Raw genomic sequence first — 72089 nt, forward strand, 5'->3', positions numbered from 1 at the left:
CAATTGGCTTAGGAAAGACTTGCTTGGAGGTGTATTGTGGCAAGTATATACACTGCATGAAGAACCTTTATGTCGTTGGTATAGAAAATGACTCTTACTGTATTTAGGTGACATAAAATGGGGAAAATGTCATTTTAATATCTCCGAATGATAGTTTCCAAAATATAAACATGACAACTGAATGTTTATACCCTTAACCATGTGTAAAAAATAAGTAATCCTATCAAAGTCATTATTTTATTATTATTTTTAAAAAGCCTTACTCTACTTCCCTCCCCTCCTTTCTTCTTTTTCATTCTCTTTTCCAGTGACATTTCCTATTATGAGTACTCAGAAAGAATAGCTATTGCTGCTCTTGTCAGTTTTGTTTTGTCAGCTCGATATTCTAGGCCTTGCTTTGCCATTTTCAAGGTCTCTTTCAATCCCAGGAACGCAGCTGGCACTTCAATCAGGAGCTCACACCGTGAAGAAACTGGCAGTTGATCCCCAACCAACTATGTGGAAGATATATATTTCACAGTACACAGTGGAATACCCTTTTCATTTCATCATTGAGAGAGACTGCATCACTCACGAGCTCTTCTCTACAAAAATATTAATAATGTCCCATTCTCCTAAGGGATGAGAACATTTCAGAACTGAACTTCAATGACCTTAGCTTGTCAGATTGATATGATTTTACAAAACCTGGGAACAGCGTTTTTCTTCTGCCCTGGTGACTTGGTTTTAAGCTCTCATGAGGTCTCCTGTCACAGGATATTTTTAATCGTTTTCCTGGAAAGGTGATATGTAATGCTGAAAGTGACTTGCTATGGCTAAATGGTGCAAAACATGGTAAACTGGTGTAAAACAATGCATTTAATTGGCAAAAAATAATGTTCGTACAAATAGCATTTTAAACTTTTTTTTAATGAAGATTTCCTTTTTTTTCATTCTACTTGGTAATCTAATTCTAATGAAAAGCTGATTTCCCAAATATGGTGTTGTAACGGATTACAATTCCTATCATCTTCATGTGATATGAATGATGACAGTAAGAATTCAATGCCTTTGAAGGGCATCAGAGAACTATTCATATTACATAGTTATAATACCATGGCTCCATTTCTATGTAATCCTGGGCTTCATAGAGACCATAGAGCTCTATGTCTGATAATTCAAAATGTCTCTCTCTACAATGCAGATCCTATAATTCCATGGGAAGGGGGCATAGAAATTAAATGGAAAAACAATGCTATAATTTTATAATTCTATTCTATGTGAATGGGCTCCAGGTTGGGAAAGACTGGCATAAAATTTTCTGTGCAGCATAATTAATAAGAAGTGCTGTGCATTTTTCAGGGTTTTTTTTTCTTCGTGTCAGGAGCGACTTGAGAAACTATAAGTCACTTCTGGTGTGAGAGAATTGGCCGTCTGCAAGGACGTTGCCCAGGAGACACCCAAATTTTTTGATGTTTTTACCATCCTTGTGGGAGGCTTCTCTCATGCCCCCACATGGATTCGAACCTGGCAGCCTTCGGGTCAGCAACCCAACCTTGAAATTGCAAGGCTTTAACCCACTACGCCACCGGGGGCTCCAGATTTTTCACAGTTGACACTTTACCTCAGAATATAGCCTCTGTGTCCCAAAATATATATCCAACATATCATTAAGACTGGGGATTATATATAACTCATCCCAGGTGTTTAAAAAGATGCCAGACTTTGTAAGTATGTAATGAGTTTACCTAACAGTTTTATATTTGGCATTTCAAATTTTGCTTTATTATAGACAATTGGGAGAACAATTAGAATCCATTTGAGTAGACATAAACTATAGTATTGACTCAGTGCACAAACTTTCATGCTTCAAAGCTCTGGTTTTCATACTGTAATAAAAATTGCCTCCGGGAAAAGGAAAGGACAGACCTAGGAGAGTTCAATAAACAGCTCTTTAAATAAAATTAAAGAAGTTTTTTAATGCACTCCCTTTAACAACTCTGATAAATGTATCTCAGAGGAAACATTAATTTAGAAAGGAATGGATACACTAGATCCTTTACATTTCCTTATCAGGATCCCAAACATGGGCTGCAGTCCTTATTCAGGCATCCTGCCAAAGTGTGTGTAATGGTAACCTGTCTCATTTCTGTTGGGACAATTCATGGCAGAAAAGCAGCAGAAGATGGGAATTTTCTACCTTTCCCCTCCTCATTATTTTAGTTTTTCCCTACAGCAGACATCTAAACAGACCACTGTGTGAGCTATAGTTTGGGCTCAGTCCTACTGAAATGAGTAAACTTCAGGTACCATATGAGTGCAGTCACACCAGGTTTGTAGATTCATATCTGACATCTGTTATTTATTAAAAGAAGGGCTATTGCATATATCAGCACCAGATCTTTGTCATAAAGTGCAACTTCTAAGGAGGTTTCAAGGAAGAGGCTTTGATGAGTGATAAATGTGCCTATTTGACATGCCTGGCTTTGTCAGTCCACAAACAAAGTATGCTGATCTCACTGTGTCCAAGTGGCCTAGCAGGACATTTTTAAGATGATCAGTGATTATAGTATTAAACCACCAGCAGCTCCCAAACCCCATGATAAGATAGTATTTCTTTCAAGAACTGTTTTTGGTCCAACCCCAATATACACAGTGGTTTCCAAGGCTTGGGAAAGAGTAAGTAGCCATCTGGAAACCCTCTAAAAATTAAGTCAAGGCTAGGTTAGATGTGCTCCATTCCCATTACATTTAATCATAAAAATTAGTCATCACTCAGTAAGACATATTAATTCAAATGGGATCTAAGTTCAGTTAAATTGCTTTTGATCCAACCCATTATGTTTCCAAATGTCTATACATATTCACAAAATACCTAAATCTATTTTAAAATGTAGAAGGGATAATAAATCCCCTATAAAACTTCTTTCTAATGCCCATCACAAGTAAAATAACCCTCTAGTCTAGGATCTGGAATAACACTTATGGATTTATGGTTTTCTTAAAGAGTGACACCTGTTATAGATATCTCAGCACTACTACAGATGACTTTAGCAAATCAGAGAAGTGTTACATGATGAAAACAACTGGCAGAAATAAATGACTTGTGGGAATGCTCAACTAAAAAAAGTACAAAGTGAACAAAGTCCAGTGGTTGTATCTAACCAACTAAAGTTTTATTTTAGAATATGTTATCATCATATTGTATATTTTATTATAGGTGATTGTACAGGGAAAGTCATTGATAGGCTGCTATGCCAGAAAACCATGTTTATTCCATCTGGAGTCTTATGTGGCCTTGCAGGCACAGAAGGCTATCAGCATCAATGAAAACATGAGGGAATACTCTGTAAATGTTGAGAGCACTTGACCAGAACTCACTCCAGACAAGGACCTAAAATCATGTACCAGGATTGCTAGCCCATCCTTACAGAGAGCTGGAATATGCCAGGATCATCCTATCACATGATCTGTCTGAAAATGCTTTCAAAAAATGTTCATGCTTTCAGCCCTGCATATCAGCTTGACCTTAACTCCTCCCAACCCATGCACTGCCTTTCATTGTCCATGTCCCCTTCCCCACCCCGTTTTTAAAAATTTACTGGAAGAATGGCACAAATGCAAGATCTGAATCATTCTCATGAGATGGCCATGGCCATACAGCTCAGAAAACTCACAGCAACCAATTCTCACGAGATTTTGCCATTTTGTGGCGTCATCTCTTTTGAGTTTGCTGTTGGGCAGTAAATCACGTCTGCATTTTTTGAGTACACAAGCATTGTCTCTTCAAACACATGGCGCATGTGTGTGTAATAAAAAGATGCATTTTGCAATTCTCAATCTTGTGAATAATGAGGAAATGTTTAATCAACAAAGGAAATTCATATAAGTACCAAGAATTCCTGCAAAACTCAGTAGTTAAATGAATTTTTAAAAATTAAAAAAAGGGAACTGCATGGATGTGGGAAGTTATGAGTATGCAGCAGAAGGTCCTGTCCAGCTGCTCACCAGAAGTGGAATAGAGAGTAGCTTGGGAATGAGGAAGTGAAGCAAAAGAAAGTGATGCCTATGACAGTAATATGTATTCTTTCAAACTTCTGCAGCAGCACTTTTAACTTATCACCCCACTTCAACACTGTAAAAAAGTGTTTTCTTCAGCCTAAAAATGGGTTTCCCCCATGTATAGAAAAGGACAACTTAACTGGTTTGCAAACTGGTTTGAAGTGAGTATGAGATGATGTCATGAGATGAGCATTTCCATTCATTGTTAGGAAATTGTTAGGAAAGCATTTCCATTCATTTCCATCCATTGCTGATATGTGGCTCAACTCTCAGACGACAATCTTCTGCATCATGTCATGTGCATATGCTGTAAATATCTAATGAGTCACTGTAATTAACTAGCACCATAAATAGAATTTCATGGTGGGCTTAAATGCAAGGCCCAGCCTTTAGGAATTAGAGTTGAATACAGAACATGCTATGAGATATTCTACGGCTGAGATATTCACGGGGTCATTAGAAATCAATGAATGACTTAAAGTTACACAGAAAGAAAGGCAAGTCTACATAAAAATACCAGAAACAGGTTTAGTATAACAATTACTTATTGAAAAATAGACGTGGTTTCTTCTAGATTTGAGAAAAGGTTAATTTGGGAGTTGTAGCTTCAGAGTTCTCTTTTAAGCATGGCAATTATCTGGAGAATAGTGTGAGCTATAGTAGAGAAAGTAACTTTTCTAAGCTCTAGTTTCTCTAGCATACAGCATGTGGTCTTATCTGCTGGTACTTCAGTTTGAGCTCAGTGTTGCCCTAATTAAAATGCACACTCCATTCCTCACGATAACCTACAGTGCTGAGCTACCGTCTCAAGTTATGTCTTGCTATAACGCAGAGGACCAGTTTAGCTAATCATGTCACTATAAATAAAGATAATCCTTTCTGGGTTTATTTTCAGCATGTTCTTGGGACAAGCTAAATAGGAGTCAGGGAAATGCATTTTTTTCTCTTAACATGAAAGCAAACCAGCACCTTTACTTTACAGTTATTTCTTCTAATTAAGAAGCTACTAGCAAACATAAAATGCAAGTGGTATCTTTCTGTAAAATAAAATAAAAAAAAACAGAAAAGGAAAAGGAAGCTCTTTGGGACATGGGTGGAAATGATTTATTGCAGTGGTTCTCAACCTGTAGGTCCCCAGATGTTTTGGCCTAAAACTCCAGAAATCCCAGCCAATTTACCAGCTGTTAAGTTTTCTGGGAGTTGAAGGCCAAAACATCTGGGGACCCACAGGTTGAGAACCACTGACTTATTGGTTTTAAAAGCAATTGTGCAGGTGCTATGCTGTTTCAATGAATTAAACAATACTTGACATGAATAGTGTAAAATTCCAATAGACACAAAAGCATGACTTAAAGAAGAAAGCAAAATATGTGCCCAAAATGTTATTTTCACATAACAGTGAATAGTGGATGGAGATTTGGAAAGTGATTGTAGATATAGTGATGGTTGATCACTGGAATTGAGAAGAACATTGGCTACACCCTTTAGGGCCACTGATAGAACCAATTCAACATCATTTGCAGGGTTGAACCATTTGCACCCCAGATTGGAATATTCAGGGATGTAGCTAGCCCTGGCCTTGTATATGACCAATTAAATGACCATGAAGCTAATCCTGGAGGATCTGGGGACCCGTTTTATGCCTGTAGAACTTACAAGGAATGACTTCTAACAAAACTGCATTTTATAATCATTTGGGAGTGTGGGATTATTATTTTTTTCTACCACATCAGGAATTTAGAAACAGTGGTCATTCTTGGAAAGGTGGGAAGAGACTGGGAACAAGCCAATTTTAATTCTGTTCTTCATCAAACCTGAAAAAACATTCAGCATAGAATTATAGAATCATAGAGTTGGAAGAGACCTCACGGGCCATTCAGTCCAGCCCCCTGCCAAGAAGCAGGAAAATCACATTCAAAGCACCCCTGACAGATGGCCATCCAGCCTCTGCTTAAAAGTCTCAAAAAAAAAAAAAAAAAGAGCCTCCACCACACTCCGGGACAGAGAGTTCCACTGCTGAACAGCTCTCACAGTGAGAAAGTTTTTGTCTAATGTTCAGGTGGAATGGTTGTACAAAACCTCTTTCTTGATCGTACTATTTGGAATCTCCTAAGGAATCATAGAATCATAAAAATGGAAGAGACTGCAAGCGCCATTTAGTTCAACTCCCTGCAAAAATACAGCATACAGCATAAGGCAAGACAAATCCTGAGATATGATCCATCACCATACAAGGCAGTCTATTCCACTATCAAACAAGTCTTATGTTAAAGACATTCTGCTTAATGGCTAGGAAAAGTAGTGTTTCTTGCTTTTTGAAGAAAATTCTCTATGTTGTTTTATACCTAAAAGTCCAATTGTTAGTGTTGGATTGAGAAGACCTACTAAATCAATGAGTACATAGTAATGAATGCTTATGTACATTGAATTAATTCAATAGGCCCATTCTATTTGGGACGTACAAAAAGCTGCATATCTTCATATAGCTATCTGGTGTTTTCCCAGCTTTCTATCATTCAGACATCCTATACTCAATATCCATTGTCCCCAGCCAGCATGCACACTAGCCGTTTATGGGTGATGAGAAATTTATTCCAACAAATGTGTGGGAAGTTTGATCTACTGAATCCCAGAGTATGGTTTAATTACAGTCACATTTACCACAAAGTATCTTCCTGAACAACTTATTTTTAACTTATCTCACATTAACAATATACTTCTAAAAGCATATCATTGCATATGCTTTGCATGACATATATATGCATGACAGTTCCTCTACAGAGAGGAAAAAGCATTTGAAATAATGTTGGGTATTTTGCCAAGTCTGTCAAATGAGTAACACTTCCACTTTCTCTGTTCCGTCTCATTAAAATTGTATTCTAATTCTGCCTCAGCTTGGTCTCTTTGGTTGGTAAGTCATTGCCTGCTCATTACTTCTACTGTGAGAGATGAATTTTATTCTAACCTGATAGCAAGGATAAAGAACTGAAAGACAGGCAGCTGGGAGAAATGAAATTAGCTTATTCTAATGCTTTTTTGAAAAGGCTTTTTCATAGCCACGGGTTATGCTAAGCGTCAGTTTGGATTTGTGACACTATCTTTGTTTAGCTTGTTTTCCTTTTTTTATAAAAATAGTAATAAAAATGTATGTTGGGCTTGAAGCAACAAAATATGTTCTCTTTCAAACATTATTTCCAAGATCAATGTTGCTAATAAGGTCACTGATTATTTCCTCTGCTATACTGCCGTCATACAGCTATTATAATTATCCAATTATGATTCATATTTTGAAGGTTATTTTATCCTGGAATTTAAAAAAAACCAGAATGCAGTTTATGTCATACAGTGGCAATAGTTTGAAGAGTATCTGTGACGGCGCGAGTGGCGCCATCTATATGTCAAACTATAAGTTTCAAGATTTGAATTGTTGTATCATGCCCTTACCCTGTAAATGTAGTTGGATTGGTTATTTATATCTGTCAATCAATGTTATTTGTACCTGTTATATTGCTCACTCAGCAAAACTGTTTGGCTCCACCTCTTCCCCAAATGGGGCCGGGCTGTGGCGCAGCTGTTGAGCAGCTGCCTTAAATCACTCTGACCATGAGGTCATGAGTTCGAGGCCAGCCCGTGGCGGGGTGAGCACCCGTCAATTAAAAATAAAAAATAGCCCCTGCTCGTTGCTGACCTAGCAACCCGAAAGATAGTTGCATCTATCAAGTAGGAGATAAGGTACCACTTATAAAAAGTGGGGAGGCAAGATTAACTAATTTACGACCTGGTATGAGGAAGTGCCGTCAGTGTGGATGATGAAGCAGCTGCTCCCCCCTGTGGCCAGAATCGAACATCCCCTCAGAAGAAGGTTAACTTGCCTCTGCGTGTCTCTCTCTGTCTCTGTTTGATGTGTTTATGGGCATTGAATGTTTGCCCTATGTGTGTTATAATGTGATCCGCCCTGAGTCCCCTTCGGGGTGAGAAGGGCGGAATATAAATACTGTAAATAAATAAATAAATAAATAATAGGACAGTGTTTCCTCTTTTCATTCCACCAGCAAGCTCTCTATCGGATGGACGTGAGAGAGAGACTTGGCACTAAAAGCCCTTCAAAAGTTACCTCTCAGCACCAATTCTGAGGTTCTTACCCTTGGGACTCACACTTCATGTTCAGGGCCAACCTGAACAACGTTGAGGAGTCTCAAGCGCCTTCACATCAGTCCTTTGGCAACAGAGGAAGACTCTTCAGATATAGGTCATTGGACTGAGGCTGAGTTTGCTCCGGCATTCACAGCCAGAGAAAGAGGGATCTAGAAGGCTCCACGGACTTAAACAATCAAAGACTGTAATGTATATTTTCTTTTACCCCCTTTGTGAACAATAAACCCAGTTTTTGAGTTATCTACAGTGTTTTGGTCCTTGGGAGTTCCAGTTTCCCTAAAGGAGGGCAAGAAGCAATCCCCTGGGGAAAGATGTCACGTCCATGCCTCTTTCACTAAGAGTACAGCCCCAGGCGCGACGGCACAGTATCATCTTGATCCAGATATTTATGTGCCCTCATCTATATGTGCATTTATTTTCATCAAGTACACATTGTCTTTCTCCCAGTTGTAATCCTAATGAGGATATTTTTATACCCCAGATTTTCCCACCAAAGCAGTTCAAAAGACGCAGTCAATTTAAATACAGTACTAGCACAGTATCAAGAACCAGCACTACTATTAGGCAAGTTGAGGCAGTCTCAGACAGCAGATTCTGGGCATCAAGAAAGGAGTCAGTGGTGTGTTACTTAATTCATGGCCACCAGAAATGCAGGAGATTTTCTGATTTATTAGCCAAATTAACTTGCACAGTTTTATGTATTGTGCATCTTTATTTGAGAATGAGGCATTCTTTGCTCCTCAAGCAGAAAAATATTTTGGACCAACCCTGAAAATACATGATTAAGATTATAAGAAGATTATTTCATAACTGCAGTAAGACCCCTGTAACGGCAGAACCCATACCTATGGTTTTACTCCTGTGCCTGGAAGAAATACAGTCTTTCAATAAATTTGCTAGGTCCTCAAAGCAATTCTATAATATACTTCCTCTGGAAGTCCCATAAAGTTGTGCTAGAGGTCCTAGCAAATTCCTAGAGAGAATACGATTCTCTAAGTTCTCCAACACAACTCTGTGGTATGCTGGGACTGGAAATGAGGTAATTTGCAGTCACGTATCCCCAGTCTGGCCAGGAATATACCCCACTGACCCAAGAGTCTCACTTTATAAATAATTCAGTAGATATGTATCAACTGATTCAGTGGATGCAAAACATATCAACTATTAAATCAACAGTACCAAAAATTATCATCATTAATACTGAATTATTTTTATTATACAATCCTATGATCCCAGGGAGGATGTCCTAGGGACTCTTAGATTCATTGAGTGTTAATTGGAACTGTCCTGCTTGGCTGAAGTCCTACACACATTTACCCAATGATAAGTCACATGGGGTTTTTTTTTCTTAGTAGACAACTATTGACTGTATAGTGCACATTTCTTGCATTCTTGTGTGTGTCCTTTATAGTCTACATCTCATTATTAGCTCAAACCAGAACAGAAGAAGAGAGCAATTGAAGCAGTTGATACATGGTGATTAGATACTAAGGAAAATCTCGTTGATTCAGTGGGTTTACTCTAATTGGGGGCATCAACTAAGTTTCTCATATAGAGATTCCTGGATTTTAACAAATTAATAAGCTTATATAGTTCATAGTTCCATTGTGATCTTCAAATATCCTTATGTAAGTACCTGCTACATATAGTCCACTTGCCTTTTGAGCCCTAGCTGATGTGTCATTTTGGGGGGGGGGGTACCCCTCTCTCTCTTCACCATGCAGCAGTCATGGAAAACACATGACTTCCTTCCCATCCCCCTGTGTGGACTGCTCCAGTGCATGTGTTTTAAAAGCCTGGAACAGCTGTCAAAAATGGAGCCACAGACACACAGGTAGCTAAAGGGAAGCACAACTGGAAAATAATTAGAACTCTCTGCAACCATTCCTTTCATTCTTATAATATTAAACAGAGCTTGAATTAATAGTTGGGTGAACAGAGAGACAAAAAAACTGCTTGTGTGTACATTGGGATCTCCGCATGCACACATATGAGGTCCAATGTATCTCGGAGATTTTTTTTTTAAAAAAAACATTCCTCCGGATGTCTCACATCCCCCCTCCATCTTGATCTGCTTCAAAGGAAGGTGTGAGGATGGTGAGGGACCATTTCCCAGTACTGACAGGTCTGTGTGTGGACTTTCTGCTAGGTCCCTGGATTTTTAGCCTCACTTTTAAAAAAAAACCCATTTTGATGCTGTCTTGAAGTGACCTGAAATTCATTGAACTGAATTATATGTCTACACTGCCATGTAATCCAGTTCAATCTGCATTATCATGGCAGTGTAGATAGGGCGTGAGAAGGCCCTTTTCTGTGTTCCCCTTTAAATGTATCTATGAGGGTGGTAGAATAGGGAGAAGGCATCGGCAGCAAACTTGCATTGGGCTGCCTTTGAAAAATTTTCAGAAACTTCAATTGATCCAAAAAGTTGCAGACAAATCGATAACTGAACTGACTACAGGGAGCATACAGCCCCTCTGTAGCTGCAACTCAATTAATTGCTGGTCTGTTTACAGGTAAAGTTCAAAGACCAATGTGCTCTATTGAGTTGAAACCCAAAAATGCAGATTGCTGTCATCAGCCCAGCTAATATTGTATCGCAGTCACCAGAACATTACCAAGTGTTCTAGTAAGGCATAGCTTAAATCAAGTTTGGAAAAAGTAATATTGCCACTTCCACAATCCCCTAGCCAGCATGAACATCAACTTGTCTTTAATCACAAACTTCAATGCCCATCCAAAATGGTTATCATCATACCTTGGTAAAGTTACTTTTGGTGACTATTTTCCCAAGTTCTGATCATAAGCAATTTTGAATATCTGTTTATGACTGTAAATAAAAACGGGCCTTCAAGTTTAAGGTCTGTAATAAATAAAATAACAGAGGAATACTTTTCATGTACACCATCCTCTAAACTAAATATGGAAGCCCTAATATTTCCCAGATTTCCTGTAGGTACTCTTGGCTTACACATTAAATGGCAACATGATTGGTTATCTTAGTAATGAGGCAACTGCACCACACACATCAAGCAACAAAATAAAACTGCTAACATGTTTTATTCATGGCAGGTTTCCAGCAAAGTTAATAACATTTAATGGCACACTATTTATAAGGTTCTGTAAAATTTGAATGTGTTGGGTCTTGCATATAATTCTTCTTATGACCTAATAGTGCCAAAATGGTGGGAGGGAGGCCTCAGATAAATGAATGTACTAATCAAAGGAAACATTATAATAACAAAGGGTGTTACTGTGCAGAACCTCTACTGGATTCAATAAGTCATCCTCAATAAATCATCCTCCATGTTTTAGTTTCAGTGATTCTCATATTACACTCAGCATGAGCCAGAAACACTTTTATGTGGTGTTTGCACAGTAACCTGTAACTGGGAATAGTAGTAGACTATGTATCAGAGCTTGGGAAATCACTTTTTGGACAACATTTCCCAAAATCCTCCAGCCAGCACAGCTAGTGGCCAAGTTATCTGGGAGATTCTGGGAACTATAAGGTTGTTTTTTGTTTTGTTTTTTACTTTTCATGTTGGCTGGGGGATTCTGGAAGTTGTGGTCCAAAAATATAATGTTCCAAGCTGTGCAGTGCATTCAGTGTAATACAAATTGTGGCCCTAGGTTTTCTTGGTTCTAAAGCCAGTGGACATGCAATTAGCCCTCGCACACATCTGAAGGCAGACCTTAATGTATTGCTAAGCTTTATTCAAACAATCATTCCAATTAATCAACTGCAGTTGTGAAGCCAAACAGAAACCAGTTTTAGCCTTTTCATAAGTCAATGCCATTGTGATTGTGGAAACAATTGTGACTCTGAATTAGTTTTTCAAGGGATATAACCTGAAGAGAATTATCAAGCACTGAGAATTTTACTAGGAGAGTTTACAAAAGAAGCTGTATCCTTTAAAGCATGTCAGGGGAGAAAGACACAAAAGGGCAGGGATTCACGTATGAATGTGGCTGTAATGGAGAGTGTCTTGGTTTCATTGGACTGTGTAAGATTCCCACAGCCCTGAACAAACAGCTCTGGGCCCTCGATTTCCTTCGCCTTTGTTCCCCTACTTTGCAATTCTTCAAAGAACACATTACCAAGCCAACTGGATGCACTACAAAGCTGCAATGTAGCTCTTTTTATCACAATGATCAAGACAACAATTGTGTGTCGACAAGAAATGAACAACTAAAACCATCGAGCAAACATTAAAAGAACAATTCCAGAGATAGTTGCCTTTGAACTGTAATAATGGGCAACATTCAGTCCGAGATCTGAATTCCATGTAAAAGAATTCATTACAAACTGCCTTCCCTTGTAATTATCTGAGCTGCTGGCAGCATGTACTTTCAGCAGCATTAATTTTGTCAAATGTAATATTTTATAGGCTTGCTGAACTCTACACAATTGTTGCATTGTTAAGCTGCTTTTATAGAGCTAGTTTTGTTTGTTGTAGAGTGCCTTTATGAAAGCCAAAGGAATCTAAATTTTACCTTGGCTTTGTCCCAAACCACAGAAAACAGCGTAGTGTTTGACAAGACATTGTCCTCAAGTATTATTCCATTTATTAAAAAGAACCTTCCTTTTTGCTACAGCGCAAAAGCAATTTTAACTGAATGGTAGCAGGCACTAACAATTGAGAATCAATGTTCTGTTTGGGAGCAATTCAGCTATGGCTGCTTTAGTTTTGGAGCCAAACTCTATAAATACTTGTTGGCAACTACTTGCCTGCATTTTGTGTGTATGTTTGTGTGTATAACTTCATTGTAGGACAAAAATGAAAAAATAAATAATAGAGTGGGATTCATTCAGCATTACAATTGGAAGGAACTGACTGAAATCAATAATAAAATTAGTTATAGCCAGGCTATTGTAAATCACATGTATTTCAGTTTTTCAGTTAAACTCTGTGATTAGGGACTTCATCACATTGAGGTCCTCAAGCTGGCCAACAGTGGGGGCATCCATGAGGCAGCAGGGCAAATCCAGCTAGCAACAGGGGAAACTGTTGGGCAGTGCCCCGCATGGCTCCCTTCCCCATCACACAGGAAAAATCGTTGTTGCCTAGCTTTCCCCTGTGCTTTCCATGTTCTCAGGACTCCTAGGACGTTTCCAGGGTGAAGCCAGGACAGATCCCCACCAGAAGCAGCCTTGTGTCATGTGATGGGCCCCAGCAAGCTCCATCCTGGCAGTGTCATAGGACAAAGCCCAAGCCCTGTGTGATGAAGTGGTAACTCTGGGTACATCTACACTGCAAAATTAATGCAGTTTGATACTACTTTAACTGCTGTGGCTCAATGATATGGAATTATGGAACTAGTAGTTTTATAAGGTCTTTAGTCTTATTTGTCATTTAGCCATGACAGTCGAAGTGGTGTTAAATTGCATTAATTCTACAGTGTAGATGCACCCTAAATCTTGCTCCAAAACTGTGGCTGCTAGACTGCTCTTGGCTAGACCGAGCTACAATAGATTAATTAAATCAACACAACAACAACATTTAAATCTATCCCAACTAGCCTGTACTTATAAAAAGCTTTTTTTGTAAAGAGAACTAATTTTCTAAACAAATGGCTATCAAAACATGTCATTTTCACTCATGACATTACCATGACTTGCATAAACTGAGCTCAGATGTCATTGTGCTAATAGCTCTGTCTGCAAAAACCCACCAACGATGAAATGCACATTCATTTTAGGACAGTATGAAAAATTAGAAACTAATGGGTACAACATCTAGAATATTGTAAGTCAAATGTTGTCCTTAAAAATGCTGCATAGGAATAACAGTATAATATAAAGAGTTTAGACACTGTCAATACGATATTTTGTAGTAACTAAATGGGAACTGTTTTCAGTTGTCTCATGTGGCAGTTATTATCATTTGATATGTTTATCATGTGGTTCAGTCACTCTCCCACTCCATCAGATTGTCTATTTTGTATGTTTGCAAAAAGGATCAGAAGAGGAGAGAGATAGTGATCATGTTATTATAAACATCAAATATGTTCATCAATGTGGGATAATGGAGAAGAATTAAATGTTTCAAAACATGTTTTCTACATATGTGAGGAAGATGTTGAAATCATGGAGATCAGTTGTGTTCACTAGTAAGAAAATAGAAATGTCACTCTTTCATGCCTAATTGTGCATTCCCAGTCTTTGAGCTCAAATCTGAGTTTGAAAGAATTTTGGATTAAGATTTCCAGATTTCCCCAACTAACATGGTTGTGGTCTCCAAAAGTTACTTTTCCAGGTCCTGATCCAGATGCTGCTAGACTTCAATCTCCATAATTTCTAATAATTGGCTATGGTGGAAGGGGTTGATAAGAGTTGTAATCCAACAACATTTGGGAACCACTGCATAGATGATCTCTAAATTAGTCACTCTGGACTAGTCCTAAACCAATCTAACACTGCAGTCAGATGTATATCTGCATAAGTTTGAGGAAGTTTACTCCAATGTAATAGCCATTACATGACTGTAGCCTAGCAAATTTCACTGAGATTACTTTCAAGAAGGTAGTCTGGGCTAAAACCATTTTCTAGTTTTCTCCTGTTCCATATTCATACTGCAGGATGCTAATTTGAAAAATTAAGCACAAAAGTTTTCTTCATAAACCTCTGGCTGCGAAATTAAAGAAGAATATTTGGGAGGAATAATGTATAAAACATAGATGAGATTCCACAGTAGCCTGACTAGCAGCTCAAAAATAGGAGATTACATTAAAATGTAATCATGAAATCATGCATTATTTATACCATCATAAGAGCAGCGTTGGGTCTCCCACGTTTCATATTATTGTATTATTTACTTCAGATTGCAAGTCTTCAACCTATTAAACATAAATGTACTTTCTAAAATGATATTATTTTAAGAAAACAAATTGTTTAGATTATCTTTCAAAATCCCTCAAAGCCCCATAGGCAGAAATAATCCCCTTAACATTAATTGCTATTTTACTAAATGAACTTATTTATTTTCAAGCCACAAAAAACTCATTAGAACACAACTATTCCCCATGCAATCCTAACCTGGAAGTGAATGGCCCTATCTGTCTCTCATATTGGGTCTATAAGGCAGTGAAAACTGCAATTCTGTAGACTCTTACAAAGATGAATCCAGCCTATTATGAATACAGGCCTATTTCCATGTTAGGATGGACAGGACTAGGCTGTTAAGACCTTCTTCTGTATATGTGCACTACATCACAATTCCTGTATTGCACCATCTGACATCCGCTGGGAAGTAGCAGCCAATAATGAAAAGACCGAGGCAGTGACATCTCTGGCCCATCTGTTGTTCGGATATCAGCCAGCACACCAATGCCTTAAATCAATAAATAGTTTTCTAAGATTTGCAGAGATACTCACAGGAACACTTCCTCAAGCGAGGGTCCAAAAGTGGCAGGCTGAAACCCGGAACCTCCAGCCATGGGTGATATCGAATGAGAGACCCACAGAAAACTGGGCGACTTGGAAGGTGCTGAACAGACTGCTCTGGTACCACGAGATGCAGAGCCAACCTTAAGAAATGGGGCCATAAAGTGGAGTCCACAACATGCGAGTGTGCAGAAGAGCAAACCACAGACCACATAATACAAGGCAGTCTGAGCCCTGCCACATGCACAATGGAGGACCTTTTTATAGCAACACCAGAGGCACCAGAGGCACTCCAAGTGGTCAGCTACCGGCCAATGGACATTTAGTATAATGCCAAGTTTTTAACTTAGTTTGTGTTTTTAAATACAACTGTACCCTCAGTTTGCTTCTGACACGATAAATAAATAAACATAATTCCCACAGTGAACAGTTGGCCCTAATCTCTAAATTAAAAACAAAAAACAAAATCAGATACACAGTCTCAAAGTGCTTCTGGGCCTCTTTAGGTCCTCCAGTGAAATCTTATGGTATGCTTCTGACCCAAGTATAATCAAAATATAGACATCACTATTATTCACATTTTCAGATATCTACAGGGTGTCTTGGAATGTATCCCACAGAAATCCAACATCCTTTCCTTTCCAGTGGGAGGCAATTAACATCCCACCTGCCCAAGATTATATCACTGTTCTGCAATTTCCTTTGCTTCTGTATGGTACAACTCCCAAAATTCTCAGCCAGTTTACCAGCTGTTAGGATTTCTGGGAGTTGAAGGCCAAAACATCTGGGGACCCCAGGTTGAGAACCACTGTTACAAGGGAATGGAAGAGAGTGGGGGGAAGCTTTCACTTCTTTCTTCTAGCCTTGTTACCCTCAGATGCCTCGGCTGTCAATACACCACTAATAATTAGTAGGAGTATGTCCATCTAACACTAGTTGTGCTCAGTGAATACTGTCTCTACTGTGTTTGTGCATCTATGCATGGCCCAGATCTGTTCATCGTGTAGTTTTGGGAATAGAGGGGAAATGTGGTATTTTGTGTTTTCTAAGTCACTTTGGAAGTCCTCCAACCTTGAAATCACCCCTGAAAAAAAACCATCTTCAACATCTTTTCCATCTTTCCTCCACCACACTCCTTCTCATGCATACTATTTCTCTCTTTTCTCCATGTTATCTCTTGCCAGCAGACTTGTACAAAAAAAGGAGGAAAGCTTGCAGCAAAGAGGCTTTTGACATGTTAGCCTTTTGAAAAGCCTGTGAATCCTCTGCAGATACATAATCCAAGACTGTGAATAAGCCTGTGTGTATATGTGGGTGTTTCAGTTACATCATAAAACCATCTTGTGAACCACTTTTATGGTTCTCATCAAATAGTGCTTTATAATATGCCTGTTATTCACAAGCAAAACCTATGTATTTCTGCAGTTCACTCAAAGGCTCTACTCTCTCTTTTGGCATAGCATGCATAAGCCTTTTCCAATCTGATGCTCCCCAGAAGTTTTCTATGACTGATGAGAGTTGTAGTCCAAAATAGATAGTGAACATAGGTTAGAAGTACCTATGTGATCTTGAATCTTAAAGCACATCTTAATCAAATGTTTCCTCAAAAATGAAACAGTTCTCCCTGACACGTAAGTACTGTATACCTTATTTATTTACATTTATTTACATCATTTATATACCGCCTTCCTCCTCTAGGGGACCCAAAGCAGTATAAGGCACAGATGGGGGAAGTGTGTTCCATTGATCACATGAGGTTCCAACACATGCATTCCTCCTTGCCTAAACCCTCCTCCCTGTTTACCTTGAAGAAGCTGCTGCGGATGGAAAAGCAACTTCACCCAAACTTGACAGAAGAGAGTAAATTTAGTTGATCAGGAGCAGTCATATGGCTATTGTCCTCTAACACAAGTCACTGGTTAAGAGCAACAACTGTCTAACTTCTACTTCTGAGCCCAACATCTCCCATGTGGAGCGGTTGTTATTATGCTTCATGGTAGGGGTGATCCTGGGGAGGAATTACTATTTATTGGAAGAAATCTCTTATATGAATCCCATGCCACCTACTTCTCTGTTTTTCTATAAAGTCAATTTGGCCATCTATACGTAGCTTTCTTCAGATATCTCCAAGAGGTAAGGGGACAATGGAAAGTGATGTGGTGACTGTGTTATGCATTAAGAATCTGGTCACACAGTAGAGGCCACTTGAATGTTCATAGCCAGTGTGCCCTTTACCCCAACCTTGGACAAAGGAAACCAACAAGAATGATGGGATTAATTATTGATACTCAATATAGCACCATCTGCAAAATAGCAGGACAGCAAGAGTGCTTTTGGAGTGATCCACACAAACAGGTCACAGCACAATCCTGGTTGCTTGTCATTGGAGGGAGAGGAGGTTGGGAGATTAAAACACAGAACATCGAAGTATAGAGCTCAGCAGATAGTCTTGACCTTGGAATGGTGTTAACTTTGACAGCCACAAAACCCCACGCAGCCAGCTAAATGAATAGAAGGAGGGAAACCTGCTGGGAAGTGCCATGAACCTAGATCACACTGAAAGTACCCCCAAAATGAATGTCTTCTGCAAGAAATATTAGCATGTGAATCACAAGAAAAGAAATAAAGAGAACCATGGGCAGACATTAAGGGTCACAGTGGCTGCAGCACTGGTTAGTGTTGTTGGAGAAAATGCATTCAACTGAGTTAGGGATGCATGAGGCATTTGCAAATGCCTATGTAAAATGATCTAGTCTGTACCTCTGACACTGATCTTCAAATCAGAACCTAGCTATCCAATGGAATACAGCATTCCCAAATATTGCAATGCCATTTTAATCCATCTCAAGTTATGAGTTCAAAACAAATTCAAATACCTATTTGAGAGTAAAAATGATTTAATAACATATTTAGGAAGAATTGCATGATTTATCTTCACTTATATTTTGATACATATGCTGATATGAGTAGTCCATGTCCTTTCCAGCATAGGACATATCCCAAAAAAGGGGTGAAATTTATATTCTCAAGTGGATGGCAACAATTTGTCCCTTTGATCCTTTGTCCCAGTAAATTTTGAAGCAACCCCAAGCCTTTTTCTTTCTGACTTGGCCTAACCTAATTTAGTCTATATAAAATTCATTCTATACAAAATGTCATCAGTTAGAATGATTCAACTAAGAATTTTGTATCATGCATAGATACACCATGGCTGAGATCCTGCATCAGGAGATATAGCTATATTTCTATAGCTACATCTCCCAATGCAGTCCCTCCAAACACACTCTGTAAACAGTGCCACTCCTCCCACATGCATAACATGACAATTTCTATGTTGTTGGGGTGGGGTGAATAGGGATGAATTTATCTATTCTCCTTTAGTTGGATGTGTCTTTGGGTTGCAAATTGGATACAGGGCAGGGTTCTTACAGCTTTAATAGACTGAAAGGCAGGATGACATAACATTTTGTTAATACTTCATTAAGATGGATAAAAATATCTGCCCTCACTTATTTTTCCAACTCAAATTTCGAGCTAAAAATGTTCCCTTCCAAGATAACTCTTGCTTCTCCAGTGAAGAATGGTGGAGATTTGCTGAGGCACCAATGGCACTTAGTACTGCTCTGCTGTAGTTTCTTTGAGAAGATAGCAGGGAAGAGGTCACCCAGATCAGACAGTTGGGCCTGTGGAGCAGAAGAGCAACTAGGTTTGGAAAGAGGAACAAAGAACAGAGAAGAATAGAAAAGTTAACCTTGAAAAGGAATGGAAGTGAGAAGGATAATTTGCTTAGCAGGAGACCAATGCCCTCACATAAGTAGGGCCATCCATAATGCCCCCATGAGTCCATATGGAAAAGAAATGGAGTCCTTTTGGGGGACTTGTGACTCTGTTCAGTAATTAGATTTGCTTCCAAGATCAGACAGGGATCTGGTGCATTTTGGGATATTTAGGCTTTGTCCAATATACTTAAGTGATATTAGTTTCTCACTAACAGTTGTAGTCCCTCCAGGAGATACTGGTTGTAGAACTTCCTGGACTGTGATAGCTGGTCATAGTTTTCCACAGTTTTCCATAAGCTTAGACTAGTTCAGATGCCTTTGAATACCACATGGAAACAATGTTAATTAGTTTAAAACAAAGCTGCTAGACTACTAACAGCAAGCAGATGGACACAATACATGCCACCAGTGCTTAAAGAGTTCTACTAGATCCTCATCTGTTTCTGAGCACAATTCAAAGTGCTGGTGCTCATTTGTAAAGTTCAGCATGGCTTTGATCAGGATTTTTGATGGAATATCTATCACACAGTTCAGCCTATGAACTGTGATTGTTGGGTAAACAATAGTGAGCACAGCATGGGCAATCTTTGTTGATTACCTTGAAGTGAGGGATTATATTTGTATGAAAATAACTCTAAAAATAATAGGATCCTTCTCATCTTTCATTTAAGCTTAATAGCAGGCTGCACAGATTTGTCAATCAAATTTGAATTACTGTCAGCCTATAAGAAGGCATTTTAGTTTAGCCAATATCAGTCAGTCCTCATTTATTTGCTTAATACATATCTAATTGGCTTGCAGGCTGTGTGTCTCTTTTCAGCTCTTAACCGATCAAGTACGACTTTAATTTCTAAGACCGATGGTTTGGTACCAGGGTTGGAGAACAGACTGATTTGCATATGGCCCCAGAAGGGTGCCAAAACTCTTCACGCTTTAAACAACAGCCTTTATTATTCTGTAAGTGGATGTGTTGCATTTTCATGCTTTTGTTTCCCTGTTCAGTCCTGACAGAAAAGAATAAAGTCGATTTTGCCAGCACCCCTACTGTGCCCTGGGGGACTTATTCAATGTGCCTCATTTGTCTTAATTGGAGAGACACCCTTAGCACCAGCTTTTTCTATGAATACATTAACATAGCAGACAGAAAAAACTCCAAACTCACATTTGTAAAAGAGGGGTGTGTGCACTTTCTTCCTTCTTTTTAAACCCAGAAAGAAAAGAAAAAGAAATATGGGAAGACATGCATCATCTTTTATGCTTCTTCCAGTTGTTGTTGTTGTAAAAGACTCTATTATGGTAGATGTATTCAGTCTCCTTTATCTCTCCAGCCTTAGTGGAGCTGAGTGGAGGAAAAATGTGATAAACACCAGTTACCGTAGAGCGGTGAAAGCTGCTCTTTATTCTTCATAATGTGCTAATCCTATGTATTTGTTCTCCAATGGGTTATGTTGCTTTTTCAGTTGGAACAAATAGTTTTACATGCAGGCAGACTAAAATATGGTGAGTATTAAACAATTGAGGAGCAGACAAGGGAAAATCCTAACAAATACAAATTTATTAGGGCTGAAACAAAATGAACTTATCTCTGACAGTGTGAGATTCTGAGCCCTGTACCTATTCATTTGTGCAAAAGGAAATTGATTCATATTTTTCTCATTTCATAAAAGAACTCTAAATCTGTGCAAACAAGTTACGTAGTACAATTTTTGAAATGGAGATCAAATTGAACTAATGAGATTTAAAGGTTCTTGAAAAGGATTTTTATGAAAAAAATACATTCCTATGACTGATATGAAGCTTTCCTCCTGTAAAGCCAAACAGGCAGTACTGTGGTCCAGCAAGGGTGCAGGATGATCTAGAGAAGAAACTACGGTCCCACATTTGCTGAGATTAGGACTCCTGCTAAAATTAAATAAACCACAAATAAAGAAATTAATATTTTTCCCCTCAGAGGACACTTCTCTAGAAATGTCTAGACCTTGCTGCATGATTCTGTGGTTGACTGGAAGCTGATTATAAAATTACACTGGAGGACAGAGGCATTCTCCTTAGAAATGTCTAGGTCCTCCAGCATGACCTGAGAAAGTTGGGCATAGAATCACACTGGAGGACCTAGAAATTTCTATCGAGAACATTTTAATAACATCTGTGAATATTCAAATTTGCAAAAGTCAAATTGGGAAATATGGAAGGACAACTGTTATTTGTATGAGAGTGTTCAGTAGTCATTTGAAAGAAGCTTGGAGAGTAAGTGATTCAATATCCGTTTCTGCTTGCTGGATACCGGAAGCCCACATGTCTGTTTTCCAGTGCCTTTCGAAAACGGGTGCAATGCCAAATGGCAATTTTTGTTCTGCATCAGAAAAAAAAACAGTTCTTTTTGGCCCATCGGCTCCCTTCAAGGGAGCCTCAACAAGGAAGAAAGGATGGGCTCCCGAGGGAAAGAAAGCACCCTATCCAGCCCATTAGGTAGGTGGGGGACCTCTCAGAGGCTCCCCTTCCATATCCTTCATCAAGACTTGGATTTAAAAAGCATCAGAGCTACCACTCTTAAGTTTTTGAATCTTTTCCCTGTAGAGGAGGAGAACGGGTTTAATGCTTCTTAAAGCTGTTCTACTCCAGAGGTGAGGCAGGCACACATGCTTTTTTCTCTCCCAGCACCAGTACCATGCCACACAGTTTTCCAAGACCTTTTAAGGAGGCCCAGGGAAGGAAGAGCCATGGCCTGAAGCTCAGTGGAGCTATCCTCCCTTGAACTACCTTAATTTTGCATGCACTTCTGTAAAATATAGCTCACTTTAGCAGATGCATAAAGTATTTTCCAGAATTTCAGGTACAGATATATACAATGTGCATGACTGGGCAGAATGAATACAGACAGTGCTGGCAAAGTGATAGGTTTTTTGTTGCATACCTTCAAGTCTACTCTGACTTAAGTGAACCTTCTTCTATGGTTTTTTTTTTTTTTTTGCAAGATTTCTTAGTCAGAGGAGGTTTGTTCTTGCCTTTCTTTTAGGTGAAGAGAGTATGACTTGTCCTAGGTCACTCAGTGGGTTTCCATAGCTAAGAAAGAATCTGAGCCATGGTCTCACAAGAATTTTAATTCAACACTCCACCACCCTAAGTTCTCAATGGTTCTTTGGGAAAAGAATAGCAGTTGCTATTCTTCATTGAAAAAAGCATAGCATGGCAAGGAATTGTAATTATGATAAATTTGCAAGCCAGTGTGGTAGATAAAGTGGTGGACAGAGATTTGGGATTAAATTTCATGAAACTGCCTTGTTGACCTTGGGCCTGCATTAGCAAAAGGATAATACAGAAGGAAGAGAGTCATAGGTGAATGGCCTTGAACTCTTGAGGAGGAAGATAACAGTAATAAAGATAACAGTGAATAAATATCACTTCATAAAAATGCCTTAGAAGTTTCTGATGACACATATCTTTTCAATAATATACTATATGTGTGTTGTGTGTATGCCTTTAGGTCAGCTACCAACTTATAGCTGCCCCATGAATTTCATAGGGTTTTTGTAGGTAAGGAATCATCAGATGTGGTTTTGACAGTTTTTCTGAAATGTATCCAGCAGCACCTGGTATTTGTAGTTGGTCTCCCAGGTATCATGTTTGGTCAAAGTGAGCTCTGAATCAGTGATGATTACTGTTTCCATGCAGTGACAGCGCTGAATCACAACTTTCTATATAAAAGCTTTTATTTAAGCAAGATTTCAAAGGCTGAAGGGAAATAAAGACAGTTACACCTAAAGAGATACAGAGAAAATAGAGTGCTTCGATTCTTTTTTAAACACAAGCTAGAGTGTTAGATTTCAGCAGCAGCTGGCTTGGAAGTGAAACATATGCAGAGCCAATAAAACGCTCACTTGCAGTGTTTATTATCTGAGCTGCTAATTCCATGTAGCACTTTATCTGATCTCACCAGCTATGTAAGGGAAAAGGAGAAGGGTCTGAAAGAGAAGGGGGAGAAATTGAGGGGGAGAAATTGAGGAGAGAGATGGAAGGAAGTAGAAGCAAGAAGGGGAACGGGGAGGAGAAAGAAGGAGGAAGAACAAAAGAAAGGGAGAGGCTGATTCTACACATGTCCTTAAAATGATAGTAGGATGAGCTGTTATGTGCCAAATAGCTTTCTCATGCAAAGGAAGCTCTAAAATAATCAGTGTACTTTTAGAAGGCTTCCTGCTCATCCAGTGGTTTCATTTACATTGCAAAAATGACAGTGCTGTATCCTGCCTCACCATTTCGTTAAACAAACAACGCTTGGAATATATATGAAAGACATCTTTCAGAGGCACATAGAATCCTTAAAAGACCTGAAGTCCCATAAGACCTTTTGACCTAAACATTGACCTTTGTAACCTGGGCAAAAGGATTTCCTTTGACTCAATGAGATCCAAGTTGAAGAACTAGAATTCTTGGATATATTTAAGATTGAATGTAATTGCCACATATTTTTGCAGCTCATTTCCCTTAGACTTCTCATCCTTCCACCCTGTTTTTCCCATCTGTGTCTTTCCATTCACAGAAATGCATTAGCACAGACATTCAAACCCAGGATTTTGAATGTATAACCAGATCTGGTGGATAAATGTATTTGGGTAAATTTGAGTCTTTCACATATAACCCATTTTTTTCTAAGCCTTTGTGTTGATTATTGTAAAACTGCGGCATTCCAGAGATTTAAAAATTAACCTTTTTGAAGAACAAAATGCTGGCTAGCAATTCTTGGAAGTATAGTTCAAAAAAGTAACTTTCTTAAGCTTTGTGGTATTTACATTGGCTTGTCATCTCTTTCCAGTTATAGTCCATTTTACAGACTTTGTTTAAAATATGTGCATGGTTTAGGTTTGCACAGTCTTCATGTATTCCCCATTCAGCCTAGCAGCAGATGAATAAATACACCATTTGTTATGCTCACAAGAAAGTCCCACATTTTTGAAGATATAATTTGAATCACTCTGCATAATGGTAGCTTGAATATCATATGCTCCATGTTCCAGTTGGTGCACAACCAGAAAAAGCCTTTCAAAACTAAAACACAAAGTGTACCTATTCATGTGCAACATAAATAATGTTATTTTCCAAAAGTATGGTCTTTCAAGTCATAGCTGGCTGAAGCTGAGCTGGTGTCACTCTTAAGATGTTCATGAATAAGGCAGTGTGCAAACTTCACAAGACAGGTACCTTCTGTGAAGCGTCTGTGTCTCCAACATTAAAGATCTTTCTGTCCCAGAAATAACATTGCCAGTCATGTCACACAAAGCTTACCATAGTATGCACGTATTTCTGATCAAATTTGGAAAGCATGTAAAAAGAAATCTACAGCTCAGTCCACAGAGTGGTGGTTGTTGCTATAACAGATGGTTTTATTAAAGCTAACAGAATTAGTTTCAGTTTTTGCTACTGAAAACTGCTTATCCATGCAATCGCTCAAAGTATTCCCCAAATGCATTTTATTATTTCCACAAGTTTTGTGCATCCATGCTAAGCAACCCACAACAAAGTAACTATTTCAGCTAAAGCAGTGTTAACAAACTACAGTGAATGACTTGTTCAGTAGCAAACTACAGTGAATGACTTTTGCTTCTGTTTTCGGCTCATTTTTCTTCCCCACTGCCCACCCAACACCACAGGATATGCTACACAGGTTGATACTGTGGTGAAATGTCATATGTATATTTTATATCATGCCATCCCACATTATGAGATGTGGTTAAAGGGCAGGCAACCACACTTTTAGAGAACCATTTGTTTCCAGGGAAAGGCAGAAAGTGGTATTCAGTGTCTCTGAGTGAAGAATTCCCAAGACTTTTTGGTGGGTAATCTATGAGGTGACTGAGAGTCGCTGCCCTCCTCCTCCTTTTCCTCCTCCACCTCCTTTTAATTCCACTTACAATAGTAACATGGTTATTTGGCTTTTAACTGGAGCGAATTACAGGACGCGTTCAATGCCTCTGTTTAAGGAGCTCCACTGGCTGCCGTTTATTTTCCGGGCCCAATTCAAGGTGCAGGTTATCACCTACAAAGCCCTAAATGGTTTGGGATCCACCTACCTTAGAGACTGCATCTCCCCCTATGAACCTGCACACTCTCTTCGCTCGTCGGGGGAGGCCATCCTCTCGCTTCCACCACCTTCGCAGTCGCGGTTGGTGGGGACGAGAGAGAGGGCCTTCTCCGTCGTGGCCCCCCGACTTTGGAATTCGCTCCCCAGGGAGATCAGGCAGGCCCCTAACTTCCTCTCCTTCCGGAAGAGCCTAAAAATCTGGCTCTTCCAAAAGGCCTTCGATGATTAATTATTAGGTTGAACTATCTGCCCATCCAACTACAAGATACTTTGCCACTACTACTTTGCACTTTATGGACTACTTTGGCTGAGAAACTACCTCTCCCATTTTGATATATTCTGCACCTTGGCCCAGATCCGTGTTTTAGTCTCCTGTTTTTAACATTTTATGCTGTATGTTGATTTTTATGATGGTTTTATTGATGTTGACATTTTACTGTTGGAATATTTGTTTTATCGTTTTATTGCTGTATGTTTCGGGCTCAGCCCCCATGTAAGCCGCTCCGAGTCCCCTCTGGGGAGATGGGGCGGGGTATAAAAATAAAGTTATTATTATTATTATTATTATTATTATTATTATTATTATTATTGACACAACGACGTTGTATGACACAGCAAACAAGATAGACATGCTGGATTTCGTTTCACAAAACCACAAGTCGAACACTTCCCAAGTGTCTAGGACTGTGTGATGTATTTTCGGATGATGTGTGCAGATCCCAGCAGGGTGGCCTTTTGCAGTTGGCAGATCGTAATTTTGTCAATGTCTATTGTTGTGATGTCTCATGGGCCATGTAGTCCTGTTCCTAGTATTATTGTGGCAGATGAAGAGGAAAACTTGGATTTCCCACCGTTTCAGCCAGAAACGGAGCCCTTGCACCTGCAGGATATTTGCCCTCCAGAAGTCAGCCAAACAAGCCTTGAGCAGAAATCTCCCCCATTTTCTCGCCGAGATTATTATAATCAACAAAGAGGCGCTCGCGAGGCGACTCGCCGGAGCGCCAGGATAGCTGCCAGACAATTAGCTGATTAAGTCTGTTTCCCTTGGGAATGTTTAAGGAGTCCTGCATCTGGACACAGTATAGGTTTCGGTTCTTGTTCCCCAGAGAAAGTGTGCTTTGGCGGGAAAACAAGATCCTATATAGGTGTTTGGCCACAAAGGAATCCTTGCGGAGTCAATTCGTCAGCTCGTGGAGTGAGATCGTGTGTAGACTTCGTACCCCAGTTCCCAGCTCCTGAATCAAGTTCCCAGCCCTGCCTTGTTCCACGGATTTCTATGGACTCAGTTCTTGTTCCACGATTGCCTTGTTTCAAGTTGGACCTTGCCAAGTCTCAAGTCTTGCCTTGCCTTGCGTTTTAAACCACGGACCCTGCTTCTCGGATTCCAGCCTTGTTTTCCCTTCCTTCGGATTTACCTTGAGCCTCAAAGACTATGGACAGTTCCCCACACTATTGCTTGCCAAATAGTGTGTGTTTCGGTGAAGTGGATTATAACTTTGGACTTTAATATCATATATTGGACATTGTTTTTCTGGACTATATTTGACCTTTCCTGAAAGGTCTACTTCTGGACTATATTCTACACTTGTTTTTATTGACTTTATATAATTCTTTAATAAAGATATTAGATAGATTCTGGCCTCTGCGTATGGTTATTGGTGCTCTGCAGCCTGGGTCCTGACAATTGTTTCCAAATGCCGGCTGAGATCTTTTGGCACGGCACCCAGTGTGCCCATCACCACCGGGACCACCTGCACTGGTTTCTGTCAGAGTCTTTGAAGTTCAATCTTGAGGTCCTGATAGCGGCTGAGTTTTTCCTGTTGTTTTTCATCAATGCGACTGTCACCTGGCATGGCAACATCAATTATCCAAACCTTGTTCTTTTCCACAACTGTGATGTCTGGTGTGTTGTGTTCCAGAACTTTGTCAGTCTGGATTCGGAAGTCCCACAGTATCTTTGCGTGTTCATTTGGCATAACCTTTGCTGGTTTGTGATCCCACCAGTTCTTTGCTGCTGACAGGTGGTACTTGAGGCGTAAGTTCCAATGGATCATTTGGGCCACATAGTTGTGCCTCTGTTTGTAGTCTGTCTGTGCAATTTTCTTACAGCAGCTGAGGATATGATCAATGGTTTCGTCAGCTTCCTTGCACAGTCTGCATTTTGGGTCATCAGCTGATTTTTCGATCTTGGCCTTAATTGCATTTGTTATTGTTGTTATTATTATTATTATTATTATTATTATTATTATTATTATTATTATTATTATTTGGAGAAGAATGTCAGTTGGAAAGGACACTGCATCAGCAATATTCTTGGGTAGGGAATTGATCCCATTCGTACTAGGAGGTGATATAGCTCATACTCAAAACATTTGTGACTTTTGAATATAATCCAATGACTCATTATGAGGATCAGAGTATTTGCAGTCACAGGTTCTCAATACAGGCTAAGCATCCTTTATCCAGAAACATACAAGAAGTGATTGCGGTTGTTTGATAGCAATGAAACTTCACGACTTTTCCATGTACATCCACCCTCCACCTTGATACACTTTTCCCATCTGTGCTCCAGGTTATCTAATGCTATTATCAAAATGGCTACTAAAGCTTTCAGTCTTTATAACCTTATATTAATAGAATATCATTAGAACCAACTACCAAACTGCATCTACCCTGTGGAATACATACATGAAAATATATCTGATTGTTTTGGATCCAACTGTGTTACTCCAAGCATTGTCAGCTGCATCCAGCACTTTGTTTCCATCATGGTACAGAATTCACTAGCACCATTAAATCACTGCTTTTCATTATCCTATTTTGTAATGATTTTCACTATTATATACATTATATACTCAGCATAGACTCATAATGTAGTTATATAATGTATGGCAGTGTAGATGGAGCCTCTGTCACTTTGTATGGTACAATATATGGTCAATCAAAATAACATGTGGTACTTGGTAGACCAAGGATAAATATATCCTTGGTACTGGTCCTCTACTTTTTGTGTGGTGGGGGGAAACAAAAGGGGAAACAAAAGGAGCCTCTGGTGGTGCAGCAGGTTAAACTGCTGAGCTGCTGAACTTGCTGATCGAAAGGTTGGCATTTCGAATCCCGGGAGCGGAGTGAGCTCCCACTATTAGCCCTAGCTTCTGCCAACCTAGCAGTTCGAAAACATGCAAATGTGAGCAGATCAATAGGTACTGCTTCTGTGGGAAGGTAATGGTGCTCCATGCAGTCATGTTGGCCACATGATCTAGGAGGTGTCTACGAACAACGCCGGCTCTTTGGCTTAGAAATGGAGATGAGCACCAGCCCCCAGAGTCAAACACGACTAGACTTAATGACAGGGAAAAACCTTTACCTTTACTAGGGAGGAAACCTATGAATAAACTTTGAGCAAAAGCTGCAAACGCAACGGGACAGGGTGTGTGTGGGTGGGGGGTGTCACATGCTGATCCAGGACTGTATTTTTCTGCTTCTCCTCTAACATCTTCTCCCTTTCCTCCCAGTAAACATAGATAAACAAATAGGTTGTTTGGCAGCAGCTCTGGAAATGAGAATATGCAAATGGAAGTGGGAAGAAAAAGAGGGACATCTCCTTCCATTTTTAGATTCCTGTTTATAATGACACACAAAGTTGGTAGATCCTGGGGGGAGTGGTCCTAGGAAATGTGATTTGCCCAAGAAAATACCAAATAGTTGTTCCATTTCCTTTTCATATTATCTTCTTCATTTCCTATTGTTGTTTTTGAACCAATATAGTACTAGTGAGAAATTATCACATATCACTATTTCTAGGGAGTCAACCCCCCTCCCCAAAGTGGTAATAAAGAGTTAAATGGTTCAGTCAGTTACATGAATCAGGTCAGACCATTTTTGTTATTGCGTGCTTTCAGGTCATTTCCAATTTATAGTGACCCTAAAGCAAATCTATCGTGGGGTATTCTGAGGTTGACAGCATTTGACTTTCTAAGGTCATCCAATAGGTTTCCAACGCTGAACAAGAGATTAAATCCTGGATTCCAAAGTTGTAGCCCAATGAACTACACCACACTGCCCCTCTCAGACAATGTAGCATTTGATGATTTCAGATATAATCTAATTATGTGCTACTATATTGTTTGCTGATTTGTTGAAAGACACATTTAATTGTGTGTATCTTTTTGTGAGCATCTAGGAAAGTGAACAGATTTAATTTATAATTAAATAATTTAAAGTATGGGAAACGAAAAGACAGAAACATTTTCACTAGAAGATATAGAATTAATGTGGTTCACCCTTGTTTAAATGAGAATGTGGCAGAAATCTGGACAAAATAGGAGTGTTTACATGATCAAATATTTATATAATCAGTCCTAACTCTGTTTGAATCTTATTACTCCTAATGTTATAAATATAAAAATATTTTCATTGTTGTTGTACATATTGTGTCTGAAATGGGGAAAACTCAATAAAATGTAAACTGAATAATACATATTTTTATCCTATCTTCAGCAGTAGCCTTCAATTGCTTGGCAGGTTTTTTTGTTTTCAAAGGTTTTTGTTTCAACTCCCAGAAAGAAATTGGAATGAGGAGGAATACTGTGTACTCTTAGTAGACTATTCTTATATTAAATCCTGCCTTGCAGACATGATCTAATATGTCATTGGCCAGCCAGGAAGCCTTCAAAACACATTTGTCATTGGATCAAAATCAAATATGTACTCTGGCTGTTAAACAAGGTTTTCTTGGACTAAATGACTGTGCCATTTTAGACTGCGCTACAAGATTAATGATGACACCAGTTGACCAATTTTCACCCTTGGGGCGGTATTATAAAGATGTGCCCTTTCTCTGCAGCTGATGCTGCTTGTATCAAGTGCATCGTTCCTTCTGTTCTGGTGTTAGTGGTAGTCCAAGACTCTCCCACAGAGAAAGATTAACATGGCGTGGGAGTAATTTATCTTGTGGCTTTTTTGTTGATGATAGGCATATATTTAACAGATGTTTTTGTTGGTAGGTTGATCTCCTAATCACACATATGATATTGCAAGTGCCACTTCCTGCAATAATGAAGAACTCAGTGGCTGATGACTTCTGAAGTTATAAAAATTAACTCTTTCGCCTCTTCTTTCATCCTTATGACTGAAGCAACTAATCTCTATAGTTGCCCTTTCAGGTTTAGTACTACCATCAGTTGTGGGGTTCTTTGGGTATAATCTATTTTAACATTTAACAGGACATTTCCGGTACAATCTAACTAATAGTCTTTTAAACCCTGAATGCATTTTGATGAGAGGTAAGAGTATTTAACAACATTTTTTTCTTCAATGTGGAGATGGTGGAGGAGTTTCCTTAATAGCCACAACAAAGCCAGGCATTAGGCCACCCACAACCACTGCTGCAAAAATATGTCATTGAGCTTAAATCTGGAGATGAAAGATACTCTGAAAGTGACAATAGGCAGGAAGGATGCCTCCAAATTGGCTACACTCTTCAATCAATGACCACAATTCTCTTAGATGGAGATAATTTGTTTTAGCACTTGTACTACATTGTGAACTTCAAAGATACACCCTAACTTCACAACAGTCCTATGTAAAATGTATTAGACACACCTGACCAGACCGGATCAATTTTCAAGTACACTACTGTTGTTGATTTTAAATTAATGGATTTACATATAAATATGTTTATAAGCATGTAAAAGGCAGCCGATTGTGTGGAGCAGGACAGCCAATGTGACGGATGTCAATGTCTTCTAAGGGTGCATCTACACTAGAGAACTAATACTGTTTGCAACCACTTTAGCTGCCATGACTCAATCCTATGAAATCCTGGGATTTGTAGTTTGGTGAGGCACTAGCAAACTTTGGAAGAGAAGGCTAAAAATATTATAAAGCTACAACTACAGTGATTCCATAGCATTCAGCCATAGCAGTTAACATGATATCAAACAGCATCCTGCAGAATAGCTGAACCTTCTGAGAGAAAAATGGCTGCAAGGCTGGGTTCACCATTTAGCAAAATAAAAACATGCTTAGGGCATCAAGGGAAGGGGGTCACCACAGAAGTTTTCGGAGGCCAGATTTACCATGAACCATTATGGTGCAAACTGCAAATAGAGCAGCTGAATCAGGTTTCACAAAAAGAGCTCCTACAAAAAAATATTTTGTAATTAGAAAAAATACTAGAAAACTTTCAAATATATATAAAGTGGATGCATACAAAAATATATATTATCTTCCATCTTACTGTAAGTTTTATTTTATTTTGAAAAATAAAATGTTATTTTACAGTTTATTGTTTGTTTATATTTTGAATAAGATATATATAGGGACATCAAAATCTTTTAAGTGCTTTGGGTTTCTAAAAGCCTTAATCCAGCCTTGAATGTCTGGCAGGGGCAGGTGGAGTAATCTTAGTTTTTGCCTCTACCATATCTCATATCAGACCAACTCTATAGGGAGCCTCCTGTAGATCAGTGATCTATCTCACAGCTCTAGCAGTTTGAACAGCATTATATGGTCAGTGTAGACTTATATAATGCAGACTGAACTGCATTATATGAGTCTTCACTGCTATATAATCCAGTTCAATGTAGTTAATCTATATTCTGAAACTGCATTATCTGACAGTGAAGACAGGGCCTCTGGTGCTATTACAGGGTGAGTTTCAGGATTAGAAACAACTGAAAGCCCATGTAAGCAGTTCTGTTTTTTTCACACAAACATAAATATTTGTGTGAAATTTGCACATACACATACATATACGTCTGCAAATGTATGCACACACATAAATATATGTCTGCAAATGCATGCACACTTTTTAGAAGGAGAAGAAGAGGAAGAGGAAGAAGAAGATAGGAGGAGGAGGAACTAGGACACAAAACTATTGTTGGTAAAGAATGTACCTTGCTTCCACTATTTGTGTGCTGAATAATTTTGAAATGTTTTCCATTGCTCTGGCATTCTTACAGTACTCTCTCTGTTTTTCTGTGTTTATGTAATATATAACAGCGCAACCCCATCCTTCTGCTTTCCCTTCCCATTGAACTTGGAAGTCAGCCTGAAGGTAAAGGAGCAATATAAACTGTGTGTCACCGAGACACTCTACAAAATCCTCCCAACCCTTTTAGAAACCCACTGAGAATCACAGGAACCATAGGCTCTCAACAAAACGTAGTTACTTCTACGTTGAAAAGTGTTAGGCATGTTTTATTCTTGAAATTAATCTAAGATAAACCTTCTATAACTTCTCCCCTGCATACTCCTTCTTCCTTCCTGCATATCTATTTCATTTTTCTATTTATCACAGCCCAAATACTTTATTAAAGAGGTTTGCCTTTCATTTGTTTTTGATTTTACCAGTCAGTACTTAACATTTTAAGTTTGTTATTGAACACTATTTCAAACAAATAATTTATTATATGACTGTGTCTTGAAAAATATGAGGCTGCAGCTTTATATATTCTTACCTAGGAAGAAAGTCCCATGAAAATCTGAGTCTTACATCAAGATAAATTGACACTGGGTCTAACTGTTAAAATTTCTGAAATTTGGAAAGATTAGCCGATGTATTGGGAGCTTCTTATACATTTATTTAAAATAATTTTCAAATAGATACCATTCAAAATAGAATACAGTATAATAATTTAGACAGATGAACTGTATCTATTTGGCTTTAATTAATATGTATTTTTACCCCATGTCCACTGGGGATCTTTTTCAATACCCTTCCATGGATACATGAAACCACAGATAATAGCAAACTCTATATTTCTATTAGGCTGGAATATTACCATAGAATCACACTAGGGGACCCACAAACACTTTGACAGGTGGTTGATATTTTTAATAGTTTGGGTAAGTGAAACCATAGATGTCGTACTGGACTGAATAAAATCTCCCACCATTGAACAGATATCTAGCTGGGATAAGCTTATGTTGGTGTATCAGAATGATTTTTTAAGACAGTTCTGGAGTAGCTTCCAGATGTGACAGGTCTACAAGAAGTATAATCATTAATTCTATTCTGTGGAAAATAGCCTGATAAATTTGAGTCCAACAGAGTGGCAAGCTACATGCTCTTCACTGTTTTCCTAAGGCATCTCTAAGTTTAATAGTATTTTTTCATTCTATCATCATATTGTGACTGGCAATATGGTCAACTGATAGACAGACTGAATGATTATCTTACCTTTCTCCCAATACAGGAACCTAGATGGCTCACAGCATAGATTAAAATAGAATGCAATCAGAAAAAGTTCAAAACAAATAAATTAACTATCTTGTTAAAAAGAGTGCTAATTTAAAGCAATTTAAAAGCACTGAAAACAAAGCAACAAGGATTAAAGTACAGAAGCTTTAAAGACCCTTCTGCACCAACCAGTTAATAACCAAAATCCTGCCTGCATGAAAAGGCCTTTGTCTATCAGAAGAAGGAGAGCAGATGGCATGGTATTAAATTGGCAGAAAATATGCTATCCTATATTGGCAACCCCACAATGTCCAACCAGTGTCCACTATAGAACACCCGACTGAAAAACAGAAAGATGACAGCAACCCCCCACTTATATTCCCAGTGAGGAGTCTACTGAAGCCTTAGAACTGATTCTTCCCGGGACTTTTCCATGCCTGGGAGTCCAGGGCCAAAACCTGGGATGCAGTTTAAGACCTCTTTTCATGCCACAAGGTGCAGTCACTAGTAATGCCATTAAGCATGGAAAAGTAAGCATTAACAACGATTATACAAAGTATGCCATATTCTTCAGAGCCTGACCCTTAAAACCAAGTCCTAAATGTATTACATTGAGCTTCAGAACAAGTGCAGTTGGTGTTTATTTGAACCCAGCTTTTCTCCCAGGATTGGCACCCAAAGTGGCTCACAGTCTTTGGTTAGTACATCCTGGTAGACTAATACACCCTTAATACAGCCATCATATACCTCACAACCTCTGAGGATGCCTGCCATAGATGTGGGTGAAATGTCAGGAGAGAATACTTCTGGAACATGGCCATACAGCCCGGAAAACACACAACAACCCTGTGATTCTGGCCATGAAAGCCTTCGGCAACACATCATTACGTGTGCCAATTAAACTTTTTGCTGAATATTGTAGTCATTTATCTTTGGAACTGGAAAGCTTAATAACTGTGATTATATTTTTCACATAAAACTGTCAGATTGTGGTTGCTGAGTTACTCAGGATTTCTTTAGCCACTGTTCTTCTAGACTCTTTATCCTCCTCAAAAACAGAAAAAAGGATAAGGGAGAAGCTGGGTTCAGAAGGTGATGATGGCAATTAACGTGGATGGATCAGATAACCCTTGTGAAACCCTGCTCATGGTTATAGCTATAATGGGAATAAAAGAGGACATTGTCCTTCCTCCATGAAATGTTCCTCCAGCCTCTAAATTCCTAATATTCCAGCTGCTTAAAAGTTAAGGACCTCATCACATTGATGAGGTTCCCTGGATTGATTCACCAGTGCTTGTGGTGAATTGGTAGGGCAGCAGAGCAATCTCTTATGGAACACAAGATGCCTCCTGTGTTCTGGGCCAAGTGTCCTAGGATGCTTATGCCCTAGTTCACCAATGGAGTCCTGCCAGAAGTCAGCCTGTGTCATGTGATGGGCGGCATGGGGCTCTGTTGATCAGCTGTGCTACAAGCGTCCTAGGATGCTTGCAGCCCATCAAGTGATGAGGTCATAAGTTGCACATTAAGAAATACAGTTTCAGTAATTAAAGAAAAGGGGCAGTAAAGTTATTTTGTTTGTATTTATTTATTTATTTACCAGTCTGTCCTCTTGGCTTGATATGGGGAACAATGAAGTTAAAATATATCACCATAAAATACATAGCATAAAAGACATACATTAAAACATACCACCACAAAATACATATATTAAAAGACATAGTGCAAGGATTATCTATTTGTACTGGAATTTTAATTCTTGCACTTTCTTGAGTATGTATACTCTTCAGGCAAAATGTCTCCCTGTGTGGTTGGAAAGTTATGAAGGGAAGGCAAATACACCAAATGTAAGCTTTCTAGATAGAAATAATTTTTGGATTCACTCTTTGCTCTTCTAGAAATTTGGGGACTGACAGAAAAAATCATTTGGTGCGGCAATATTCTTATTTGGGAAGAGTCAATGCCCTCATTCCCTACTCTCATTGCCAAATCCAAAAGACACTAGTCTTGCTAAAATTATCAGTGCAATTACCATGTGCTGGATGCTTCAAATGTCCCAAGTTATATGGCTAATTATAGTGTTTCTGTCAACATCATAGCCTTTACTCATATGATGTCCAATATTATCCAGCATTAAGAAAAAAACTTGCTCAAAGTTGAACTACTCCCACATGATTGTGTTCTTGTTTCATCATTTTAATTCATCAGATGGAGTGCAGAACCATAGACTATCCCCAGTGCTATGAAAACAGCTGCCTTTATAGACCAGGGGATATGTGAAGAAGGCATTCTACCCCAAAGGAATTATTTGGCACTGAAAAAGCCTGGACCACTTCATCATCCTGACTCTGCATCTTGAAGCTTGTTCATTTCAGCCTAGCTGTAACAAATTAATCAATGACTGTCTGGTCCATATAACAGTTGACTCTGCCAAGCATGACTGTCACTTCTTCCATTGAAATGACATTGTTGCCTCTTTGCCAGAGAGACACAGCTGAAATACTTTCTCCTACAAACATGCTACACTTCCTAATGAGGAAGTAGCATCTGTATTAGACAGAGGCACAGGACCCAGGCTGTGAAAGAAGGAGAAAAAAAACCTTCACTAATGTGTCTAATATATCCTCCATTTCAGGATTTGGTTAGTGATGATTAGAGGCATCTGTAGCAGAACCCCTTAGCTTTCTATTCTTAAGATCACTCCTTGTATCTGGTATTCAACCCTCAAAATGTCGCAGTGGGTTTAGTGTGGTAAAGCATGACCAGTTTTGTCTCTCACTTCTTAAATGAAAGCAATCAGACCCATTTGTAGAAAATTTAAACTATAAATATTTATTACAAAACAAATAAAATAACCATCTAGCACACTGCTTCTCAAACTGTGGGTCCTGACCCCCAAATGGGGTCCCTTTTGCTCAATGTTGGGGTCCCAAAATATTGCAACAGTAAAAGGTTTCTCAATGCATCCCATTTACAAAGATCTGTTAGCACCAACATGCATTGTTTACAGTGGACTCTGCAGAAAATGCTTTAGCTGTACTTCATAAAAAGAAAGATCAGCCTGTTTAGCAAGCCTTGCAAATGCTGATTTATTATCAGTAAATGTTGGGGGCATGCAAACTTTTCTCAGGTGAGAGTGGAAAAGGTATAAGAAGCCCTTATACCTAGGCATTCTTTGATTCCACATACATGGTAATCCTTCTCTTTCTAAGCAAGTAATTCAAATTTTTTCCATTCCCCTCCTCTGAACTAGATGTAAGATTTTATTTCTGATTCCCCAACTCTATTTCATCCTATCCCTATTTAGCTTTCTACCATTTCTTTAGTTTCTTTTGCAGCACAAAACAGGAAGCCCCCTCCCCACATGAAAATCAGCTCAACACAAAAGTAAGCTGGAGCTGATCTCAGCTCCAAGCCTGCTTTCATCTGCAGCCAGGCAGGAAAGAGAGTGTGTTTCTGGCATGAAGAACCGGAAAGCACGTGTGCTGCTAGTACCTGCAGCTGAATGCCTCTTCCTGTAGGGTGAGAGGCGCTCAGCTGCTGGCACTGGCAGGCATGCATGCTTTCTGGGCCTGCACACCATGCCACACATGCACTCTCCTTGGAAAGAGTGTGTGTGTGTGTGTGGCGTGCAGGCCCAGTGCCTGCAGCTCTAGAGTAAGAGGCACTCGGCTGCAGGCATTGGCTCTGTACACCAGGCCACACATACACTCCCTTTCCAAGGAGAGAGTGTGTGTGGCGTGGCATGTAGGAAGACCCAGAAAGTATGTGCGCCTGCCAGTGCCTACAGCTGAGCACCTTCTCTAGAGTAGAAACAACAGGTAATAAGCCTCCTTAAAGTACGCACCAGGAAGGGGAGCCTGGGTGGGAGGCCAATAGAAAACTGATCTTTTGGGACCCTAAACAGAAAACATATATCTGCCCTCTCAATTTCGGGAGGCTCCCAAAAAATGGATCGGGGCCCCAGCCGAAAGCCAGGGCACAAAACGGGTCAAGGTTTACCCTGAATGCACAAACCTACTAGGTTATACCCCCACTCCCCAAAAGGTCCACTACTTTCCCAGCTGTGAAAGCTGTGATTTGATGGATCTGACCAAGCTTGCCTAGGTTTTCACTTCACAGTATCTTTCAGTATGACTTGGGTGGTGATTTGTTTTAATGGCTATGCAATGGGTGGTAAATTGCTGACAGACTGGTTATTTCCTCTTGTGATTTTGGATAAAAGAAAGGCAGTTGCCCAGTTTTTTTAGAAAATGCAATTCAAACTATTCACAACCAAGTAATCATACATATTTCTACAATTGTAGCATCTCATTTTCACTTTAAAAATACTATAGATGGAGCTGTTTCAAAGAGGCGTAGGCAGGAAAATGTACCAATCTCTCTGTCCTTTAAGGCTACTTTAGCAGGAAGGAAGGCTTCAGTGTAGCTTCTCATTTATACTGTATAACATTTATGCTATAAAGAATGAGTTGAGCACATTATTTTTCTTTGCTGAAGAGCTGGGAATTGTAATGCACACAATGCAGGCAAGAACATTAATCTCAAACCTCTTAGAAATGCAATGTCACATAGAGCAACTTCACCATTGCTGCTTTCTGTGCATAGGGTTTATTCCCTTCTTCCCTTCAAACAAAATTTATTTCCTACCCACTGCCCCATAATATTCTTTCTTTGAAAGTCACCAAACACTTCTGACTATGCCAGATTGCAGCTCATCATTTGGCTTCCAAGCTTTTCAGTTTAAGTAGTACAATTATGAAATGACGTCCATGAGTAATAGCTCTCTTTGATCCATCCATTTATGTGCTTCATCTACTGACATGTATTTCTCTTCTCACCCAGATATTTTTACATCATATTGATGCTTTAAGTCTGCTTCAAGAGAAAAACAGGATTTAAATAACCGGTAATCAAACAAACAATATAAAATTCTGGTCAGCAGCAGATTGCATTAAAGGGTCATGTTGACAGGTAGCTGGGAGGCAAACCTCAAAGGGGTGCTTTTGAGCCAAACTACTCTGCTCCCTCTAAGGGTGGCATCTTACTGGCTAAGTGGTATATTTATTTATTTATTATCTACCTTGTATGCCAGCTTGCTTTCAGGATGGGACCCAAAGTGGCTAAACATAAAAACACATGTGTGGCCAAATCTGAAGATGAGCAACTGATTACCATAGAAATTAGTGCTATGTATCCAAAAAGGAAGTACACTTTCTAACATCTAGACCAGGAGTCCCCAAACTAAGGCCCGGGGGCCGGATGCGGCCCTCCGAGGTCATTTACCTGGCCCCCGCTCTCAGTTTTATAATATAATATATTGTATATACATATAATATTGATAATAATATTATAATGTAATACAATATAACACTAATAATAATACCATATAATGATATTAATTATATATTCTATATTACATATAATATTACTAATAATATTATAGTATAGTGGTATAGTTCAATAAAGTAATATATAATGCTAATATTGTGCTATGCTAATAATACAATGTATTGTATGTGAATGTAATTTGTAAGCCACTCAGAGTCCCCTTTGGGGTGAGAAGGGTGTGATACAAATGTAGTAAATAAATGCAGTAAATAAATAAATAGTAAATAAATACATTTTAGACTTTGGCTCGCCCAAAGTCTGAAATGACTTGAAGGCACACAACAACAACAACAACAACAACCCTAATTAACTTGACTATCTCATTGGCCAGAAGCAGAAGCACACTTCCCATTGAAATCCTGATAAATGTATGTTGGTTAAAATTATTTTTATTTTTAAATATTGCATTGTTCTTTTATTGTTGTTGTTGTTGTTGTTGTTGTTGTTGTTGTTTTTGCACTACAAATAAGACATGTGCAGTGTGCATCAGAATTTGTTTGTATTTTTTTTTCAAATGATAATTTGGCCCCTCAACAGTCTGAAGGATTGTGGACCGGCCCTCGGCTTAAAAAGTTTGAGGACCCCTGATCTAGACCCTAGTTTGCATGCCCCTAAGCAGTCAAATTGCAGTTATTATTACCAAATAGCAACATATCTTGTTACACATATGCCATCATATTTTTCTGTCGGATGAATAGAAAGGTTTAGGATAGTAGTTTTTTTATTTTATGTTGGTGGACCTTTTTGTATTTTATTTATTTATTTATTTACAGTATTTATATTCCGGCCTTCTCACCCCGAAGGGGACTCAGGGCGGATTACAATGAACATATATCAATGTCATATATCAATGAAATTTTAATGAGCTATATTGTGGAACAGTGGAATCCTGGAGAAATATTCTGCATTTTTATCATGCATGAACCTTAAAAGTGTTTTTCAAAATGCTGCTAGATAAAAACATTAAGTAAAGCTCTCTCGTATCAGTATAAAATACACACACACATATGCACATATTCAGTGCTCTTCACTCCATGTCTTCCTTGAGGCAAGACTTTTCTTTTCTCTCTTCCTTTCTACCCACAAAGAAAAAAAAACTGAAAATACTTTTAGAAATTATAATAAAAGAATTGGTTATTTATGAGGAATTTGCTCCAGGCTTGTTTTAGAAGATGGACTAAAGAACTCACCAGAAAGTATAACATGGTTGAGCAGTAAAGGATGTATTTTCTATGAAGGCATCAAAATGCAAAGTGTCTTGTAAAATCTTGGTGGAAAAGAGTATGTTTTAAAATGGGTCATTAATTGTTCCCTTTTTTATTGTCCTTAGAGAGCGTTTTATGATACTGTTATTAAAATATCAATATAAAATAGGGTAGCTATTATCCTTGTATGGAGGGAATCTATTCATAATTATGGCCATGATCCACTGTTTCAGTCATGCATTAGGCACTTCTATTTCTGGGAAGTAGGAAATCATTAGCTTGTGAATATAGTGAGTACTATGTGTGTTGTATGTGGTTATTTGGAACATGGCTGTAATAGGAAATCCTTGTACTGGAACAGTACTGGTAGCCTGATAGTATGGAATGGCATAACACTAGTCACAGTTGTGTCACTAGCCACAGCACTGTAGTTGCTTAGCCTGGCCCCCCAACAACAGCCTATGTGCCATAGGAGATCCTACCAGCAGCACAGCTGCTGTCCGTATATCCTCTTATCTCAGAGGAGCACACAATCCCAGCATCAGGAAAAGGTAGAAATTCTCTTCCATACCAGTTCCACAAATAAAAACATCTCAATTAGCAGATACTTAAATGCTAAGTGTAACTATCTGCGCCCAATCTTGAGAATTGTGACCAGTGGAATGGAAAACTTCAAGTTGCCATCATGCCATTTATCCCCATACCATTTTGAACTGCCCTTTACCACATTATTTGAGGAATTAATTCATGTCTCAGTGCAACCTTCCATCAAATCGTTCCCATCTCCCCCAAAACACAAATAGGCAAACACACCTTTTCCAATTGAAAGATGTGAGCTGAGCCTCAGCAGATAGGATTAATATATGCCTAAACTGGTCATCTCATTACAAAGTCTTTATTTGGAAGAGCAAGATGGGGCGGGGGGGGGGGGGGATGAGAAAGACCCCGTTCTGTAGCAACGCCTGAAAGAACATGCAAGGCAGTAATCCTCAATCCAGGGCAATCTATTAAGCATTACCAATGCTGAGCCTTAACAGATAAGCACATTCTTCTTATTTGTCTTCTTGTCTCTCTTTCTCTCTCCCCATATCTCATTCTTTCTCCCTTTCTTTTTTTGCCTCCCAAAAGTTAATCCTCTTAAGGGTTGTGCTAAGTAATGAAAGAGTGGGATGAAAGATGCCTTTTTATTACCACCACATAACTGCTTGTGTAAATGTTTCATTAGCACGCTGCTTGATCAGTATTAATTTCTCCCTGTCCCCTCCCTTTGCTTCCCACTCCAGTCCTTCTGTTTCCTTGCACTGTTCTTAGGTACAGTCCATCTCCAGAGACTCTGCTTCTTTTTGAAGAAAAAGTCCAAGGGAAATCATGAAAATGCATCATATTTTATAGAATATTTCCTTTATGTGTGTTTGAGACCATCTGTTGCTTTAGCTGGGTTTAGTATTTTGTCTTGTTTCTTGAAAGTCCTCCAAGAGCTGGTTTAAACATGTTTGTATTATCACTTCTTATCTGATTGTATGATTACTTAACTAACGTCTGAACCATTGCCAGTTCATTTGTGACAGCAAGCTCACACCTACCACAAAAAAAGAAAGGCCTTTCTGCAGGGCTGTAGCCAGAAAAAATTTTTGGGAGGGATTTTGAAAATTTGGGGGGGGGGGGGGGTTGAACCCCTAGCACTCCCCCCCCCCCACTACAAACCTGTCAATATCTGCTTGAGATAGTGCCTGGAGGGACTCTTAATGTTTTGTGTCTCATAGACTTAGCATGGGGATTTGGTTAACCAGTTAAAATTCATGAGTAAACCAGGGTTTTTTTATAACCTGAAAAATTTCGGAGGGGGGGGGGGGAGGGTTGAACCCCTAACCCCCCCCCCCCCTCGCTACAGGCCTGCCTTTCTGAATACCTATCTACACATGTGAGCATTATTGAGAATCTTGATCAAGCATTTCTCCTAAGAAGCAAAAAATTTTATCTTGTGTCATATAGTGTCATATCTTCTCTGATGCCCTTCAGGAATATGATATATAGCACACTCAAAATCAAGTAACTCCATGGGTCAAACAGTATTAGTATCATGGAGCCAGACAATAAATGAGAATATGAAATAGGGGGAACAAAATGAAGCCATTATTGTTACTACTATTACTAATATTTGTGTCAGTGATGGTAGTGAAGGTAGCAGTACTGCATTTCTTAACAGTTTAATGTCAACACAGAAATGGATTAGTATAATACATTTCAAGCTCTGGCATTTCAGTTGATCTATTTTTCCCAATAATACTTTAATGCTAGACTTTAGGATATAATCATACAACTGCAAGCTAGTGTGATGTGGTTTTGATGTTACACTAACAACTCAGGGAGTCTGGGGGTCTATCCTGACAGGCCCAAAAACCAGGACCTGTCTCGGTTTTACCAGAGGTGTCCAAACAATGCCTCCTGTAAAATTGAATTAATTTGGAACAAAGCAGGGTTTCTCTGCTTTGTTCCAAATTAAACACCTGGTAAGATATGGATCTTAGGTAAGATTCGGGTTTTAACAGGTGTTGGCCCTGTGTGGATTGGGCCCGGGGACCGCATCATATGATCTCTGGGCCAATCAACACTGCCATTTTTGTTTTTTGGGCTCCAAGAGACCAAAAAACCAAGAAAACACCTATCACCTCCCCCCAAACCCCAAAATAACCCCTTAAAATAAAATAAAACTTATCTGGATGCCTTTATATTCCTCCTTGTGTCCTCCTGGCACAAGGAAATACTGTACCAGGAGACAGAGGGGGTGTAGAGGGATTTTCTTCCCCTCTCCCCTGCCCCCCCCCCCCCCCGGGTCTCCTGGTATGTCATTTACTCATGCCAGGAAGGTGCGAGGAGGAACATCATGGATGGCATGTAGCCACCCTCTCCAGAAAAGTCCAGATTTTGGAGGGCTTTTGAAGACTAAAACCCACACTGAAGCAGGTTTTACTCCTGCTTGGAAGCACTCTAGGGTTCAAATCCTTGTTCAACCATGGAAACCCATTGAGTGGCTCCAGACAAGTCATGCTGTTTCAGCCTAAGTGGAAAGCAATGACAATCTTGTAAAGAAACAAACAACCCTATGATATCAGATGGACTTGAAAGTAAACAACAACAACAACAACAACAACAACAACAACAACAACAACAACAGGAAGTACTATGTCAGGAAGTTGTCAGAAATTCCATCACTATGCATTTTCATTTGGAATATCACTTTAGGGGGGAATATTACTGGGAAACCACCTGGAATACCTTTTGAATAAACATTCATAGGAATTGGATTTTCTGGCCACTCTGCAGGTTCAGAACTGAAGGACAAATTCTATGCTTCATGAAAGACATCTATAATCACATCTCCCAATGTTAGTTTCAAAATGAAATCTGCTATTCAAGGTACCCTTTTTTAATTAAACCCTTACTGTGGGAAAGGGAAAGTCATTTTGCTGATCTAAATAGCCCTACTTGTGGAAAACACATGAAATATCCTGTCTAGCTAGGTTGCCCAATGCAACTCTGTGATACCTTTGGAAGGAAGTATGCAATAGAATCACCTGGTCGTCTTAGCAAATTCTTAGAGAAACAATTTTTTCCCTGGGCACAAATAAGTAAAAGTGTGGACATGGGTTCCACAGTTACAAAATCCTGTTGTATATGATTGTGATTCAGTCTTCAACAAAGTCATCAGTTAAACAGCACTGACTTCGTATGCTGGCAAAACAGCGTCCCACGGAGGATATCCCATGATGCACAGCCACTTCTGGTGGCTGCCCGTGGAAATCTGTCTTGACAGCATGCAAAGATGATAAGAAGCCTCAATTTTGAAGAAAATGGCAGGAAGCAGGAGGAAAATGGGAAAATGTTGTGGGATGGCTGGCCATCTCTGAAGGTAAAACTTGCTGGAGTAAGACGGGCACCCACTCTTCAGGATTCTTCCTCCCCTTTCCTCCATTCCCCCCTTCCTCCCACCCATGAGATAACATCATAAGAATGCAGTTGCCATCACAGTGTAAATATATGGAGCCATAAATTGGCTTATACATTATGAGTACTCCCCACTTTCCCTTTGTTAGTAACAGATAATAGTTAATTTTTCTCATTTATTGTCAATATATCAAAAGTCTATATGATACTCATCTTCTCAATACCCCATTCTCTTTGCAATATTAATATTTGAAATATTGGGAGAGAAAACAGAACCTAAAAGTTATTTTTGGACTGCAATTCCCATAATCTCTCAATGAATGTTGGCTAGAGCATTCTTTGGGCTGTAGTCCAAAATATTGCAGCCTTTGAAATAAATTGAGGGAGGGAATGTTCATGGCTGTTCATCCGTTTACTGACAGACAGCCTGAGTGCCCTTGTGTTTGAGTGGGTTTCCATCCCCCTCTATAATCTGTACCTCATATTCTTGTCCCCTCTTATGTAGTAAGTTATTTTTTTGTGTCTAACATTAATAGTTAAACATGCCATCACTAATAAAAGTACCCACATTTCTATTACAGTAGAGTCTCACTTATCCGACTTCCGCTTATCCGACACTCCGTATTATCCGACGCCATCTAGTGGCCAATTGGAAACATTGCATCCTTCACTCAATCCAAGGTGAGAGCTGTGGCTCTTTCCCTTTCGAAAAAACTGGAAGGAGGAAAACGCATCTCCGAAGGGAAGGGAGGGAAGGGGGGTGAATCATCCCAAGGGGGGCCATTTATATGCGAGGGAGGGAGGGAGGAGGGGGAAAAAAGGAAACGCATGGCTCTTCCTCCCTCTTTCTCTTGGTGCAGGCAGAGCCTCGTGTCTCCAAACCGGCCTTGTTTCCAAATCAATGGCTCGTGATTGGAAGGAAAGAATGGGGAGGGAGAGAAGCCAAAGCAGCTGGCTGCCTTCTGTAATCTCCTTACCTGGGTGGGTGGGCGGAGGACCCCCCTTTCCTCCTGCACACACACACACATTTTGCTCCAGATCCCCCCTCTCTCTCTCCTTCCTTTTTCTCCCCCACGCACTCTTCTTCCTCCTCCTCCTCCTCCTCCCTCTTCTCCCTCTTTTACCCCTGTCAGCCTTGCAGCAACTTGCACTTCTGTCTTCCTCCTCCTCCTCCTCTTTTAACCCAAGCAAGAATCATTAGAGGCATAGCACCCTAGAAACACAAGAGACCCCCTCCTCCCTTCAGAGGCTCTCCAGCCCAGCCCCGTTCTGCCAGGCTGGAAGGCACAAGCCAAGCCCTCCTCCCAACACACAGCCACCCAGCTCCAGGTGAGATTCTGGAGACAGTTGACCAATATCAAATATTTAGCAAATTTTTGTTTCCCAGTGTTGCCATTGCTCTGCTCAATATGGGATTCTAGAGATGATTAATCTACAGTATATTAGTGTGTTCCCAGCTTCCAGGGGTTTTGTATTTCAAACAGGATGTTTTGGTGCTTAATTTGTAAAACCATAATGTAATTTGACATTCAATAGGCTTTTCCTTAAACCCTCCTTATTATCCAACATATTCGCTTATCCAACGTTCTGCCGGCCCGTTTATGTTGGATAAGTGAGACTCTACTGTATCAACAAAAGTTATCATGTATTAGAAAACAAACAGGAGTCATGCAGATTCTTTCCCAGAAAAGGAAAGGATGATCAATTTTCAAAGCATGTAGCTAATATGTTTGCAGCAAGCCATTCATTACATCAGGGAAGAAAGTCTTAGAAAAATGCATTTGTTTGAGTCTATTTCACAAGCACACATTAATACCTGTATTTCTGGCAATAAATTTGTAGGTGAAAAAATGAACAGATTTAACATAACATTTGAAGCATGGATTTGTCAAGGGATCCCTCATAAGAATTACAGAGATGCAATACTGAATTACCATAAATAAGGGGTGGGATTTCCATCCTATGGAAGTCACTGCAAAATGGGAATGAATCTAGGATTTCATTTGGAAATACCTTGTATATGGCACGTGCTAGTTTTTTCTAGTCACTGAAGGTTCACTACCACTTTACATCTCACTATTTAAAGATTCATCTGTTGTCTATAACTCCCTAATTAATGTGGTCACTTAGTTGGAGAGCAGAGAGTGAGCAAAGAGTGTCCAGCTATGTCCGTGTAGCTGGATGCAGAATGACAATGTTATCACCTGATACACCCAAAGAACCTCAGATCTGTGGTTAACATTACATGCATCTTTTATTTACTTTAGTACTATACGGTATTTTTAATGATTTTGCTTTATTTGCTTGTATAGTACAACCCCCTTATCCATGGATTTGATAACCACAGTTTCACATATTCATGCTCCAAAAATATCCCCACACCCTGAGCATGCTTGTGAGCCTCTTTGGGTTCTCCAGTGTGATTCTATGATTTGCTTCTGATTAAGCCAGAAAAAAAACCAGCTTAAGAACCTGGTTTGTTCAGAAATCATAGTTTAAATAGGCCACAATATCCCAAATTTGGGAGATACAAACTTCTAAACTTTTCCCCTAGTTTACAAAGCCGGAGGAAGCCTTACATACACCATGGTTTCTTCATACAGAAGGAGACCATGACTTTCTGTTACTTCTCAGCTGTGCCAACATTTTAAAACAAAGTTATGCTTATTGCCATTTTATTTTTTTATGCAATCAGCAATACTATTTTAATGTAAAACTGGAATACCATTAAACACCAAATTTATGAGACATTCTTATCAGCAGCAAGTAAATTTGGAATACAAGTGGGGAAAACAACTACTGCAGAGTAGCTTTTTCATAAAGAATGTGTTGTGTGGATTAAGCTGTTGACAAACAGAATATTCTTTGTGGCTGCAAGAGATCACATTTCCAGGGAAGCTAAGCCTAGAAAGCTTAGGCACACGTCAGCATCTCACAGTTAATTAAAGGAGTGAGTGGAAAGCATCAAGGCTTTCTCCCCTCTGCATGAATAATTCACTGCTGGTATCCATTATTAAAGCCTGTTACTTCACCACAATGATTTCCAGCCCGAGATGGATTGGTCTCAGAAATGAGAGATAAATTGCAACAAGGCCTACAGCTATATTAATAAATTGAACTGAACATTTATTTGCTCATCTAATTAGAACTGTAGTTTTTCCAAATAGTGTAGTAATGCATTACCTTGACAGCTTTTACCTGCTGTAAGATATAATTAACAGAAGAGCTATCCCTTTTAAAAAATAAATCTGCATTCACTTTAATATTTGGCTGCTGGCATTCATTCATTTGGAGGAGGACTAGATTTTAGGTGCCACATTCAACAAATCTACTTGGTTCTATGACTGACAACCAATATCTATTATGCCAGTCAACATTCCTGTGACAGGCCCAGACTTTTTAGTATGTTTCATTTTATGGATAGGTTTAGCAGGTGGTTTTTAAAATACAAAATGCTCCTCTGTTCTGATATTCTCTTGTTAGATTATCACTTCATATTTATTGTGTTGTTTCAGAATTTTGGAAATCAATTTGAGAAGTATTATCCCAGAAAAAAACACAAGAAAGTAAACACATCCCATGATGCTCAAAAGGTTTTTTTTTTTTAAAGCAGAAAAAAGGATAATGCTTTTTGGTGTGTGTGTAGTCTTAAGAACTTCAGGGAAAGGGGGTAAAAGTCTGGCTCAGGAATGCTCAACAAATTTACTGGACAAGTTAAAACCAGAAGAGCAGAATCTCATTACATAAAATATGGCAACAGGTGTGTTCCTAGACATCCTTATATGCTATAGCCCCATTCTCTCCTAATATAGCATGGATAATCCCAATTAGTCCTTTGTTGTGCCACTTTTTCAGATACTTGGAAAATGTCCCAGTTTCTTTTGCTAAAAACCGAGTTCAAAGTGTAAAAATAGTTGTGTTGAATTTAATCAACAAGGGAGACAGGAGCAGGTGAAATCGTACTCAAGTGAAAGCACACTACTGCCGCAGCTTCTCCTAGCTTGATTATTTTTATTAATACCTTCTGACATATTAACCACAATTTCAATGCATGGCAGTAATTTAAATTAATGTTTTGCCCATCACTGCAAAATTGGACAGCATGGCAGCAGGGTAAGACCAATTGTGTTGAATGGAGATCTGATCTCTGCCCCAGTGAAGTTGTCCTTCCCCATGCTAAACTATGGTTTATTATAAAGTTCAAAGAGGTAGAATGAATTTAATATGAATTCCTCAAAATTCCTTAAGCCTTTTCTCTAATTTATTGAAGGGGAATTTGCAAAGCTCAAATCCCACTTCTGAGCTTCCTAAAACACCTCATCAGCATTGAAAGCTTCCCAAACCTTGATCTTTTGGTTGAGAGGATCAGCACAATTAATAAGCAAGTTCCCTCTAACCACACAGAAAGCCCCCTAAATGTTCTAAACCATCAGCCACCCCCAATTACCTCTATTTCCATTGGATTTCCTCTCAAAATGCCAACAAGAAGCGAAATGGGATCACTACTAATTACTGTTTGGGGAAGGACTTTGAAGAAAACTGGAGATTTTTGGATGTGAGAGGAGTGCAGCCCACAAGGACAAGGACTAGGGATGGGAAATTGCCCCCATCCACTTGCCCATTTTTGCTCTGTTCGCTCACACACACATTGTTTGCAACCTATACAGCTGACTGATCTCTGTATCCATTGCACATCTATATCAGTTTGTACATACTGATCTAAATACAATTGTTAAATACAGGTTTCTATGATTCTATTATTCTATGATTCTAGGTAGAGGAGATCCCCTTGAACAGGTATGAATTTTATAAGTTAGTATAGGTTTCCATTTATACCCTGGTCTCCAGGGTCCTCATCCTACCCTCAAACCATTACACCATGATGATTCACTCAGCATGACAATACAACTAGTGAATGTCCAGCAGCCTATCAAAACCAAGCTGATAGGTGTGATGGGAAGGGAGACACAGGCTAAGTATAAGTGAAACAGATTTAGTGAGGACATCATTAACATTGCTCTTTATATCCAATGCAGTGTCAGCCTAGAATTTAAATAAAACCAATAGTACTTCAAACATGTAGTCAGCGATTTTATCTGGTCAGTGTTGTTTCTCTTCTTGCAGGAATTCAATTTGTTTCTGTTATGCCAAGGTCACTGATTTGGAAATCCTTGTGAACAGTACAGGTCTGCTTTGATGCCAAGGGTCATAGCGTTTGCACAAAGGGAGCATTAATCCAATGTGCCAGCTCACCAAATGATATTTAAATCATTTTAAGTGAACAACTGTGGGTTCCTATTCTTAGTTTCCATCTGGACAGGCAGAGGCAAATCAAAGGAGAACTTCACACATGAATATTCAAGGAAAGTATTGCTTCATTGTCAGCTCTAATTGCTAGTTTTACCTTATTAGTAGAAGCTTTTCTGAAGCTGAGGCTGACATCCATTTGTTTGCACACTGTTATTAGTCAAGACTCAGTGAAGTCTTGTAATTAACACCTCCACATTATCTCATGCAGTGAAAGTAAAGACAAACACATATGACTCACTTTGTTTCAGCTTTGTTCTTGTTTTGCTATACCCAAGTACTTAAGACAGAGTGTAAGCTCATCAGAGTGCCATATGGGATGAACAGAAACCATTAAAGGCTTTTTTCCAGAAGCAGTGCATGGAAGCTCATTACTCACTGAACAATAAAAACCTCCAACCAGATTTAAAACTGTAGGACACACAGAGGAAACTTTATAAGTAGATATCTTACATTTTGTCATCTGATGAGAATTGTATTATGGTAGAACAATGTACAATCTTATTTGTGTGGGGTGGCAATTTTATTTTCATGTCAGGAGAGACTTGAGAAACTGCAAGTCGCTTCTAGTGTGAGAGAAGTGGCCGTCTGCAAGGACGTTGCCTAGGGGACGGCTGGATGTTTTGATGTTTTACCATCCTTGTGGGAGGCTTCTCTCATGTCCCCACATGAGAGAGTGGAGTGGCAATGACATCATGTTATTTAAAATTTATTCTATACTTCCTCTCAGGAGTTTGGAGTGAGCAAAACCTGGGAAAAATTACTTTTCTGGATCACAACTCTCAGTTACAATCACCAGTAGTCATGCCAGCTGGAAATGCTGTCAGTTGTTGTCCAAAAACATTTTGCCAATTTCTAATTTGGTTTACATATTTCTTTGCCCAGTACTCTTACTCTTGCAGCAATCATTTTAGTAAAGTCAAAGCAAGAGTGACAAAATGACCAAAGGCAGTGAACTTCATGGAGATTTGAACCCAGATCTAGCACTCAACAACAACATTACACAAGGACAATTGCCTTGTTTAGTTTGTCTGGCAAAAGCAGTAAACACACCAAAAGAGTAATATATCTGTAATCATCATCATCATTGCTTTAACATATAGTCAACTCTCCACATTCATGCATTTAACTTTTGTGGATTTGCTTATTTGCAGATTTGATTAATATGTTCTTTCTGTTGTGACTGCGCCTTCGGGGATTATGGTTGATGGTGATGGGATTCGAAGAGGAAGAAAAAACCCTCGTGATGTGGGTTCACTGGAGGAGTTGCGCAGGAAGCGACTTAGAGAGCTATATGGGGGATCTTCTGAGGAAGATTCAGATGGGGAGTTTGGGGAAATGGATGCTGAGGAACAGGTGGTGGCTGGGGAAGCGGGCACTGAATGGGCACAGCCACCGGAGATGTCTGGGGATTTGGGGCCTATGGATACTACTGAACCTGGGGTTTCTGCAGGAGCTGATCCCATTTGGGATGCTTGGAGAAGGGAGGATGGTTCTTTAAGTGTTCATGGGGCTAAGTGTGGACAGGATGATTGGGACTCCGATGAATTGCTAGGTACTCCGGATCCACAAGCTCTAGCTGTGTGGAGTTCGGACTCTGAGTAGATTTGGGACACCTGGTGTTTGGGTGTGAGTGTTTGGTCACCCAGGAGGAAGGGGAATAAAATGGGAATGTTTGGCCACTGCACTTTGCGTGTGGCAAGGTGTTGCTGAGGTGCCATTGGGATCTCTGTGTTTCCGTGTAGACTGGACTTGGACTGTGATTCGGACGTAAGTTATCTGGGACTGCTTTGCAGCAGAGGGATGGAACTGTGTGGGTTTCCCTGGACTGCATTCTGATTACTATTTCTAGATGCTGATAGCATCTGGCTTGGCTCTCACTGTGTCTTATTGTGGACCTGGTTTGGATGACTGCATCCTCTTCGGACTTTGGATTGAATTTGACCTGGCTTCTGTCTATGCCCTCTGACTGACAACTACTCCCGGCTTCTGACTACTGGTTTGCCTTTCGGAATTTGCTGCTGCCTCCTGACCTGACCTTTGATTCTCCTGACGACGGAGGAGAAGGTTTGTAAGGTTTCAAGCCTTCGTTTATTTTGCATATTATCTTGCAGTCAGCTCTATTTGTTCTCCAAAGCTGAATTGAAGCGTCTTTTTAGTTTTTATTGAATGCCAGCATGGGAAAATAGCGTGGCTTGTTTTTGAGTTATTTTTGTCCAAACTACTCTTGAAACACTGATAAGTGAAGTGTTTCAAGGATACTTTCTGTGTTTATGTTATTTTTTGGCTTATCTTCGGAATAAACTCTGTTTTGTTTGTTAACTGGCGTCTGACTCTTGACACTTTCTAAGAATCTAGGTCCTCCAGGATAACTCTGTGGTCAACACCGGTCAAAGGTTGACCATAGAGTCATGCTGGAGGAACTAGAGATTCCTAAATGGGTTCTATCAGGCTAAAAAAGTGATTTTTATTCACAAATTTCCCACTTTTGATGGGATTCTGATCCTTTAACCCCCACAAAGTTAAAGACCTACTGCACTTTCGTAGAAGACCACTCATCAGATTTCTTTTTCTCTCTCTGAATAAAACCAAAAAAGAGTAGATCCAAATGGCCATTAAATATGAAAAATATTCCTGTGTTCACTTGTTCTGACTAAATGATTCCAATTGAATGAGTCCGGGAGTGGGATAGAGATTCAACCGTACTACCTCTTCACTGCATTTCCAAAAAGCCACTGAGTCATAAATTCTGCTCAGCTTCTCTAGCACAGATGCTGCTATAGTTTAGGATCTTTACATGATTTCAGATAATGGTCATTTAGTCTTTTAAACACACACATATATATATATATGACCACAATTCCCAGTACTTCTCTGAGCTCTCAGTGAAAGTGCAAAATCACAGCCACATCTCTCCTACATAAATTCAGGCCAAACACATGGAAGCTATGGAACTGGTCCATCAGAATGCAAAGAGTGGGACTGGAACCACATGAAAGAGAACAAGTGGGCCTGACTTCTTTAGAGTGTGTATTTTATGGCACCTTTAATACTAAAGAAATGGATATAGTGCAATGCATATATCTACCATCTTCTAAACAACAACAAAATAAAGACCATCAAAAAGATATTATATGGTAATATAAAACAAACCCCAACATTTCAGCACATGCACTAGTTTCAGTCACAGGGATGTTGACAGGATAATTACCATAACTATTTCCCTAATCTGTGATAAAATCTTCTTTTAAACAGAATAGAATATTATTACTCTGTTGCTAATTCTATACATGTACATGTTCTTCCCCATCCAGAAAGTTCATGAGCCTCATCTTGCAATCTACAAAGCACCTCTGACTCCTCAGAGGGCTTTTGTGGCCCGTGAGACCCAAGTAGCTTCATAAAAACAAGTGACAAATCAGGGAACTGTGTCTCTAGAATGTCTATTTCAGAAATTGAGATAATATGGCCCTCCAGATATTGCTAATCCATTATTTTATCAGCCCAAGGATGTATAGTCAATAATGAGGAATGCTAGGATTGGAGTCTTAACAGCTGGAGGCCCATGCTCTGTGTAGCTCTGTTTTGGACAGTAAGGAGCTCATCTAACATCACATTGTGCTACATGGCAATTTACTATCTCATAGGGCCCATCCAGACAGGGCCCAAAATGCATGAGCTGTGCACTTTTAATGGAGATGTCCAAATGACACCTCTGGTAAAAGCGAATTAATTCGAGACAAAGCAGGAAAACCCTGCTTTATCCTGAAATAATTAAATAGTCCATTATATCTGGGCCTTCCTGAAAGTCCCAGTTCTAATGGATCATGGGTCCTGTGGGGACAGAATACCAGGTAGTTCTGGGACTACCTGGGGGCCAGTTCTTACACCCATCTCACACCTTCACACCCACCCCCTTACCAAATTCCCTCAAAAGCCCTAAAAGTGTTAAAAACTTCCAAGGCCGTCATTAGGTCTCCCTGCATGCCTCCTAGAATGTACCAATGATGCGCCAGGAAGTGGGGGGAGGGGGCAAATCGCTCTTGCTCTGGTTCCTCACGCAACATTGGTATGTTCCAGGAGATGTGCAGGGAGGCCTAATGGCAGCCAGTAAGTTTTTAACAATTTTAGGGCTTTTTGGGAGGGGGTTGGGGTGGCTGGATACCATCCTGGTAGTTACTGGGATGGCTTGTAGCCCTCTTACCAGGAAAGCCTGTTTTCTGGGAGGAGGAGTACATTTAAACCCGCTTCGGAGTGGGTTTCTTAAACCTGCTCTGAAGCAGGTTTAAGTGTAGTCTGGAAGTGACCATAGAGAGCAGAGGGGTGGCAGTGAACCAGCATTCAGCTATGTTCTTTGGCTAGATGCACTCTGACAGACCTCCTCTAGGACAGGGGTTCTCAACCTGAGGTACCCAGGTGATTTTGGCCTATAACTCCCAGAAATCCCAGCCAGTTTACCAGCTGTTAGGATTTCTGGGAGTTGAAGGCCAAAACATCTGGGGACCCCAGGTTGAGAACCACTGGCATAGGGTATTCACAATAGCCTTGGATATTCATCATAATAATACTACGGTAATACTAATACTAAACTTCAAACTACAGGAAAGGAGATTCCACCTGAACATCAGGAAGAACTTCCTCACTGTGAGAGCTGTTCAGCAGTGGAACTCTCTCCCCCTGACTGTGGTGGAGGCTCCTTCTTTGGGGACTTTTAAGCAGAGGCTGGATGGCCATCTGTCGGGGGTGCTTTGAATGCAATTTCCTGCTTCTTGGCAGGGGGTTGGACTGGATGGCCCATGAGGTCTCTTCCAACTCTACTATTCTATGATTCTATGATTCTATAATAATAAAACTTTATTTATAACCTACCTTATCTCCCTTAGGAGACTGAGGGTAGCTTCCAAGAAAAGATGGCAAACACTGAATTCTATAATAAACAATAGAAGCAAACCAAACCAAATCAAAACAGTAAACAAACACATCAAAGAGATCCCATCTAAAACATTAGGAAGAACTTCAGTTGAATATGTTGCTTCAGAGATTATTCTTGTTTATAGGCTGGACACATGCAGGATGCTTATGAAAATCAACCCTGTTTTAAAGTGTCTCATCCCCTAAAAAATAGTGATAGAAGTTATTTAAGATGAAGGAAATCCATGTGTCTGCCTTGTAAAATGCCTTTTCATCAATAGACAGAGAGGCCATAATGAATCTCTTTAGCTGATACATTTTCAATCATTACAGTTATTGATCGAAGAACCATGTGTGTTTTGTTGGTTTATTATCACGAAAAACAATTTGTTTTAAAAACAATTAAGTCACCAAGTCAATGCCTTGTAAACATAAGTACCTTCATTTATTTTCATATCAATGCTTGTTTTTATTTTAAAGTGCCCCTCCATTTTATTTATGCACACACACACACACACACACACACCAGAAACAACAACAACAAATCTCTAGATTTAATCTAACATTGTACTAGTGAACTTCTGTAAATGCAATGGGACTTCTTTCTTCTATTCTATTAGCCTTCTGGACTAGAAGATTCCCCACCTCTCTGTTTTGGCCTACAACTCCCAGAATTTCCATCCAGTTTACCAGCTATTAGGGTTTCTGGGAGCTGAAGGCCAAAACATCTGGGGACCCACAGGTTGAGAGCCACTGCTCTGGAGCAATGTTTAAGTGTATACAGGGAGCCCTTGGAATTTTTTTCAGCAAAACAACACCAATGGGTCCTAACCAAAGAATATTATATCACTTCTACTACAGACACTGTACAATATTACACATTGTAATTAAAATGGAATTTTTGAAGAAACATTGACCATAGCTAATGATCTAATAAATCTATATATATATATAATAAAAGTGAATGTTTGTATGCAGCGGAGTATGTGGCAGCGTTCTGATTGGCTCCCACTTTCACAGACAACTGTGACCACCAGGAATGACGGACCTGACCCAAACTTGGCACACATAACCCCTATGACCCATTTTATGTCCTGGTGCCGTTTGGGGGATGATGGGCCACAGAAGATGGGATTTGCAGTACTTTCAATTGCTTTGCCTTCCACAGACCACTGTGATGCCCACCAGTGATGTAACTGGATAAAACTTGCAGGCAGAACTTCCATGACCCCCTTTATGTCCTGGGGCAGTTTGGGGAAGGACAGACCAAGAATTATGAGACTTCCAGTACCTTCACCCACTTCTTGAGTCCACTGCAACTGCCACGAATCACAGAACTGAACCAAATTTGGCATACATATCCCAAATGACACACTTCACATGCTGCAGCAGTTTGGGGGAGGATGGACCAAGGATTATGGGATTTGCAGTACTTTCAAACACATTGTCTCTGACAGACCACTGTTACTCTAACTAATGATGGATTAGGACCAAACTTGGCACACATAACCCCCATGACCCATTCTATCTCCTGGTGCCATTTGGTGCAGGCTGGACAATGGATGATGGGATTTGCAGTAGTTTCAAACGCTTCAGCTCCCACAGACCACTGTGGTGCCCACCTATGACGGAACTGGACCACATTTGGCACACAGAGCCCCCGTGGCCCCCTTTACATCCTGGTGCCAATTGGAGGAGGATGGACCAAGGATTATGGGATTTACAGTACCTTCCCTTGATTCACCTCCCAGAGACCATTGAGACACGCACGAATGAGAGAACTACACCAATTTTGGCACAAAGATGCTATGTGGCCCACTTTACACCCTGGTGTGGTGTGGGGGAGGATGGACCATGGATGATGGGATATGCAGTACTTTCAAATGTTTTGCCTTCCGCTGACCATTGTTACTCTATCCAATGACGCATCATAACCATACTTGGCACATATGCCCCCCATGACCCTCCTGCAGTTTGAGGGTCAACGGACCAAGGATGCTGGTATTTACAGTACCATCACTCACTTCCTGAGACCATATCAACCCACAATAATGAATGATAAAGACAAAACTTGCCACACATACTCCCTTTCACCCACTTTACATCCTGATGTGGTTTGGAGAACAACGGACCATGGATGATGGGATTTACAATACCTTCACTCACTTCCTGAGATCACTGCAACTGCCACAAATCACAGAACTGACCCAAACTCAGCACACATATCCCAGATGACACACATTACACCCTGCAGCACTTTGGGGGGAGGATGGACAAAGGATTATGGGATTTTCAGTACTTTCACCCAAATTGCCTCCCACTGAAAACCCCATCAGCCACAGATCTGCACAAATGGGCCCATTCAAAATATCCAAAACAACTCAATGCCGTCTACACATAACCTGGGCACCGCCGGGTCCCCAAGCTAGTTATATATATATTTGCATTTCCACCATACCTTCAGCTGACCTCTCAAACCAATAAATCCTTATACTCAACTAATATCAACCACTCTTTCATCCATTAAACTGATTGAAATCATAAGGCATCATGTTCTGGCTAAGCCATATGGCATTCTGAAACAAAAGAAAAAGAGGTCAGCATTTCAGAGTGCAACACAGCTGGAATATTAGCCATTCTTCCCCATACAACATCACAGAAGCCTTTAAAATGTTCAAGAGATATGCTTTTAGGGAAAAGGACAGAATGGCTCTGAAAAATCTTGAACATACAGACTGCTACTGGCTCACAGCTATGGAATCTGAGAAACTCAATTGGGATCCTGTAGGGAGTCATGTATTTATAAGTGGACTTGCATCTACGAGAAATAGAATAGCAAAGATGTAGTGTCTTTATTCAGTTTAGGGCTCTGTAGTTTACATACCTACATAGTAGAACTGGCTAAGAGAATGATGTGCAAAAGAAACAAAGTTAATTAGGACCAATATATTGCGGTCCCTGATGTGCATCAGACCCACAATGCATTGGGAGCGATATCTCTCCCAATACTCATCAGGCAGTCTTGGTGATGCCCCGTTACACATCTTTGCAATTCAGTAGTACTAAGTAGTTAAGTGCACCCAAATGTACCTTGAGTGAAAGAAAGGTTATAAATCATTCATCCCATAATTATATTATTAGATTTGCATTCTGATTACCTATCCACTCAAATGGCAGCAAAAGTACTCAAAACAGTTGAATGCATAAAACAGTAATTGAAACATGAGGCAATTAAAAAAGCAAATACATTCTGCTAACAGGTCACACTACTAGCACAAAAAGGAAACTATAACAGGTGGAAGAACAGATTAAATAAAACAACAGACAGATATCAGTTAAAGCACAGAACACCAATATAAACACAGAACCAGTTAAAAGAGCATAACATCAGTCAAAAGACCATTAAAGGATTAAAACAATCCACTTATAATTTAGAAGTTCATAATTTAAAAATCTTCTGGATTGGCCTGCCAGAAGAGATTAGTTTTCAGTGCTGTTCTGAACTCTATTGAGTCGGCTCTTCTGGAAGTTTATTCCAGAATGTACGGATGGTTGCAGAAAAAGTTCTTTGAGTGACAGTTATCAGACTAGTTTTGACTGACTGAAAAAAATGTCCCCAAGATGAACAAGCTGGATTATACATGAGAAGATAACCAATCCAATACATAGAGGATTCAATACATATAAGGTTTTAATTTCCTTGGATATAGGTCTGTCAGTAACCAATGTGGCTGCCATGTTTTTTAAAATAATTTTAAATAATTCAAGTTTCTAAACTTGGCACAAAGCCAGATCAATGTACAGCATGTCACAGTAGTCCAGCCTTAAGGTTACCAGTGTGTACACTGCCATCTTTAAATCATCCAGCTCTAGGAGTGTAATACCCTAAGGTGATAATAAGGACTCCTGACTGTTGCATCTATCTGGACTGTAATTTAGAAAGATAGATCCAGAAACATTCCGACACTACAAACAAAGTCTTTCAGGAAGATTTTAACCTCATCTAAGACTGGTTGTTATTATTATTATTATTATTATTATTATTATTATTATTATTATTATTATTCCTATTAATATTCTGCCTTTTCTCTCCATACAGAGACTCAAAGCACTTCACAACTAAAAGCATTTCAGTACAACTTAAAATATACAAATATACAATATTAAAACAGTATTTTTTATAATATTTATTAAAGTTTTTCATAATATATACAACGAAAATGTGAGAACAAGTTTCATATAGAAAGTAAGAGAAAAGATAGAATAGTAAAAAAATCACCCAAAACACACTACACAGAAGAAGAAGAAATAAAAAACAGAAAAAAATTATATATAATTAAGGAACCATTTTCTTTTAAGGAAACAGCTTGCTAATCTTCTGAAACCATTACATGCCTGAACCTCTCCTAATATCTGAGCAACCTTCTTGTTCTAGATAAAATAAACTTCAAAAATTGGTTTAAACTTCACCACAAGAATTCAGTGTGTCTTTCTGTGCATAAATATAGGAAGGGAGCCTGTCGGCATAATAGCCATCACTCCTTAAGTCGGAGTTTCCCTTCATTTTTGATTGGCTCTGTCAACTGACTCCAGTGGTCAGTGGGCCAGTGGGCCAGGGAAGAATGATTGGTGTGGTCGTAGACCAATACAATTAGATTGGTGGTAGCAAAGTTATATCGTGATATAACTGAGTGGTCGGCAGTTGGGATCTACCATTGTAGCAAGCAAGTTATTAAAGCTGTTTCTAACTCTAGAGGAGACACTCGATTGCAGGTAAGCGCATGTGCACGCCAGCAGCCACGCACTCTTCCAAGGCATTTTAAGGAGGCTTCCAACTTTCAGGTAAGGAAGGGCAATGCCATCCTGGAAGTTTCTGAGCACTCTTCAGAGACAGCCCCACATAGAGCATGAAACAGTAATCCAAATGGAATGTAACTATGGCATGTACCACAGTGGCCAGATCTGGTTTCTCAAGGAATTGGTAAAGTTGGCACATAAGTTTTGGCTGTGCAAAGGCCATCCCGGCCACCACTAATATCTAGGTCATCTGCATATAGCATTTTTGCTGTGCTTATGTATTTTAATTGTTTTGCAACCTGCCTTGAGTCATGAGGAAAGGTAGATAAGATAATAATAATAATAATAATAGATAATAATAAAATTATTATTATTATTATTATTATTATTATTATTATTATTATTATTATCGAAAGTCACTGAGAAATCCAGGAGAACCAACAAGAACTAATTTCCCCATCTAGCTCTCTGCAGAGGTCATCCATCAAGGCGACCAAAGCTGTCTCTTTGTAACACCTCTAGGCTGCGTGAGCACTGGAAACCAACACGGAGGCCAATAAACAATCTATATCTTTATTAAAGCAATAAAGGAATCAAACAAAAATAGGCAGAGTATATAGTCCAGCATTAGTCCTTTTAGGAAAGGTCAAATATAGTCCAATAATATGAAGTTCAATGTCCAGTATTAGAGTTCAAGTTTTTAAATCTGATAACCGAAACACACTCAAACTTCCAAGCAGTTTGAGTGGGGAAAAAAGCAAGGTCTCTCAGGAAAGTTCCAGGTTTGATGTCCAAGGCAAGGAATCAAGGCAAGGCAAGGTTGGTCGTGGTGGAACCGAAATGTAGTCCAACCTTGGCAGGGAAAACGGGATGCAACTCCCGGTCTATTCACGAGTAGCGCACCGTCAGGCCACTAAGATTCACAGGAACAAGAGTTGATGTTAACTTTCCAACTGTCATGTTGACACCATGACGGGTAGCCTGTGCCCAGATCTTTTATGGAAGTTCAAATCTCTCCGAACCAGGTGTTTGAGTCCTCATTTTCCCAAGGGAACGGACTGATGACAACAACATGCCAGATGTAAGCCTCCCTTAAACTTCCCAGGAGAAACGGTTTAATTACAATCCTCTCTCTCCGCTAATCTCGCACTTCGTCTCAAAAACTCCTTATTGGAGCGATATGTTTTGAGAAAAGACTTCCTATCAAACACAACACTTTCCGGGGAACCAGGCTCTGTTTCAGGGGCTTCTGTAATTAGCTTTGGCACCAAACTGTCAACAGGGGACATCTGGAATGGAACGGAATCTTGCTGAGTTGGGAAAAAACCCATATCCTCTTCAGTTTGATCTATGATGGCTGCGGGGTCATGGATCAAGTGTCCCTGAGACATCACACTCTTCAACCAGGCCTGCAACCAGATTGAAATGGATCTAGATAATCCATCTCATCCAGAAATCCCTGAAGTTGGGAGGCCACCACACACTCCAAGACCTTACACAGAAAGGGGAGGTTGGACACTGGCTGATAATTATCCATTTTAGAGGGATTCAGGGTGGCTTTTTAAATATAGGCCTCACAACTGCCTCCTTTAGGCAAGTCAGAACTTTGCCTTGTTCCAAGGAGGTATTGACCACCCACTTCACCCACTCTGCTAGTCCCCCTCTGACCTATTTGATCAGCCAGGAAGGGCAAGGATCTATAATAATAATAACTTTATTTTTATACCCTGCCATCATCTTCCTAAAGGAACATGGAGCAGCTTACATATGGAACAGAAAGTATACATAGAATACATGTGGTAGCTCTCACCTCTCCAAGGATCCTGTCCACATCTTCAGGCTGCACAAATTGAAAGGTATCCATCAATACTTGACAAGCAGGAACCAAAGTCACATCCATTGGAACTGTATCAATAACAGCATCAAAGTCAGAATAGATCTGAGTGACTTTATCTGCAAAATACAGTGCAAATTCTTTCCTGTGAGCTGCTGAATGGTTAGGGATTTCTCCTTGAGGAACAATATGTAATAGCCCTCTGACCACCCAAAACAGCTCAGCTCGGTGGTTCTTTTCAGATGCAATGGTGGCAGCAATGAACAATTTCTCTGCTGCTCCCATTGCAGCAAAGTAGGCTTTCAAATATGCTCTAGCTCATGCTTGGTCATATTCGCATCAAGTTCTCCAGTTGACAAACCCCACCTTCAATAGTAAGCACCTCCATCTTGTGTGGATTCAGTTTCAGCTTATTTTTCCTTATCTAGCCCATTATCTCCTCCAGATATTAATTCAGAAGAGACACACTATCCTTTGCTAATGCTATTTTGAAGGTATAGAGAAGTGTATTTGAATGTCATCAGCATACTGATAGTACTCTGCCCTATGCCTGCAAATTATTTCTCCAGAGGTTTTATATAGATGTTAAAGTGCATCGAGGATAGAATTGTACCTTGTGGTATGCCATATAACAATTCCTTTGCTGAGGAGCAGCTGTCTCCAAACACCACCTTAGAGATAGGGCCACTGAAGTACAATTCCTCTGATTCCCAAATCTTTCAAGCATTCCAAGATACTATGACTGTTTGTATTAAATACAAGTCCAAAAGCACCAGCAGGGATGTATTCCCTTTGATCTTTGCTCAAGCAATGATAATCAATGACGGTGACCAGAGCCATCTCAACTCTGTATCCTGCTCTGAATGCAGTTTGAGATGGGTCTAGAAAACCTGTATCATCCAAGAATGCCTGTAGTTGAATGGCATTGCCTTGTCATCTAAAAGGAAGATCTGATACTGAACTATAGTTGTCAAGGTCCATGGAAAGTAGAGACTGCTTTTTTTATTAAGGAAGCACTTGTACCGCTGCTTCTTTTAAACAAGATGGAAAACATCATTCTCTGAAAGATGCATTCATAATACATTGCAGCTACATCTTCTCACTGGATGACTAGCCAAGAAGAACTGGAATCAAAAGAATAGGCTGTCCTCCTTATTTGTCTTAGCAGCTTGTCCTCATCTGTGATGCTTACCAACTGAAACTGATCCAATGTAATCCTACTTTTAGAATTTCTGGACACCTTTTTGTCAGCTTTTGCAATAATGGCAGCATCTAAATTGGCTCCTGTCTGAGATATTTTATCTGTGAAATGATTGTGAATGTGCATTACCTTTATGCATTGTCTTTCCACATTGGGCATTGCAATTGCATAATGATTTTCAGCCATATATATATTTACCATTGATGCACATACATTGTGGTATTCAGTCTAGGAGATGTGAAACAAAACCTCCGCTATCAGATATTTACACCGCAATGAAACAATATAGGATCTTGGCTATTGTGTTATTTTTTTAAAAGAAAATACACCTTTCCATGCTAATTTCACCATTACCATGAAAGATTTGAGCAGGTGGGGCCACTGAGCATATTTTAATGTTAAAGAGATCTGAATATTCATGGCAAAGATATTGGTTGTTACAAGCAGTTAACATCCATTTTGTTGGTTGACCTCCCATAAAAGGTTAATAATTTAAAATGTGGTCATTAAGTGTAGTAACAAATGTTTTTTCAGGGAAGTTATTGCTTCCATAAACGCCAATCAATGGCTTCTAGGCAGCAGTCTTTGGTTCAGTGTTCTGACTAATGAAGAATTAACTATTTCCAAGCAGTTAATAAAGACTTTTCAGCAATCTGATGCAGAACATGATTTCCTTGCTTTGTAATTAACATATTATCCCCAGGGTGCTAACTAACTCCCACGTATGCGGACTAAGATTCTACCTTCCTGGAGATGACAAGCTGTGAATGTAATACTGTTTCAGCTGAGATTAAGTTGGCTATTTAAACCAAACAAAATGAGTTCTCAGGAATAAGACAGAGTGCTGAGTCTTTAATGAATATTTGCTCACCACATCACACTTGCAATTTTTTGTCATGACTGAAATTTTTACACTCCAATCTCCTCCAAGCTGGAACTCAAAGCCAATTAATGAACCCAGAATAGAAAAAACAAACAAACAAACCAGCTCCAACACTGATGTAGGAAAAGCTGACACCATTGTATGAAAAACAACATAAAAATATTAATACATTAATATACCACAGCAACAAAATGTAGAGGAACGAGGTCTTGAAATATACTTCTATGCATATCTATGTTTACTCAACAACAAACATAGAGGAGAGGGGACATACCTCAGAGGCCCTTGAAATATTGATTATTGTTATTGTTATTATTATCATCATTTTTTACCCGCTTCTCCTCGAGGCAGGTTACAACATTGCTGAAAATACACAATGATTGTAAAAATCCTATAGATACACATACTAAAAGATATTTCTATAAAATATAAATATTAAAGCATATTTCTATAAAATACATATTACAATACACAGAACAAATATTAAAATACAGAACACAAGTTTAAAATTCATGATTAAAACTGTCTGGGTAGGCCTGCTGGAAGAGCTAGGTCTTCAGATGTGTTTTAAATTTCAACAGCTCATTTAGCTGTCAGAGCTCTTCTGGCAGGTCATTCTACATTCTTGGGGCAGCCGATGAAAAGGTCCTCTGGGTGACAGTTGCCAGTCGAGTTCTGGCAAGCTGGAGTAGACACAGGCTGTATGGCAGAAGGCAATCCTGTAGGTAACCTGTTGCCTGGAAAGAACTGCCTGATGGACAAGGCAAAGGACAAGACTTTAGGGCTCTAGAATGCTACAATACAATGACTGCTATGAGCTTCAGACTCTGGAGCGTTCTTAGCAAGATGCCTTGACTTGACCATTCTTGGGTAGACCCCCCTTTTTTGATCCTCACTGTATGTTGGGATTTCTTGGGACTCCTTTATGATTTGGAATAAGAAAGCAATACCAGCAAGGAGGGAGAATTTGCTATTCTTTTTTCTTAACCATGGAGCAGCAAAGAGATGAAGCTGTCACAGATGGTATGTGTGGCAGCAGCAAGGCCCCTTGGGAAACATAGCCATCAACAAGTATGTAGTGATGCTGGCCCCCAATTTTCCTTGATTGGTAAGATTGGGTGGATCAGAAGGTATGCAGGACTTAACTAGCTCTCATTGTAGACTGTATAATCTAAACAATTTAGACATATAGACTGACATGCTTTCAAACAGTCTGGGGATTCAGTTAGTATACTCTGTGGATTCATTCTAGTGTAATTACCTATGCTTACATACTGACAATTTTGTCACCAGCTTGAAAGTTTATACAGAAGTACAGTAAACTAATATTCTTAAAAAGACTGTGGGTAGGTTTGAAAAGGCAAGTGATGAGTAAGTAGTGCTATAATATAATCTGTGTGAAGGAAAGTGTTCCTTCAGAACAGAATTGTATGAGGTAGATTTAGATGGGTACAGGGAGTTGACAGATTGGAAAAGAGTGGGATTGCTCTCTGGGAGATTTGAGGGGGCTATAATCTTTTGAAAACCCCTAACTTTCCCCAGCACTGAGAAGAGGGCATGGAGTGTGGAGTACCAAAATAGTTCTGAGATTACAATAAACACCCAGATATCAACCATCTCCTTACATAGTTTGGATCTGATTTAAATCCCGAGTCTCTATTTATGCAGATATCTATAGCAATACAATGACTGCTTCCATATCTTTACGCTTGGTTTTATTTTGCATTTCAATAAAATGCCAACAGGACTAATAGACAACCTATGATCTTTTGACACAAAAATGTGGAGTATTATGAGAGAGATAATGAAAGTATAGTGTGGAAAAACCAATTATGGTAATTTGAATTCCACGACCATGCTGGCTCAGGGCTTCTAAAAGCTGTTTTGTTGCTGCCCCCCAGCAACTTCTTCAAAATCTATTCAAAATGTCGTGGAACTACTGGTACATCCACACTGTAGAATGTAAGCAGTATGACACAATTTCAACTGCCAAAACTCAATGTCATGAAATCCTGAGAGTTGCAGTTTGGTAAGACAGAGAAAAGCTAAATACTGGGGTGAAAGTGTCCTAGGATGCTAATTCCCCCCATCTAATGAGGTCCCTTTTAAAACTTTAACTCCCATGATTTCATAGTATTGAGCCATGAGAGTTAAAATAGTTTCAAACTGCATTCAAACCACTTTCTGCCTGTAAAATTTTTACGCAACCTCTAGTATATAGGTATATAAAAATAGGTATAAAAATATAATATTTACTGATAATAAATCAGTATCTGTGAGGTTTCTGAAACAGACTAATTTTCCTTTTTGTGGGATATAGCTGAAACATATTTTTACAGAGTCCATTATAAATATCACGTATTTTCACTATTTATTCAGAAACTTACCGCTGCCAATTTTTTCATGACTCAGCATTGAGCAAAGAGGACCCCATTTGGGACTGGGACCCATAGTTTAAGACAGGAGTCCCCAAACTTTTTAAGTGAAGGGCCGGTTCATGGCCCCTCAGACTGTTCCTATGCACACTGCAGTGTCTTATTTGTAGTGCAAAAAAACCCCCAACTTGTAAGCCGCTCTTAGGGGACTAAGAGCGGCTTACAGGTTGTATGTATATACAATATATTATATTATTAGCATAGAACAATATTAGCATTATATATTACTATATTGTAATAGTAATATTACATTTAATACATAATATGCAATTAATATTATTATATTACACAATATTATTATATTTATTATTATTATTAGCCACCCTGAGTCCCCTATTGGGTGAGAAGGGAGGGGTAGAAATACTGTAATAAATAAATAAATAAATAAATATTATATTATATTGTATTGTATTATAAGATTATTATCAATATTATATGCATTCACAATATATTATATTATTCGGATTGCACAGTATTAGTAAATTAAAGAACAATACAATATTTAAAAATAAAAACAATTTTAACCAACATACTGTGTAAAATCAGGATTTCAATGGGAAGTGTGGGCCTGCTTCTGGCCAATGAGATAGTCAAGCTAAGTAGGATTGTTGTTGTTGTTGTTGTTGTTGTTGTGTCTTCAAGTCATTTTGGACTTTGGGAGAGCCTAAGTCTAAAACTGAGGGTGGGGGCCAGGTCAATTACCTTGGAGGGCCACATCCGGCCCCCAGGCCTTAGTTTGGGGACCCCTGGTTTAAGAAGCAGCCATCTAGGACACCAAGTACACGTTAATGTTGTCCATATACCCTATATACTCAAGTATAAGCCAACCCGAATATAAGCCGAGGCACCTAATTTTATCACAAAAACTGGGAAAACTTATTGACTTGAGTATAAGACCAGGGTGGAAAATGCAGCAGCTACTGGTAAATTTCAAAAATAAAAATAGATACCAATAAAATTACATTAATTGATGCATCAGTAGGTTAAATGTTTTTTAATATTTACATAAAACTGTAATTTTAGGTAATATGACTTTAATAAGATAAGACTGTCCAACTCTGATTACCTATATACTCGAGTATAAGCCGACCTGAATATAAGCTAGCCAGGACCCTCACTCAAGTATAAGCCGGGCAGGACATTTTCAGCCCTAAAGAAGGGCTGAAAAACTCTGCTTATACTCGAATATATACTGTACTCTGGACAGACATTGAAATACAGAAGTCCTTGGCAGAGCCATGATTTAACAACCATGAGACGGAAGTAGAGAAAAGAGACTGCACACCTTTCGTTATCTGTGTATACGTGTATTTACTCAGAGGCAATCTCTCTGTTTTGGTTCAATTCCACAGAAGGTTTCTTTTTTGTTAAGTTTAACTATGCTGAAATAAAGCCTCTGTGCAATGTTCAGCACTGCCCCCTCCCCTTCACCCTTATCCTTGCCCAAAGATCATATCCATCCAATGGTTCCAGAAGGACTGCTAGGAAGGCTATTGCAACTATGCAGTAACTGAATCAAGGCTCTGGGTTTCATTGCCTTGAAGAGCAGTGTCACAATTCCTGCTTGTATCACAAAAAGATAAAGAGACTGCTCAGTCACTTGAAATTCAATTTGTTCATTGCTCAGGCCTTCCCTGCCTCTTTCTTTCATGGTGCCTAGCAGCCACTTGCTAGTGCTCTGCATTTCAATGCCTAGAGTTGCAAGGAACCGTTTTATAAATGGGATGGCTTTTGATTAATGAAACATGCTGAACACAGACAATGATGTAATGCATATTTCAGTGAAAACGGAGGGAGCAGGGGAGGCTCAGATTAAATTATTTGTTTGAAGAGGAACTGCTGCAACAGAGGTTGCCCCTATTTATATTCTTAAAGCACCGTAAAGGTTTAGAATACACAGCACCCATGATTGAAAGCTGTAATCCTGTTCATGCTGAAAGACTCCCACTAGGTGACTGAACCAACAGAAAGTTGAAAACTCAGTTTAAAAGATGACATTGGGAGAGTTCTTGCACTGTATTTCCAACCTCCCCCACCCAAATTATTCTGTAAAAAGAAGATGCTTACAAAGAGCTTTTTGAGTTTCTTCTTTTGTTTTTAAAATGATATAGTAATATCATGTGAAATTGCGGTTAAATTCTGAATTAGGAGGCATACATCTATCACATAGTTACATTCAATGCTAATCCCCCCCCCCCCAAAAAAAACCCAACCTAGTAAGCAGTGCAGCATCCCATTGAAACAGCCATTTCTGAATTAGTAGAATGCCTCTGCAGGGAAATTTTGGGTTCCTTGGATATTTCTGTAGATGATGTCCTTGCAGGGCTTCCAGTTACAGGAAAATTACTGATGTGTTGCTGCTGAGCCTCCCGTCCTATATGAAAACAGTCAGGTTTGGGGTGAGGTGGGCCATGATGCTTACAAGGTAAATTGGAAGGGATTCTGCCATTTCATAGTTAATACAGAATTCCAACCTCCACAATGCCAAAAGAGTTAGTTGTAATAGGATATGTTTAACTTATACCAGTGTAATTCACTAACAAGGTGGTGCCAATAAAGACTTTTATTATATGCATCACTTGGACAACTTATTTTTGAGGAAACTAATTTGACTGGGGGATTATGGAATATAAGTCCAAAATACAACAGGTACAAGCTCTACAGCTACATAAATAGGGTCCTTAAAAATAGAGAACAATGATTCCACATTAACTGTTATGGCAACACCCATAGGATCCTAGCATTTGCTCTTGAAGAAGGGATATTTAGAATTTTCACCCAGTAAACTCTAGTAACCCATTAAACAACAAACCACAGGATTGGTTCTATCTATAGGATAGCGTTTCTAAACCTGGGGGTCGGGACCCCGGGGGGGGGGTAATGAGGGGATGTTAGAGGGGTTGCCAAAGACCATCAGAACACACATATTGATTTACAGCGCTCTCTGGATCTAGGTCAACTACAACTCCAAAACTCAAAGTCAGTGCCCACCAAACTCTTCCAGTGTTTTCTGTTGGTCATGGGAATTCTGTGTGCCAAGTTTGGTTCAATTCCATCATTGGTGGAGTTCAGAATGCTCTTTGATTGTGTGTGAACTATAAATCCCAGAAACTACAATTCCCAAATGACAAAATCAACCCCCCCCCCAACCCCACCAGTATTCAAATTTGGGTGTATCGGGTATTTGTACCAAATTTGGTCCATTGAATGAAAATACATCTTGCATATCAGATATTTACATTACGATTCATTACAGTGGTAAAATTACAGTTATGAAGTAGCAACGAAAATAATTTTATTGTTGGGAGTGACCACAACATGAGGAAGTGTATTAAGGGGTCACAGCATTATTGAGGTTGAGAACCACTGCTATAGGGCATTGCCATCGCTATTAAACTGAAATTATAGTGCTATAACTGCATAGTCTAAAAGGACTTTTGGTATAATAATGGTTGTATATTGTTATATGCAACAATACAATAGCAGGTATCACTTTTACACAAATAAAACACTATTTGTGTTACTCATTGACTATATTGGTATTCTGGAATGGTGTAAGATTGGGATCTTCTCCTCTCAATCACCCTTCATTGGCCACTGGCCATATACTAGTCCACCCTGGATCAGGAGGATAAATCTGACTATTGACTCATCATTTAGTCACTGATTCAATACGTCAACTCTAGCTGGGACTAAGCAACAAGAATGCAACCATACAGTGCCAAACTAGAATAAAGAAGAATTAGATATAAAAGCAAGTCACTTACCATTTTCAGTAAAACTTGAGCCATGATAAATACAGGTCTTCTAAGATAATTGTCATCCATCCTGATTTTATCACAACTGTAGCATACATGGCAAATGTGTTGGGTTATCTAAGCAATCATGCATGCATTTTCAATGTGGGATGGTTTATGTAGTTAGTTATGTCTGTTGCTTAGTAACATGAGCCAAGATGCATTCCAGAGTTGAAGACACCATTTAGGGGGTTTTGCATATGAAATGGGAAATGGGAGTATCCTTTATGGGGACACACAGGAAGTGATGTACAGATGCCTCTTCCTGTCTCTTCCTCTTTGCTCCTGACCATGCCATGCTGATGTTCCTGTCTGTTAAGAGATATGTAGTTTCCTGAACTGTTTTTCTTTTGGAACTAAGGTGTTTTTGCCTGTATGACCATCATCATACAAGATTGTGAGTAAACATATTTTTGCTATTTTATTTGATGTCTCTGATGCTTATTTTATGCGCATGACTTTTTAAAGGGAAAGGGAGGCTGGATATTTTGTCTTATTGTTTAATTTCTTTTTACCTCTGCTCACATAAACCCCTAGTCTTCTGCGTTTTTACTGCTCTGCACTAATATTTAACCATATTGGGATCATAATCTTAACAGGTTATGAAAATATATTCCTATTAAAATGTCCATCCCACACCTTCCAATAACATTGACATGGAAAACGTTTATACCACACTTTCTAAAAACATTGACAACTTATCCTTTCCTCAGATACATATACCATTCTATTGAGGTATATTTCTGAACATTAACTGGTTGCTGTGGAAGAGATTTTTTGTATGGGAAGGGTTTTTTCTTCCTATGTCTTGTTATATTTGTAAGCTTATGTTTTAATTTAACACTGTTTTTAATATGATAAACTAATTGTTTTAGACTGTTCTTTATAAGTATAACTGTTTGATTTTAGCTGCATTTTGGTTTGATTTATGGGATATTGAAACATACTTTGGTTCCTGTTCTGGGAAAAATTTTACTCAATTTTTGAGATTCTTGTCATTGAGTAAACACATTCATAAGTGGTTTACAGGTCCCTCTTTTGACAAAAGCAATCAAGAAATATAATGCAACTTCTATCCAAATAATATCCATAAAACCTCAGGGAAAAACCATCAATAAGGAGCAACAATAAGACTACCAGGTCACACCCATAGCAGATTGGTTTTATTGGCATTTTATATTTGTTGTTGCATACTCTAATGGTAACTGATTCTGTCTGATCTTGAAAACTAAGCTTCCACCAGGGAGCACCAAGGAATACCAAATGCTGTAGACTAAATTTCAAAAAAGACAATAGCAAACCACCTCTGAATAGCCCTTGATTAAGAAAACCCCATGCAATTCATGGGGTTACACATCAATATGCATAATTATTTGTAAATTATCTGAAAATCTGAATATCAGCATGTAAGTATCTGCGTTTGCTTAATATTTGCCTTGAAAATGTCCTTTCATTAACCTAGAAGCCAGACTATAATAACATCTCTCATAGATGAAGGAGCTCATACACTCATGTGCACATTCCCACAACATGAATAGTGAATAGCAAACCCTGTTAAGTGCCCTTTTGTGCCTAAGCCATAGGCTGAAATTTGTTCACATTAAACTATTCAGCTCAGATGCATAAGGTCTATTTTCTTAAAATCTGGATCACTTCTCCAGCAATTCAAAAATGAAGAACAGAGCTGCATTCAAATAGTTCACAATAAATAATTAAACAGACTCTGGTAGGGATGCTCAGAAATGCTGAGAGGCTGGCAGGGGGTACACTTGGTTTATTTTCTGAAAAGCACACAGTATTACTTCATCTTAAAGGCAGTAACATGATATTGAAAGTAATCCATGGACACGGACAGGTGAATTAAGCAGGAATTCTGAATGTCTCATTAATTAATGGATTAAGAATAATGTAACCAGCTGTTTTAAAAGCAGCCATTGTGACTTAGAATCCCACTGTTTTGTAGATTATCAGAGCAACCATATGAAAAGTCAGATAAGAACCATTCATTTGGAAAAAAAATGAAATTGCACATTTCTTTTGGAAAGATTGTTTAAAAATTTGCTGTGGAGCCTCTATTCATTTATGCCTCAAGGCTTGTACATTTTCCTTCTGGCTATGCAATTTTCACCAGGACATGGTTGACATAAAAAAAAATAAAAGAGAATGAAAATATTTATTTAAAGGGCAGCAATAACAGTCTTGGACAGGACAATAAATATCATGGGCCAAATATGCCTAGCATCAGATATGCCATCTGTCAGCACTGAAAGGAATTAAGGCTTGGTTCATGCATGCAGAAAACTTCATTTCAATTTCTATTCATGAACATTTGGTAAATCTAGTAGATTCAGGGAGTAAAGATGAACATATGAAGGTCATGCTTGTATAAACCATCCCTAAGACAGAACATACGGTGCATGTAGAGATGTCAAGAAACCTCACTAAATTAGTTGTTCAAATCATGATGAGACCATGGCATGTGTGTATTTGTCCATATCCATGTGCATGCAACATCCCACAGCTTGAACTACCCACCAGGCACTTTTCCTTTAACAAAAAGAAGTTATGACCATTTCCCACCACCAGCAAAAATCATTTATTTATATTACCTATTTTTATATATCTCCCAGCTTGCAAATGCCATTGGTGTGGCTTGCAAATACTTATAAAATGAATGAAAGAAAAAAAATCAATAAATCACAGATTTTACAACCAAAACAAATCCACTTTAACAATGTCATCATGCTAAAATATTAGACAGAT

This window comes from Anolis carolinensis, chromosome 2, assembly GCF_035594765.1.
Source record: "Anolis carolinensis isolate JA03-04 chromosome 2, rAnoCar3.1.pri, whole genome shotgun sequence".
NCBI lineage: Eukaryota > Metazoa > Chordata > Lepidosauria > Squamata > Dactyloidae > Anolis > Anolis carolinensis.